Below are 68,774 nucleotides of genomic sequence, written 5' to 3' on the forward strand. Positions count from 1 at the left end.
TACGGCAGGGAAAAAAGATCCACGTCTCCTTGGAATCACTGACCATTACAACTGATTCCTCTCGCGTATGGTTGGTTTTCCCCTCACCGCAAAGCATCGCAGTCACAACGCATTGTGGGCGTTTGTATGCTTTCCCCACCCGGTCTCGTACGTCGTCCCGGTACTTCCCCGCCTCCTTTTTGATGCGAACCGCCGTTCGGACCGGCAACGAGCGCTCACCCGCCGCACTGAACCCAAGCCGCCTCGCTTTGCGAGCCTGAATGTTTTGCCGGAGGCGGCGGGGAGGGAGGGCTCACCTGGGGCGGCAGCGGGAAGGGCTCGTCCTCGGCGGCGGGGGCTGAGGGCGGGGGCTCCTGCAACAAACGGTCGCCAGACGCTGCAGGACGGGAGGTGAGAGAAACAACACAATCATTGCGGTGGCGCCAATGAGTCCTGTGGCGTCACCAGGCGCCGCGTCTACAGGCGGGCGACATCGTGTCAGACACAGAACAACTTATACAACATCAACAGAGACGGACATGTGGGTTTATGAAGGCTACGTCCCGGGAGGTCCCTCCCAGGGACGGGCCGGAGGCGTTCGGGCGCTGCCGTCTGGAAGTGCTTGGGTGTGAAAGGTCAGTCTTCACGGATGCTTCTTCAACGTGACGAGCTGCGCATCTTTTCTAATTGATAATAGAGGTTTTAATCATTGTATTTCTCTTTATTATCATCATCATCATCATCATCTCACTCTATTGAACTCGGGTACAATGGAGTGAATCGGAACGGAACCGTAGGAGCAACTACAGTGGATGAATCCACCCGCTCTGCTTTGGAGAACATCCGGGCTGAGCCGCTCCGGACGCCGCTCGGGTCGGATCTGCAACGTCCGGAGGGAGGCGGCGCCCGACGCGTCGACACCCGGGGGGGGGAGGGGGTAACTCACACAACTGGCGGTCCGTGGCTCCGGCGGGCCCGAGCCTGGCGGCGTGCGCCTCGTCCCGCTGGCCGCGTCTCCTCGTCCTCCTCTCGGAGCTGCGGAGCTTCACGTCCATCTCCCGGATCTTCTGGCGCAGCAGCTGCTTCTCCCCGCGGCTCCGCTCCCGCTCCCGCTCCATCTGGGAGCGCAGGGCCGCGTAGCCGTCGTCCACCAGCTTGCAGATCTCCACCACCGCGGAGTTCGCCAGCATCTCGATGATCGCGGCGATCTGCGCCTGGAAGCCGACGCAGTCCGCCATCGCCGCCATGTCAGCTGCGCCGGACAAAATCGGCGCGGAGCGAGGAGGCGCCGACGGAGGAGCACCGGGGCGTGGGGGGGGTGCGCCCGGCGGCTCGGGGTGGCTGTCAGCGGGTCAGCGCGTTCAGGCGGCGGAGGCGCTGCTGGTTCTGGTGGGTGCGAGTGTCGCCCGTTGATGACGTCACGTGTTTGGGGCGGGGCGCCCCCCCCACATCACGGTGGTTACCAATGTCGCCTGGTGATGACGTCGGGTCACCGCCGCCGCCGCTTGATGATGACGTCGGCGCCTTGTTGGGCTTTCAACGCTGCAGAAAAGGGAATTTGTGCAAATTGAAAATACTTTGTTATTATTTGTGAAGCCTTTTTCACAAGCCTGGTGTTTGAATTTTGAAATTTTATTTCTGAAAAATAACTATTTAAAATCGTTTGCTGAGGATGAACGATTAAATCTAAATCATATCAAAAGGGAAATTAAGTAAATTTACTTATTTTTATTAAATATATTTTGCTTGTTTGCCCTTTTTCCTTTTAGAATTGAATGGCCTTCCATTAATGCAAACCATGTTGTGTATGAAAGATGCTGGATAAATAAAGGCTATTCTTATTTTGTACCTGTTAGGCCCGATCTGTATTCATGGTTTTCACTTTTTTTTTTACATCTCGATGAAACACTTTTTGTAGCCTTTTAACCTAACAATGTACATTATTGAACTGAAAATTTACTTTGGAGTATTTAAATGAATTGCACTTAGTTTGGCAAAAGTTGAAAATAGGAAATGCAACATTTTATTGAATTCTAACGACTAGTTAAACAATCAAAAACTAGGTTTGAGGTTACACATTTGGTTTTTGATTACTGTAAAGAGATATAAGCCAATAGATGACAACAATACACAGCATTTTTGTTTTTACAAAGACTTGACACATCTACTTCATAAGGACATGACACAGAAATGTTCGGGGGCAACTAGCACAATCTAGATATCACAGGGAGACAGCCAAGGCAAGATTAAAGTTGTATTGAGCAAGGATTTTCTTTGTTTTTTTTTTTTTCTCTGTAAAACAGCAAGAAAACATACAATGCTATTGGAAAGAACTGGGAACACTTGTCAAGCCCTGAACAGCCGGGAGGTTTGTTTGGACTCGGGGCTTCCACTCTCACTAAAATGTTAAAACTGTGCTCTCCCTGCAACGCCTCCTCTTTATTTCAAAAGCATCATATGGATGAGCTGGGCCCAAAGACACAAAGGCAAAAGGACAGCGAGGCAGAGAGACGGGTGAGTCACCGTTTCTGCAAACCTTTGCACTACACCAGGTACCTGTTTTAAAATAAGGGCGGCACGATTACCAGGTCCGACTTAAGAGCGATTTTCTGTCGTAATTCAATTTTAGGTACTTTGTGATACGACAGAAGTGCGTCACGTAAATAAAACGGAACACAGCCAGCGAGCTGCGTCATCGCCTGCTGCAGAATCCTCAGTTCAAACACACGCATTAGAAAAATATAAACGCCACAATCATCGCAATACAGCATTGCACTAATACATTCACATTTCATTTCCGGATGTGCACGCTCTGGTGGCGGACCAAGTTCCCCAGCACGGAGAAGCTCTTCCCGCACTGCGTGCAGCTGTATGGTCTCTCTCCGGTGTGCACGGCTTGGTGGACCTTGAGGCTGCACGACTGCGAGAAGCGCTTCCCGCAGAGGCTGCAGCTGTAGCGCTTCTCCCCCGTGTGCACGCTCATGTGCCTCTTGATGTGGCTGGACTGGGAGAAGCGCTTCCCGCACTGGGTGCAGCTGAAGGGCTTCTCCCCCGTGTGGACCCGCTGGTGGGTCTTGAGCTGGTGCAGGTGGAGGAACGGCTTCTTGCAGAGCGGGCAGTGGAAGAGTCTCTCGCCGGCGTGGGAGCGCTGGTGCACCACCAGGTCCCGGGAGTTGGAGAACAACCTCCCGCACTGCTGGCAGGTGAACACCTGGGCCGGGCCACTCCGCAGGGCTCCGCCCCTGGCATCCGGGGGGGCTCTGAAGTCGGCGTCACCCAGAGGGTCCGCGGCCGGGGCGGGGTGGCTCCCAAAAGTGCCGGCGCCGCCGGCGAGGAAAGGAAACGCGGCCGGGACCAGCCGCTCCTCCAGGCCTGCTCCGTCCGCGTGGGCGGAGTCTCTGTGGGGGGCGAGCAGAGATCGGGCCACGTCGGGGGACGAGAACAGCTCGTCGAAGGAAGACGAGTCGAAGGCGGCGACGTCCACCTCGCTGGACTTGCTCTCCTCGGAGAGGCTCTCCCGGTGGACGCTCTGGGAGCAGAGCCTGGCGTCGCCGCTGCTTATAACCTTACTCATCTCCACTTCCTCCCTGAGCGCGGACAAACACGGACTCGCCCCAAAGCAACTTCCCTCAGACCAGGAGGCTCGCACCTCTGCTTCCATCTTGACGGCGGACGTGGCGCCGTCCGCGGCGTCTCCCGCCCAGACGGACGCTGCCGCGCCGTGCAAGCCGTGCGCCGAAGCCTTCACCGGCCGCGCGTTTCCGTTCAGCGGCTTCAGTGTCGCCGCCTCAGCATCGGCCGTCTTGACGCCGCCGGACTCGCCGAGGGAGGAGGAGCCGCAGGGGCCGTCGGCTCCACCCCGTTCCTCCGCCGCCGGGGGAGAGAACAAGTTGCCCATTTCCGTCGCCGGTCCGCTGCTCTGGTCTGGGCGTAGGGGACCACGGCCGCAGGTGTCCGGTCCGCCATCCATCCGCACGTTCTTCCCGTCGTCGTCCTCATCCTCTTCCTCCGCCCGTCTCTGTGCGACGGGAGGAGCGAAGTTCTCGGCCTCATATTTGCCCGACAGGTTGATTCGGGGCATTTCCAGCTGGTTGAGGTGCAGCGACTCCTCTGTGCTCAGGCAGCGAGCGTCTTCGTCCGCTAGGGGGCGACACTGGACCCCTGCTAAGGCAGGGGAGCGGAAGAAGAAAGAAGCAGGGAGATAAGGTCACGTTTCTAGGGAAAGGACTTTGGCTGTTCAAGGAAAACATTTTTAAGTATAAAAAAAAACTACAAAACACAAAATTGGTAAGAAATGTGTGAATCACTGCAGAGCTCCAAATTTAAGGTTGGTGGCAGGATTTAAATAATTTAAAAAACGAGTTTTCTTTTCAACTGCAGCTGGAGATTATTCCAATTTAGTAAAGGACAACGACAAGAATGAAGTTGTTGTAGTAAATCTCCCATGTATGCTCAACAAACTCATCAAACACAGGTTTTGGCAGCGATTCCAAACAACTGAGCTTTGAGCCTCGTGGCTTGGGTTCTGATCTGAGAGTTTGAAAAGGTCAACACCCAAGCACTCAGACGTTGGGCGGTACATTTCCAGAGAGGCAAAATAGTTACAATTCTGGACCCGAAGCAGACGGACAGACGGGGAGACAGACAGACAGACAGACAGACAGACAGACAGACAGGGAGGGAGGGAGCCAGACTGAGAGACGGACCTATGACCGGTAGCGTTCCTCTGCACGTACCGCTGCCCGCCAGCTCTGCCTGGGGCGGCTCCCCCGCGGTGCAGCTCGTCAGTCCCTCCTCCAGCCTCTCAGACTTAATCAGAACGATGTCCGGCTCCGTCACCACCCCCACCTGCGGGGGACAGGACGGGGCTCCCATCAGGCACGGCACAGACGGCAGCTCCGGGTCCGATACTGTGCTCGCGCACTCGTACAAATGCTCAGCGAACCCGATGCCGACGTGACACAGTTGTATTGAGTTCCGGTTTCATGCGTTACATCTGGAACTCAAGTGACGGTTTCACACTTCATCTGATTTTTATTTCTACTTTTTCTTAAGAGCAGTGAATCGATCAATTACTGAAAACAACAAACGCGCGTGCATCGTGCAGCACTGACCTTTGGGAATGGAGGTTCAGTGTTCTCCAACATGGCCGCCTCGGGAATTCCTTTAGCGGCGACGGCATCTGGTTCTTCAACAGGACGAGCTGACGGAGGGAAAGCAGAGGAGTTTAGCGCAGTCGCACAGGTCAAGCGTAGCGACATTAGAGCACTTAACTCCAGCCCTGACCTTGAGGCTCGAGTGCAATACTATGCAACCTCATTTCTCACAAGAGGAGCTTTTACTGCCATTAACAAAACCATACTAGCATAGCTTTCAGTATGGCAAGTTAGTATGCCAGTATTTTTCGTTTGTTTGAAACCACAGTATCCGAAAAGTACCGGGGTAACATCCTGCATCGCAGTGAAATAACTGAGTACGCAAACGTTCACCCTCTGCATGTTTGAAATGGGGGGGGGGGTCAAAGGGGACGATAACCAATACGGTCACTCTATGTGCAAACTGACCCTCATTTGAATGGTGAACGGACTGTAATGTACACGGCGCTTTTCTAAACCTACAACCACTCAGAGCGCTCTGCAATACACGCCTCACGTTCATCCCTTCATACACACATTCATACAGAGATGGCGGTGGCGGCCGTGCAAGGCGCACGCCTGCCCGACGAGAGCGGTCAGGTGTTCACTGCCTCGCCCCAGGAGGATCGAACCGTCACCCCGAGGCCTATCAATCCCCGCTCATAAGGAGATCTCATCTCTGAGGCCGCGCCGCCATCCCATCGCAGTCCCTACTGTTATCAAGCCCCAGCCCCTACAGTGTGAGATACAACCCTGAGCCGGGCGGTCCCCTGGGGTCCCCGTCTCTCGGAATCCTACAGTGTCCCTGCCAACATGGTGGCGTTACAGGCGCTCACATCCAAACAAAGGGGAATCATTATAATATTATAATAAATTGTAATATACAATAAACATAAAAAAAAACAACAATAAACCTCTGCATCACCAATTTACACTCGAAAAAAAAGAAATTGTGCAATTTTGCATGTATATATCAAATACATTCAGTACATTGTGCAGTACATGTATGGCACTAATTCTACTCAGTATGAGTGTCTTCTCCCTCAGATCATGAACACTGATCTTACTGATCAGAGTGTTAACAAACCAGGAAAGACGTTGGAAAACAAACAATGAAAGCAAACACATCTGAAGATCAACACACGCACGTCAACACACACACACACACAACACACACACACACACAACACACACACCAACACACACATCAACACACACATAACAGCACACACAACAACACACACATATCAACACACACATATCAACACACACACACACACACATCAACACACATATCAACACACATCAACACAGACACACACACATCAACACACACACATCAACACAAACAAATCAACACACACACATATCAACACACACACATCAACACACACACACACACATCAACACACACACACACATGCACACACACACACACCAACACACACACACGCACACACACACACACGCACACACACACACACATCAACACACACATCAACACACACACACACACACACATCAACACACACACACACATCAACACACACACCTCAACACACACACACACACACACACACACACACACACATCAACACACACACACACACGCACACATCAACACACACACACACACACGCACACAACCACATCAACACACACAAACATCAACACACAAACATCAACACACACACACCTCAACACACACACACACACACACACACACACACCTCAACACACACACACACATCAACACACACACACAACCACATCAACACACACAAACATCAACACACAAACATCAACACACACACACATCAACACACACACACACACACCTCAACACACACACACACACACACACACACACACACACACACACACACACACACATCAACACACACGTCCCCCTCTTTAACTCATGCAGCTTCCATACCACCAGTGTGGCGGTGACAGGCAGCTCTACCTTTCCGGGCGCAGGTCACCACCAGCGGTGGCACCGGGGCTCTGCGGGCGCACCGGTCCCGCGAACGGACCTCCATGAGCCGCAGCCTGCTCTTCAGGGCCAGGTTCTCCCGCTGGGCCCGGGACACCTCCAGCCGCAGCTGGGCGAAGCCGTCGTCCACCAGCTGGCAGATCTCCGCCACGGCGGCGTTGGCCAGGACCTCCATGATGGAGGCCAGCTGGGTGTGGAAGGTCATGTAGTCCGCCATGGCGCCGGCGGACATTCGGCGCAGGGCGTGCAGGGGGGGTGGCGGGGGGCGAGCGGCTCAGCCGGTGCAGCCCTGCGGGGCCTGGGGGGCGCGGGGGTGTCGGGGCATCTCCCCTCACGGGGCTGTTTTTCCGTCGATGGCGGCCTCTGTCGCTTCCTGTTTACTTCCGGGTCGTCCGCTTCCGGGCGGGGCGCGGGCGGACGGCGGGTGCGTAGCGCCACCTGCTGTGCGGAGTGTGTGGAGGCGACGTCCCCCCTCCGGTGCCTTGTGGTGGCGAGAGAGAAATGAGGCTTGAGGCCTCTGTCCTCAGCAAGAGCAGCAAAGCAAAAAGAAAGATGGCCAAATGTGCAGAAATAGGCCAAAAAAGAAAAGAACAAAAAAACACAGATCACAAATAACCAAATATATAAGAATATACAGAACACACCAAATGTGACACTAGACAGGATCGATTAGATATAGATATGTAGGGTAAACATTATTTCTCTGTACTTAATAAAAGCTTGATGCTCTACGGTGTTATAACAGTTTTTTTTATTACGGTGTTAATATTTTGAATATTAACGTCCAGATTGTTCATAATTTTTATTCTATGCAGGCTGCCGGTTGTAACCAGTGAGGAAGAACAAACAAGCAGAAAGCATAAACGATTTTCCAACACACCCCTTAAAGCAGGGGCCTCAAACTCCGGGCCCAGGGGCCACATTCGGCCGGCGGCACGATTTAATGTGACCGCTACGCGGTTATAGTATGTTTTTAGATCTGGCCCCGAAGTATAATTTGAAAATGGCAACGGCTAATTCATAGACGCAATTTTACTTTGTTTTCAGCCCATAAAACAGAACGAACGAATACAATAGAAAATACCAGAGAGCTTCTGAGGATCACGTCTATTTTTAACGGACATATTACGAGACAACATACAGACACTCTGGTGAGAAGGCGAGGCAGCGTCTTTACCACCTCAGGCAGCTGAGGAAATTCAGGGTCTCGGTGAGGATCCTCAAGTCCTTCTACTGTGGAGCAGTGGAGAGCATCCTGACAGGCAACATCACTGCCTGGTTTGGGAACTGTACTGCTCAGGACAGGAGGGCCCTGCAGAGGGTGCTGCGTTCAACGTACCACTGGAACTACCCTCCCCTCCCTGAAGGACTTATACACCAGGAGGTGTAGTAGCAGAGCTGCAGCATCATGAAGGATCCTCATCACCCCAACAACGGACTGTTCCAGCTGCTGCGGTGGAGCAAGAGCCTCCACAGCCACACAGCGAGAACAGAGACTGAGACGGAGTTTTTTCACGCAAGCCGTAAGAACTGTCAACGCTGACCTCACCAGGGGTCCTAACCGAGCCATACACTAGGCTCCACTACCTACTGTACTGTACGTAGCATACTGTACCGCATACTGTGTCACTGTTCAGGGTTGTTCATGATGCCGTATTGCTGCGCCGTACAGTTGTATACTGTGCTGTATTATCCCAAACACTACCTCACTTTACTCACATTCACATGCCACTTTAATGCACATATCTGTATATACATAATTGCCTATTCCATATACATAAGCATATTCCCTCTATCTATCCCATTTTATTTTTATTGTATTTTATTTTATTCTATATATTTTCATTTTATTCTATAAGTATTCGACTTACTGTATTACGTTTTAGGAGTCAGTTAGTTGGGCTATTAGAAATTTTTCCTAGGACATATTGTGTGTTATCACCGGGTGCGTTGCATTACATTTCACTGCATATATGTATGAAAGTATGTATATGTATGTGAGGAATAACAATCTTGAATCTTGTATCTTGAAACAACTTGTTTTTCCTTTGGTGGTCAAAGCCTCAACATAAATACCTTCTATGAGATATTTATGATAGTGTTTAACTCTCTGCTGCAATAAAGAAAATAGATTTTTATTTCATCACATCACGTTTACATGACAAAGGGAATCTGTGTTGAAATATTTCTTTATTCAATTAGACAGATAGAGAAAACAGTCTATTATAGCTACAATAATAACTAAAAGGAAGGCAGTCAGTCTGTTGTGGTGTGGTTGTGAAGGATCAATTTTCTGCAATGTGATCTGTAGCTTATTTTGTTGAACACAAAGTAAAAAGTATTAAAATCAACAAACACACACCCGAAAACTGATTTTGGACGTTTGTTTTCCTGAAATTACTAGTTGAACATTTTATTCTAGTGAAACCGTATCTCCAGAGAAATCATAACAACGTCATATGGCCTAAACCTTTTTTTTGTTAAGGTAAATAATAGCACCACATCCTGGGTTTTAGCAGTAAAACGAAAATCTTTCAAATGTAAAGGTTTCACAAATCATTTCAAATGGAGTGAAACTGCACAAAGTTACATATTAAAAATAAAACATTTTCAGACGCAAATCAAAGTCCTTCTGCCATCCCAGTTTGTTCTGGCACATACCAGCGTGTTCTCTAATCGGAAGTGTGGATGCTCTACCTGAAGGTGTGGATGCTCTACTTGGAGGTGTGGATGCTCTACTCTGAGGTGTGGATGCTCTACTTGGAGGTGTGGATGCTCTACTTGGGAGGTGTGGATGCTCTACCTGGCGGTGTGGATGCTCTACCCGGAGGTGTGGATGCTCTACCCGGAGGTGTGGATGCTCTACTTGGGAGGTGTGGATGCTCTACCTGGAGGTGTGGATGCTCTACTTGGGAGGTGTGGATGCTCTACCTGGAGGTGTGGATGCTCTACCCGGAGGTGTGGATGCTCTACCTGGAGGTGTGGATGCTCTACCCGGAGGTGTGGATGCTCTACCCGGAGGTGTGGATGCTCTACCCGGAGGTGTGGATGCTCTACTCTGAGGTGTGGATGCTCTACTTGGAGGTGTGGATGCTCTGGTGTCTGATCAGGTTGCTGAGGAAGGAGAACCTCTTCCCGCACTGCGTGCAGTGGAAGCGCTTCTCACCCGTGTGGACGCTCTGGTGCACCTTCAGGTTGTTGGAGGTGGAGAAGCGCTTGCCGCACTGGGTGCACCGGTACGGGCGCTCGCCGGTGTGCACCATCTGGTGCCGCTTCAGGCTGCAGAATTGGCCAAACTTCTTCCCGCACTGCGCGCACTCGTACGGCTTCTCGCCCGTGTGGATGCGCTCGTGGATGCGCAGCTGGCAGAGGTGGGCGTAGCGCCGGGCGCAGAACACGCAGACGTGCGGCAGAGCCAGGAGCTGCTGCTGCGACGCTCTCAGACAGTACTCTGGGCTCTGACTGGTGGACGGCTGGGGAGGCGGGCTGTGATTGGCGGCGGGCCAGCTGAGCGGGACAAGCTGCTGCTGCTGCTGCTGTTGCTCCACTGTTCCCGCGGCGACTGAACCAACGGGGCAGGGGTCCCGGAAGGAGTCCAGGTGGTTCTGGAAGGACCCGCCGGAGTCAAACAGCAGGTCTGGGGGGAAGCTCTGCCTGTCTGTTGCTAGGTTACAAGTCGCGGGATGATAGCGCCCCCCGGTGTCTGCGTTTCTCTGGCCTCTGGTTGGCTGGGCACCTTGTCCGTTATCCCCATGTGGCCAGGACAAGGCGCCGCCGCCGCCGCCGCCTCCGCCGCCGCCTCCGCCGCCCGTCTGAGTGGGGAGCGAGTCGATCACGATGAGGCCCGGGCGGCCCACGTCGCCGCGCGGCGCCTGGGGGAAGGGGGCGGAGCCAGAGGAAGGGGCGGGCCCGGCCGGGAAGAAAGTGGACGTCGGCGGGGCCTCCTGGGAGCGCTGGTGCGCGGAACAAGATGGCCGCTCCCCGCCTTCAGAGGCCCCGGGTTCTTCTTTCCACGCGGTTCCGGAAGGACTCGCCCGCCCCGCGAGCTCGGCTGACGACGACACACGAAGACAGTGACGGAGGAGAGGGGTGGATGCATGAGCAGAATATCCAAACAGAGGTTGAAAACACAAGGACAGTATCTATTCACTGAATGCTCAAAGTGCGCGAGGATCAGATAAATGGAAAACGTGGAGCGACGCGGAGACACTGGGTTCCCTCTCTGGGTTATTTAAGGAGCGGAAGCCCAACGACGCGGTCGGGAGGAGGAGCTGCTGGCGAACACCCTGCCGGGCGCCACCTTTGAGAGATCCGCTTTATGTCGATCTCACCCGAATTGGGAGGAGCAGGTCGGCCCCGGCTTCCTCGCCACGATATCCACGGGCCGCGTGCTAACTGCGTTAGCTCACTACATGGCCGCAGATGGGATCGACTAGCCTAGCTCCCGCGACACAGGCGAAACGCGCCTCCCGCCATCGGAGGAGCTGGGTTATTTATATGCGCGGCGCGTCACATAACTACATCACCACCGACTTTCTGATATGAATCTGGTTAAAACAGGCGATGAGCCAATTTCGCCCCAAAAACAGAGGATCCCGTTCAGCACTCCGCGGTCTGTTGACGGGAACCGGCGAAGCCCTCAATCTCCTCGCGGTCGTGACGTCATCGCCGCCTTGCACCGATGCCGGCGAGGAACAGTCAGCGATCATATTTATATTTCTGGCCGAAGCCGCGCTCTCACGCCTCTCCCGCGGGGCGGCGGTGTTACCTGCAGCGTGGCCGGGGTCCTGGTCCCGGCGGTGCGAGCCGCCGGAGGGCGTCGGCATCCGGGTCCGGCCCTGGACAGACAGAAGGACGAGTGAGACCGCGAACAAGTGAGACGGCGAACGAGCGGAAAAGCAGAGTCACGGAGCGTCGCCCTGGCCTCGTCGAAACACGGCGCCTGACGTGGAACGCCAAAGAGCCGGCAGGGTTCTGCATCAAAAAGCAGAGAACCAGGTCATTTCTTCACCATCTGACGTCGCGCCGTCGTGCCCCCTTCATTCTTTTATTTTTTTCTTTCTTTTTGGGGGGGGGGGGGGATCATCAGGATTATCTGCGCGTCCTCAAAAGGCCGAAGGAAAGTTTGGGCCGGCGTCGTCCGTGCCACTACGGGCCCCAATTTGAAAAAGCGGGTCAAAAGCAAAGAGGTTTGGGGCCGACCGGCTCCAGACCTGTCATCTCTCGCCGGACCCTGACGTAGAATCCATGTCAAGACGCCAGAGAACTCCGCCCTGACGCTGCGATACGTTTTAGCTTTATTGCGGAGTCTCAGTACGAGAGTGGAGGCCGCTTTCGTCAGTATATTTGTTTTCACTTCGTTTGTTTGGGTTTTTTTCTTTTCACTGGAGAAGCTGAGTAAAGGGAAGCCTGGCGTCCCGCTGGTGCCGCCACTTGACTCCACTTCCACCGCCGACCAAAGCCTTTCAGACATCAGACAGGGAATCAAACACACGACGGAAACCTTTCAAAAATATGATTTATTGGTGCGTCACACAACAACACGCGGGAACTTGTACAAAATGACGTTGACGCCCCTGCACCGTTGTGTCGCGCGCGGCTTTCAAAATTTTCCGACAAGTTTAAAAAAAAAATATATATATATAAATAAATACAATTAAAAAGTAAAAATAAAAATACAAATAAAAATCTGTTTATTCCGCTTGACGACAGGACGGAGAATCCAGACAAAGCTTCTCCAGCCGCTGCTTCTTTTGTTGTCGCCCCCCCCACACCACACAGCGGTACTTGGATTTGTTTCAAAACAAACCCCCCTCGGCCTAGGTGCCTTTTTTTTTTTTATTATCCGTTAAAGCAGGGGGTCTCAAACGACGGGCCCGGGGCGCCACATCCGACCCGCCAGACCGTTTAACGCGGCCCGCTACGGGGTGATAATACATCGATGAATCTGACCCGCAAATCTTTGTTTTTTGCCCAAATCACAATGATCATTAATACACACAAAATGTACCTCATATTCTGAAAATATAAACCAGAATTTAATAGATCATAAGAGAGATATTTCCAACAGGCTCAAAAGGCAGTTCACTAATGTGCCGGAGAAAACAAACCAAAATTAAAAAAAAAAAAAAAACAGGCCCGTTTTCACTTGAAGGCCAACACAGGGCCCCGAGAAGAAGACAACCCGGCCGGGGGCCCACAGGTGCTTAGAGTTTGGGACCACCGGACCTGAAGGCACCGCGTGTAGTTTTTCGTTTGGTGATGTTGGTGCCCCCTGTGGATTAAAGCGCCAGGGTTTCCACCAGCCTCCTCGGGGGACGGGGGAGATGTCCATCGCACGCGCCCTGACACACATTTGGGGTTGTTGTAAAGAAATCGTACATCTCACCGCCGCTGGTTCTCATTTTCTAACGTGGGTTAAAAAAAAACAAAAAAAAAAGAAAAGAAAAAAAAAAAAAAAAAACACCTGGACGCTGATAAATAAAACAGGAGAAAACTACTGACAGTGCCTTGACATGTTTGAGCGTTTACCGTTTTGGGTCTGGTCTTAAACTGCTCTGAGGCAGCTGTTCACCTGATCTTCAAAAGTAAACAATGATTAAACAACGATGACTAACGTCATAACGTGCGTACTGTACAAACACTACAGTATGTAAATACCACACCAGAGTACCTCAAATCAATGTGCTACCCCATGGTATTTAAGAGACGCTGTTGAGCCAGCGGCTCCTAAATGCTTCTGCCTGCACCCGGAGCCCGCCTGCGCTGACCTCTGACCTCCTTACCTCACAAGGAGCTCATTAACACACCAGCAACTAACCCCACCCATGCCACTTGTTCTGATTGAAGACTGATGTCCAGTGGAGTCCGACGGCTGATGAGGAGCGGACGCAGCGGAGGTACTTCATGATGGCACCTTGCTAAGCCCCGCCCCCCTCTAGTGCTGCAGCTTCTGGTGCCTCTTCAAGTTGCTTGGGTGCGAGAACCGCCGCTGGCACACGTCGCAGCTGAACGGGCGCTCGCCGGTGTGCACGTTGCGGTGGATGTCCAGCTGGCTCTGGCAGACGAAGCTCTTGCCGCAGACCAGGCAGGTGTGCGCCTTCTGCCGGCTGTGCCGCGCCGCGTGCCGTAGGAGATCCGCCTCCAGGAAGAAGCGCTTGGAGCAGCTGGAGCAGCCGTACGGCCGCTCCGCCCCGGGCGCGGCCGGCGTCCTGAGGCCGGGGTGGGCCGAAGGGTGGAAGGGTCTGTGGTAGCGCTGCTGGACAGCGGCGTGGCTCAGCCTGTGGCAAAGATGGCCGACGGCGTGATGCGTGGTGGCGCGGAACGCGCCGTGGCGCAGTGGGAACAACGGCGCGTTCCTCTGGTCGCCCGGTCTATGCGAGGCCCCGCCGGTGTAACGGAAGACGGCAGGGCCGCCCGACGTCCCTGGGGCAGAGCCCAGCAGCGGGCCGGGTACCGGGGCATGCGGCGCGCTCCTGGCGAGTCCTCCCAGCCGGACGGGCTGAAGTTCGGCCGAGTTCGACCTCCGACCTCCCCCCTCCCCCACTGACTCCGCCCCCTCCGGCCACCTGAACTCTTCTCCCTCCTTGTCGGAGATCGCGCCGCCGTCGATGACTATCACCTCGGACACAGCGGCGTCCATGCGAGGGGGGCCAGCGCTCGTGTCAGAGCCGTTGGACAACCGGTCACGACTCTCCGGGACGCTCTGAGTCGGAACCTCGTCCAAGCGCGGCGGGAAGTTTCCACGTTTCTCGGTGTCGCTGTCGCGCAGCAAGAGGACGCTGTCCGCGCCCAGCGGGCGACTCTTCCCCGCCCCGACCTTGCGTCCCGTCAACTCCCACTGGGAACCGTCTGTCTGAGACCGGCCGACAAGGAAGGTGAGGACGTCAGATCCACTGACCTCCGTTTCGCCGCGCTGTCTGGACGGTCCCGCCCCGCCGCGGTCCTCCATGCCACCGGGGGGCGACGCGCTGACGTCCTGTCCTCGCACACCGCCGGCTGCGCCCTCGGCAGGGGCGCAAAGCTCTGCGTGTTTGGTCTCCGCGGCGCCCTCCACCTTGACGATCAGGAGCTCTTCCTCCACCTCCTCAACTTCTGCCGGCTGAGAGCGGAGGAAGATCAGCAGATTAGAGATTCTGGGGATTACTCGTTAATCCTGCTTTTATGTCAAGCGTTTTTCACAAATTAAAAGCCATATTTTGATTATAATATATGATATTACAAAATGCTTCATTTATATTTGGAAAGCCTGTTTGATCTGAAACAGGAACAAACATTATCACCAGAAATTTTACAATTTGTCACGAATCATGTGTGCATTATCTTTGCTGTAGGAATCTTGATGTGTGTTCTATTGCTTGATACCTGTTGTCCAGGTTGAGTGTTTGCACACAGTGTACCTGCGTAATGGCAGAAGTGCAGCCCTTACAAATGCAACGCAGTCTGACCCCGGTCTCATCTACCTCGGTTTTGGTGGCGGTGGCGGCGTCCTGCTCGGGGTCCTTATCCGGGGAAAGGGGCTGGGGCTTCTGGGGGGCCGGGCTGGCGCCGGGGCCCCGGTTGAGGAACCTGGTCCTGCCGTGCAGAGACTGGCCTGGGGGGAGGGGGGAGGGGTCGCGGGGGCAGAGAACCTCCATTACAACGCACCACGAGGCTGGACGGGCGTCCGCGTCACTCCCGCTCCGTCGACCGGGAACGGGACTAAGCTTTCCCATCGAATTGAAGGTCAAAGCCTCAAATTGAGGCAAACAAAGACCGACAACCTCCAGGGCGTCAAAACAACAGGATATTTTATCGCCGCTCGCTGATAAAACGCACAACTTCTGAGAACACGAGCTGTAAAATGTTCTAGGACGTAAAAAAACAAAAAAAACAAAAAAACAAATTGATGTTAAAAATAATACTTTACATCAACACAGTTCAATGTGACAAAGCGCTTTTACTGTGAGATATGACTCCAACCTCCCACACCCTAGAATTAAGAGACGACTGAAACTATGACCCAAGCAGTAGATATTCTACATGACGCCTTGTTGTTGAAATAGTGACTTTTAAGTATGAAACGTTTTGCGGGGGGACCCCCTGAAACCCCATCAAAGACCGCCCGGGGAGGGGGGGGGTGTCCCCGGACCCGACGCTGGGACCCACCGCTCCAGGCACCGGGCGCCTCCCGGTGCTGCCGGCTGAGGCGGACACCGGGGAAGCGGCCGCCGCAGGGCCCCTCGGCGCCCCGCGCCCGCTCCGCCCGGTGCCGCGCGATCTGGAGCTCCAGCAGGCGGATCTTCCGGCGGAGGAACTCGTTCTCCCGGTGGCCCTGCGACACCTCCAGGTGCACCACCGCGTAGCCGTCGTCCACCACCTTGCAGATCTCCGCCACGGCCGCGTTGGCCAGCGCCTCCATGATGGAGGCGATGTGCGAGTGGAGGTCCACGGCGGGCGGCGGCGGCGGCGGCGGCGGCGGCATTCTGGCCCCGAGATCGCCTCGCAAAAAACGCGGTCGTTGGAACCCGACGCCCGTCGGAGCGGCGCTGTGGCGTGGAAGGCCTCCCCGGGTCAGCGTGAGGCCGCGGCTGCCGCTCGGTTGTCGCGTCGAACCCGGCCCCGGCCCCGTCCTGGTGACTGTACGGAAACTAAACACTTTGAGCTCCTTATTTCCCAGCAGCGGGTCATGGCGGCGGGCTGCCGCGCCGCCTGTCGGCCGCGGTCGGAGCTGCAACAATAAAGGCTCGTTTTCACAAAAAGATGAAGCCTCGTCAGTGGGAGCGGGTTCGAAAGGCAGCGCGGGCTCGTTGTTACAATGCAGCCCAGGTTCTACCGCTATAGACACAGTATTTATATGAAACATACACATCCTGAGGGGTCATCGGTGTGGGAAAAATACAGGAAAATCCAGCCTGTTCCTCTTTCGACAAATACAATAAGACTTTCACAAATCAGAAACTGTGATAGAAATGCAATTTGGGCTTCATATTATCATCCTGTCCGGGTTTGACAGCTCTAGGTACAGTAGTCTAACTGCTATAAGTACTGATCCAGATGTGGCTTTAGGTGGTCTGCGTTTAGAACACAAAACCTCAAGATTCCGAGGGATTTGAATGCACCATGAAAGCATGCCGCTCCCCCCAGCGTTGACTTGAATGGGAAGATAGATTCAAAGTCCCGTTTGTTGTCGGGATTCTGGGAGAAAAAAAAAATCATACTTCATTAGTGTGACCACAACTGCAATAACACAACAGCCATGAGGTGATTATAGGTTGAGTCAAGTTATCAAGCTGGTGCAGCCAGTCTGAGGAGGCAGCGAGAAGTATTACTTCAGGAAAAGCACAAAACCACGTGAGACACCTGTTTATCCGCTACGCAGCCTTTTTGTTCGTATCATTCAGTGATGTCCAAGATGTCTTTATTTTATTTTATTTTATTTACACTTATGTATAAAGGATTTGAGCACAATGCATATAGATTTATGTAATAAATGTGGTTCACTTGTCATAAATTACAATTATAAAAAAACAAAAACGAATGTAACGTTTCTTCCCCAAATTAGTTAAATGGATGTATTTTAAGGCCGAATGAGGAATACGTGACAGAGGTGAGTATGGGGGGGGGGGGGGGGGGCGCAATGGACGGAAAGGAAGACGAACAAATCAGAACCAGAATCAAAATGACTTCACTGCAGGTGCGTTTACAAGTACGAGGAGCGTGTCGTGTCTTGTCGCGCCTGAGAGGAAAATATTAGTCACATAATATAATAGAATAGGAAGCAAACAACAAAGTAAGTTTTTTTTTATTTTTATTTTTTTTTACCAGATATATAAAGCAAAAAAAAAATATATATATAAAAAGCAAACACCCGCGACACCCGCGGGGTGAACGCGCGTCGGGGCGGCGCGTTTCGATCCTCTCGCGATATCTCCGAGTGCCGACGAGAGCAGCCGAAGGTCACGGACACGCGTTGCGTGGGGAAGCTGCGGGTCGTGGGACTCACCCCCCGCGAAGCGCGTCTCTCCCCGCGAAGCGCGTCTCTCCGCGTTGATTCTCACTTCGCCTCCTTCTCTTTGTTCGTTTGCCGTGGGGAGATGGCCAGAGGCAGCCGCAGCCGCCCCGCAGCCCCGAGGTAACGTGCTCACCGAGCGAGGCCAACGCGCGCACCTGTGACCTCATCGTTTATGAAGTTGTTCATGTTTTATTCGTTTCTATACGTCGGACTTTACGATGGGTAAACAAGTTCCAATCATTGGAGCAACGAACCGTGTCATTTTGTAAGACCGTCCAAGGTCAGTAGGGGAAAGGCTACGCATTACTTTAAAGTAGTTATGGATAATTCATAGTTATAATTAGGATATAATTCATAGTTATTTATAATTAGGGTATAATTCGTAGTTATTTATAGTTACGGATATAATTCATAGTTATTTATAGTTTTGATAATATTCATAGTTATGGATATTCATAGTTATAATATAGTTATGGACATAATGCAGTGTCCTACACTGGCAACTTTATCGAGAGTGAATGGATTAATCAGATTTGTGTATGTGCGCGCGCGCATGCAGGGAGGGAAGAAAAAAAAAAAAAATGGTTCAAATATTTGAATATGCTTCAATAACTCTTTTGAAAGTTTCTCCTGATCCAAAGCACCATGGCGGCTGTGTGGCAGTTGGTCCTGCCACACAGACACCCAAGTGGCGTTCTCAGAGCCCTGCGGCACAGAGACACAGCAGGCCACGGGTTGTAGACGCCGGTTTGATGTAGAGAGGGGGCCGGGTGGAACAAGCCCGGAGCAGATAGAACATGTGGCGACAGGACTCCCACTCTGAGTGCGTGTGAGGACAGGGTTTTTTTTGTTTTTTTTACCTGCTGCTCGTTAGACCGAGCAACAAGCAACAGGCATGCAGCCACCCTGACCCGATCACCTCGGGCCAGGTCGGGTGTGGCTGCTCAAACCCTCCCATCCACACAGCACAAGCTGTTTCTTGGGCCATTCATAAAATCAGTTCACATATTAAAAGGAAAACAGTATTCTGAGGGGAAAAGTCTGAATTATACCAAGATGAATATACTATCCCTAATCGTCTTCTGTATGTTTTAATAATCTGCACATTAATAAAACAATAAAGGAGAAACAGAAAATGGTGGAAACGAGCAGCTATATTAAAAATGTAATTTGTTGGAAACATCTGGATCGTGTTTCTGGGGAACACATTAAATCATTCCTCCCGTTCTCCTTTCGCAGCCCAGCTCCCTCCCATGCCCCGGCCCCGGCCCACCCGCCCCCGGCCTCCCTGGCTCCGGCCCCGGCTCAGCCCCAGGGGCCCGGGCTCATGGCCCAGCTGGCCACCACGGCCGCCGGGGTGGCGGTGGGCTCGGCGGTGGGCCACGTGGTGGGAGGCGCCCTGACGGGAGCCTTCAGTGGCGGCGGCAGCGGTGGCGGCGGCCCGGAGCCGCCCAAGCCGGCTCAGCAGGTGAGCAGGGCCGGGACGGGTGCGGCGGCACGGCGCCAGGGTCACGGTTTAGCCACAACAGTTCCACCTTTCAGGCGTATGGTGAATTATTATTGAAACTGAAACTGAAACGTGGCTTTTGTGTCAGACGACAGCGGGATGCTCAGCTGCATTTTTTTGGGGTGAAATATTTCCACCCTTTTGAATAAAGAACGGACCAGCGTTCAAACCGCTGGATACGGATGCTCCCGGGCGTCCGTCTGTCCGCTGAATGTAAACGTTGTGTCCGCTGCGTTCCAGGAGCCCCCCAGGTCCGGCCCCGCCCCGCCGGGCCCCTGTCACTTTGAGGTGCGACAGTTCCTGGACTGTGCCACCACCCAGGCCGACCTCAGCCTGTGCGAGGGCTTCAACGAGGCCCTCAAACAGTGCAAGTACTCCCACGGTAAGCACCGCTGCACCATAGCACCGCTGCACCATAGCACCGCTGCACCATTTTGTCACCACTTTGTGTTTGCTGGTGTTGTTGTCTCCATGACCCTGCGACTGCAGATGTGCCCCAGAAACAGAGCTTGACTCCCGACCTGTTTATTTGGGTTTTTTTTTTAGGCGTGACGTCGCTGGTGTGAAGGACCGCCGGGACGGGCCCTGAAATGACGCCTCCACCAAGACAGATTACCCATCAGTGTCAGGGCATTACCACGCTCACCGCCAGCGGGGCCTCTGCCTCGATCGACGCTGTGAAGTAAAATGAATGGAATGCTTTTGGTTTATGTGCGACGTTGAACTTGAATAAAACAGCTGCTGCACTCTGCCTGCGCCTCTTGACTTGTGCCGCGTCCCAATAATATTGACCTTCACGCGGGAACAAAGAAACAAACAAACAGACGACGCCACGTGAGCTCCTTCAAGAAAAAGCTCCTTCGAGCCGGATTTGAACCAGCGACCTAAGGATCCCTACGTGGCAGCAGCTCTACAGTCCTCCGCTCTACCAACTGAGCTATCGAAGGGCTGGGGGCTGGGGCCGGACGGGAAATTCACAATCAATGAGTAATGTCACGTATGACGTCATAAAACTGAATCATTTTATCATAAGCAGCTTCATTTGAAGGACGCAGTGTCTGTTCTTACTGCAAACGATGCCGTTTAGTAACACACAGACAGGCAGGCAGGCAGACAGACATATATAATTTGGGTGCAAAGCGTTTAAGTACCGTCCGAGCAACAGCAGAGTGTAAACGACAGGACTTTTAATAATTCAGGTGGTACAAACAGTCCGTTTAATAAACTGTCCCCATATCGTTGTTTCACTTTTTGAAATCAATTTCTTTATTCTCTTCGGCATTTTTCCAGCCGAGAGTGTCTGGCACACGGCAACCGCCGAACCCAGGGATGTGAATGGAGTGTCGTGTCGTTGGGGGGGGGGGGGGGGGGTAGTTCAGATATTTTGTGGCCAAAGTTTGATCCACATCGATCTGTATTTGAAGCAGGAAGTAGTGAAAAAAACAAAACTCCGCAATTTACAGGAAGCAGCCGAACGCCAGGGAGCAGGGCAGGCTGCGGTGGCGGAGCCGGCTGTGGTGGCTCAGCTGGGCGTTTTGTGACATCATCATCCAATTTGTTACGTGCAGGTTGTGGCTCTGGGGGGGCGGGGCCTGCGTGGTTATTAATGCGCTGCGCTTGGTTTAAAGGAGAATAATTCAACTGACTGTCTGTACAAGCTGAAGTACTCATAATATGTTTACACCCTGTCTGTCTGTCTGTCTGTCTGCCTGGTTGTGTTACTAAACCACGTCGTTAGGCGTAAGAACAGACACTGCGTCCTACAAATGAAGCTCCTCATGACGAAATGCAACGTTATATGACGTCATACGTGACATTACTCATTGATTGTGAATTTCCCGTCCGGCCCCAGCCCCCAGCCCTTCGATAGCTCAGTTGGTAGAGCGGAGGACTGTAGAGCTGCTGCCACGTAGGGATCCTTAGGTCGCTGGTTCAAATCCGGCTCGAAGGAGCTTTTTCTTGACGGAGCTCACGTGGCGTCGTCTGTTTGGTTTCTGAGCGCCGCGCATCTTCAGCTGGAGAATGTCAGTAATAATAACAATAATCATCATTATTATTATTATTATAATTATAATTACAATAAAAAAAATAATAATAATTATAACAATAATAATAATAATAAAAATAATAATAACAATAATAATCATTATTATTATAATTATAATTACAATAAAATAATAATAAAATAATATATATATATATAATATATAATTATAACTAAAAATAATAATAATAATAATAATAATAACAATAATCATTATTATTATTATAATTATAATTACAATAAAAATAATAATAATAATAATAATAATAATAATAAAAATAATAATAATAATAACAATAATAATCATTATTATTATTATAATTATAACTACAATAAAAAAAAAATATAATAATAATAATAATAACAATATTCATTATTATTATTATTATTATTATTATAATTACAATTAAAAAAATAATAATAACAATAACAATAATCATTATTATTATAATTATAACTACAATAAAAATAATAATAACAATGACAATTATAATAACAATAATCATTATTATTATTATTATTATTATTATTATTATTATAACTACAATAAAAAGAATAATAACAATGACAATAATTATAACAATAATCATTATTATTATTATTATGATAATCATAACTACAATAAAAAGAATAATAGTAATAACAAAAATCATTACTATTATAATTATAGCTACAATAATAAGAATGATAATAATAATAATAATAATAATAATAATAATAATCAATATTATTATAATTTTAACTACAATAATAATGATAACAATAATCATTATTATTATTATAATAATTATAACTACAATAATAATAATAACAATAATAATAATAATAATAATAATAACAATTATCATTATTATTATTATAATTATAACTACATAATAATAATAATAATAATAATAATAATAATAATAATAATAATAATAATAATAATAATAATAAAAATAATAACAAAAATCATTACTATTATAGTTATAACCAGAATAATAATAATGATAACAATAATAATAACAATAATAACAACAAGAATCCATTTTATTATAATTTTAACTACAATAATAATAATGATGATAATAATAATCTGAACTGAAACAATCGGGTTCCCGCACTTGGTGCTGGACCCCAAACACATCGATATGAAAGAGTTTCCGTCAAGAAAAAGCTCCTTCGAGCCGGATTTGAACCAGCGACCTAAGGATCCCTACGTGGCAGCAGCTCTACAGTCCTCCGCTCTACCAACTGAGCTATCGAAGGGCCGCACCACGGAGCGTATGACGTGATAGAAGAGAAGGGCTGCAAAGTGTTTGAAAAGCCACAGCAGCGTAAACAGCAGATAGTATCAGTAATATTTAAAAAAATTAAATATTTAATAAACTGTCCCCATACCGTTTTTTCACCTTTTTGTATATATATTTTTTTTTATCAACGTCTGTCACGCAATTTTATATCGTCACTGTTTCTTGTTTTGTTGACGCTGCATCATCACGCAGCAGAGCGTGATGACGCAGCACCTGCCTCCCTGCTGCGTGCTGCTGTTTTGTAGCTCGAACACACGTGCTACGGAAACGGGAGGAGAAAACCCGCACTGAAATGGATCTGACTGTTACCTGACCACTATCTGACTGTTACCTGACTGTTACCTGACCACTATCTGACTGTTACCTGACTGTTACCTGACCACTATCTGACTGTTACCTGACTGTTACCTGACCACTATCTGACTGTTACCTGACCACTATCTGACTGTTACCTGACTGTTACCTGACCACTATCTGACTGTTACCTGACTGTTACCTGACCACTATCTGACTGTTACCTGACTGTTACCTGACCACTATCTGACTGTTACCTGACTGTTACCTGACCACTATCTGACTGTTACCTGACCACTATCTGACTGTTACCTGACTGTTACCTGACCACTATCTGACTGTTACCTGACTGTTACCTGACCACTATCTGACTGTTACCTGACTGTTACCTGACCACTATCTGACTGTTACCTGACCACTATCTGACTGTTACCTGACTGTTACCTGACCACTATCTGACTGTTACCTGACCACTATTTGACTGTTATCTGACTGTTACCTGACCGCTATCTGACTGTTACCCGACTGTTATCTGACCGCTATCTGACTGTTATCTGACCGCTATCTGACCGTTACCTGACTGCTATCTGACTGTTACCTGACTGCTACCTGACTGTTGCCTGACTGTTACCTGACTGCTATCTGACTGTTATCTGACTGTTACCTGACTGTTATCTGACTGCTATCTGACTGTTAACTGACCGTTACCTGACTCTTATCTGACTGTTATCTGACTGCTATCTGACTGTTAACTGACTGTTATCTGACTGTTAACTGACTGTTATCTGACTGTTAACTGACCGTTACCTGACTCTTATCTGACTGTTATCTGACTGCTATCTGACTGTTAACTGACCGTTACCTGACTCTTATCTGACTGTTATCTGACTGCTATCTGACTGTTAACTGACTGTTATCTGACTGTTATCTGACTGTTAACTGACCGTTACCTGACTCTTATCTGACTGCTATCTGACTGCTATCTGACTGTTAACTGACTGTTATCTGACTGCTATCTGACTGCTATCTGACTGTTAACTGACTGTTACCTGACTGCTATCTGACTGTTATCTGACTGCTATCTGACTGTTATCTGACTGCTATCTGACTGTTACCTGACTGCTATCTGACTGTTACCTGACTGCTATCTGACTGTTATCTGACTGTTACCTGACTGTTATCTGACTGCTATCTGACTGTTAACTGACCGTTACCTGACTCTTATCTGACTGTTATCTGACTGTTAACTGACTGTTATCTGACTGTTAACTGACCGTTACCTGACTCTTATCTGACTGCTATCTGACTGCTATCTGACTGTTAACTGACTGTTATCTGACTGCTATCTGACTGTTAACTGACTGTTACCTGACTGCTATCTGACTTGTTATCTGACTGCTATCTGACTGTTACCTGACCACTATCTGACTGTTACCTGACTGTTACCTGACCACTATCTGACTGTTACCTGACCACTATCTGACTGTTACCTGACTGTTACCTGACCACTATCTGACTGTTACCTGACTGTTACCTGACCACTATCTGACTGTTACCTGACTGTTACCTGACCACTATCTGACTGTTACCTGACCACTATCTGACTGTTACCTGACTGTTACCTGACCACTATCTGACTGTTACCTGACCACTATTTGACTGTTATCTGACTGTTACCTGACCGCTATCTGACTGTTACCCGACTGTTATCTGACCGCTATCTGACTGTTATCTGACCGCTATCTGACCGTTACCTGACTGCTATCTGACTGTTACCTGACTGCTACCTGACTGTTGCCTGACTGTTACCTGACTGCTATCTGACTGTTATCTGACTGTTACCTGACTGTTATCTGACTGCTATCTGACTGTTAACTGACCGTTACCTGACTCTTATCTGACTGTTATCTGACTGCTATCTGACTGTTAACTGACTGTTATCTGACTGTTAACTGACTGTTATCTGACTGTTAACTGACCGTTACCTGACTCTTATCTGACTGTTATCTGACTGCTATCTGACTGTTAACTGACCGTTACCTGACTCTTATCTGACTGTTATCTGACTGCTATCTGACTGTTAACTGACTGTTATCTGACTGTTATCTGACTGTTAACTGACCGTTACCTGACTCTTATCTGACTGCTATCTGACTGCTATCTGACTGTTAACTGACTGTTATCTGACTGCTATCTGACTGCTATCTGACTGTTAACTGACTGTTATCTGACTGTTAACTGACTGTTATCTGACTGTTAACTGACCGTTACCTGACTCTTATCTGACTGTTATCTGACTGCTATCTGACTGTTAACTGACCGTTACCTGACTCTTATCTGACTGTTATCTGACTGCTATCTGACTGTTAACTGACTGTTATCTGACTGTTATCTGACTGTTAACTGACCGTTACCTGACTCTTATCTGACTGCTATCTGACTGCTATCTGACTGTTAACTGACTGTTATCTGACTGCTATCTGACTGCTATCTGACTGTTAACTGACTGTTACCTGACTGCTATCTGACTGTTATCTGACTGCTATCTGACTGTTATCTGACTGCTATCTGACTGTTACCTGACTGCTATCTGACTGTTACCTGACTGCTATCTGACTGTTATCTGACTGTTACCTGACTGTTATCTGACTGCTATCTGACTGTTAACTGACCGTTACCTGACTCTTATCTGACTGTTATCTGACTGTTAACTGACTGTTATCTGACTGTTAACTGACCGTTACCTGACTCTTATCTGACTGCTATCTGACTGCTATCTGACTGTTAACTGACTGTTATCTGACTGCTATCTGACTGCTATCTGACTGTTAACTGACTGTTACCTGACTGCTATCTGACTTGTTATCTGACTGCTATCTGACTGTTATCTGACTGCTATCTGACTGTTACCTGACTGCTATCTGACTGTTACCTGACTGCTATCTGACTGCTATCTGACTGTTATCTGACTGCTATCTGACTGTTACCTGACTGCTATCTGACTGTTATCTGACTGAACTGCTGGCTACAGTGGTTGACATTTCAGTTAAATAATAATCATAATAATAATAATAATAATAGTAGTAGTAGTATAGTAATAATAATATAAATATAGCCGCAGGCAGTAATACTACCAGTTTAGTCATGTTTGGGAGCTTTCAGAGTTCCCGTAAAACGCTCCATTTTGTCCCCATTAGCAAATTTCCAGCGGCCGGGTCGGAAGGTGAACGTGGGGCAACGACCCAGACGCGTCTTCACGCCGCGGAGCGTCAACTTGAGTTGACGTCGCGCTGTGCGGGAGCGGACGGACGAGCGTCGTCATAACCCATCCAGGGAGCCAGCATTGGCTCAAGTCACCGGACGTGAATGACCTCCAACCGACTCGGGCCGTGGATGATGATGTCACAAACCGAAACTAATCGACTCGCCTCAACGTTCTTTAATAAAACTTTAAAAATAACGACAGTTTTTCCCTCATTTCTGCTCCAAATGTACATCAATAACGATTAAACACCGAACGTACGGAACGTCCCAGCTCTAACGAGACTTCAACCACGTCTGTTTCTACCGGGGTTATCGTCTTCCAGACACTTTTTAGCCCGAAAATGCCAAGAAGATAAAAAATTAAACGAAGACGGCAAGCACAACAGCCCAGCGCCCAGCCCGCTCAGAACCGGGACGTCTCAGGCATCTTGCGGATCAAGTTTGATCCAAGTCGATCTACATTTGAAGCAGGAATTAGTGAAAAACCAACAAAAGATCACCAGAAGGAGCAGAACATTGGAGTACCTTGATCGACTCGGGGAGCAGGCGCTTTGTGACATCATCATCATCCAATTTGTTGTACTGTAATATGCCCAGGTTGTGGCTTGGGGCGCTCACTGCCACCCGGCGCAGTGTGCCGTGTAGGGCTGCGCGATCGTATTTCCCTCGTCGCCGTGATGTGAACATGCGCGATAAGACGCCTGAAACGCAATGAATAAGAAAAATAACTTCATGAAGTAAATCATTTTTCATTTCTATCTTTTTTTTTATCCGCCTGAGGGAGCCATTCACGAGCGGACTCGCGGCTCTCCCCCGCTCGAAGGGTCTCCCAAGCAGGAAGTGATCACGGAAAGTTCACAAGTGATGCTGCATTGAGTGGAACTCTAATAACTGTAATGCTTGTTGTTTTCCACCAGATATATATATTTTTTCCATTTGGAGAGAGGTTTTTGTGAGTGGTAATGTAGAAATAACTGTGGTATTAGTTGTGTTATGAAATAATTGTATTGTTTGTGTGTTTTCGTGTTCCAGATGCCCAAGCGAAGCCGAAAGTCGAAGACAATATTGAAGCATTGGGCAGAACGTTCACCCTGCTTTCCATGTGAACTCGGAAATGTGTAATCGGTGTCGGCAGGAAGTGATGCGGCGTTTCATGGAAACTCGTATTACTGTAATTTGTGTTGTTTTTCGCCAGATATATATATACAGTGGGGCAAAAAAGTATTTAGTCAGCCATCAATTGTGCAAGTTCTCCCTCTTTAAAAGATGAGAGAGGCCTGTTATTTTCATCACATGTACACTTCGACCATGAGAGACAGAATGGGGGGAAATAATCCAGGAAATCACATTGTAGGATTTTTAATGAATTAATTGGTAAATTCCTCGGTAAAATAAGTATTTGGTCACCTACAAACAAGCAAGATTTCTGGCTTTCACAGACCTGTAACTTTTTCTTTAAGAGGCTCCTCTGTCCTCCACTCGTTACCTGTATTAATGGAACCTGTTTGAACTCGTTGTCAGTATAAAAGACACCTGTCCACAACCTCAAACAGTCACACTCCAAACTCCACTATGGCCAAGACCAAAGAGCTGTCAAAGGACACCAGAAACAAAATTGTAGACCTGCACCAGGCTGAGAAGACCTAATCTGCAATAGGTAAGCAGCTTGTTGTGAAGAAATCAACTGTGGGAGCAATTATTAGAAAATGGAAGACGTACAAGACCACTGATAATCTCCCTCCATCTGGGGCTCCACGCAAGATCTCACCCCGTGGGGTCAAAATGATCACAAGAACGGTGAGCAAACATCCCAGAACCACACGGGGGGACCTAGTGAATGACCTGCAGAGAGCTGGGACCAAAGTAACAAAGGCTACCATCAGTAACACACTACGCCGCCAGGGACTCAAATCCTGCAGTGCCAGACGTGTCCCCCTGCTCAAGGTAGTACATGTCCAGGCCCGTCTGAAGTTTGCTAGAGAGCATTTGGATGATCCAGAAGAGGATTGGGAGGATGTCATATGGTCAGATGAAACCAAAATAGAACTTTTTGGTAAAAACTCAACTTGTCGTGTTTGGAGGAGAAAGAAAGCTGAGTTGCATCCAAAGAACACCATACCTACTGTGAAGCATGGGGGTGGAAACATCATGCTTTGGGGCTGTTTTTCTGCAAAGGGACCAGGACGACTGATCCGTGTAAAGGAAAGAATGAATGGGGCCATGTATTGTGAGATTTTGAGTGAAAAGCTCCTTCCATCATCAAGGGCATTGAAGATGAAACGTGGCTGGGTCTTTCAGCATGACAATGATCCCAAACACAACGCCCGGGCAATGAAGGAGTGGCTTCATAAGAAGCATTTCAAGGTCCTGGAGTGGCCTAGCCAGTCTCCAGATCTCAACCCCATAGAAAATCTTTGGAGGGAGTTTAAAGTCTGTGTTGCCCAGCGACAGCCTCAAAACATCACTGCTCTAGAGGAGATCTGCATGGAGGAATGGGCCAAAATACCAGCAACAGTGTGTGAAAACCTTGTGAAGACTTACAGAAAACATTTGACCTCTGTCATTGCAAACAAAGGGTAAATAACAAAGTATTGAGATGAACTTTTGTTATTGACCAAATACTTATTTTCCACCATAATTTGCAAATAAATTCTTTAAAAATCAGACAATGTGATTTTCTGATTTTTCTTTCTCATTCTGTCTCTCATAGTCGAAGTGTACATATGATGAAAATAACAGGCCTCTCTCATCTTTTTAAGTGGGAGAACTTGCACAATTGGTGGCTGACTAAATATATATATATATTTTTTTACTTCAAGAGATGTTTTTGTTGAGTTTAGAAGTAATTGTATTGTTTGTGTGTTTTTTCGTGTGCAACGTGCACGGGAAGCTGAAAGTCTCTCGGGGTAGGAAGTGATGCTGCGTTTCATGGGGACTCGGAAAACTGTAATTCGTAACTAACACGACTACCCTGGACCCCGTGTATTGCTGCCTGCCGCTATATTAATTCTTATGATGATTATGATTATTATGATTATGATTATTATTATATACCGATATCCTACGGGTTTCGGGGTTGTATGAGGGTGTCACTGTTGGTGCTGTTTATCTTCAACACAGTAGGGGGCGACGCAAACACCAAAACAATGAGGTTGAGAAGCGGAATAAAAATGGCGGAACCCTGCTCCCGCTGCTGACGGAGCCCTTCCCCGCTGCTGACGGAGCCCTTCCCCGCAGACTCATTCCTCCCGAACAGGCTCCGTCCCGATGTCCTGCCACGCCAGCGGCGCCTTCCAGGCCCACCTGGCCTCCATCATGGAGCTGCTGGCCAACACGGCCGTGGCGGAGATCTGCCGGCTGGTGGAGCAGGGCTTCACGGCGCTGCGGCTGGAGCTCTGCCACCGCCAGAGGGAGGTGGACGGGCTTCGCAGGAGGCTGCTGCTCGCCCGGGTCCGGAGCTCCAGGCGGATCCCGCCGAAGAGCCCGCTGCCGGCCAGGGCCCGGAGCTCCAGGCGGCGCCCGCCGGGTGCGAGCGGCGGCCAGCGAGACGGAGGAGCCGGGGCAGGACGCGGCGGAGCGGCTGTGATTAAGGTAGAGAGCGGAGGACTGGAAGGTAATCCGGAGCGTTGTGGTTCCACCGCCTTGTTCGGGTAGTCCAGTAAAACCCTTTAAAACGACGTACTTATTAAGAATATAGAGTACTGTGAAACCTACTGTAGTATTAAACAATATATATACTTAAATATTACAAATAAAAACAACGATTTAATATTACAAATAAAGTACTGTACTACGAACTGTTAAAACTACTTAAATACAAAAAAACTACTTAAATATTAAAAAATAAAAAGTACTATGAACGGTTAAACATAATTAAATATTTAAAATAACAAAAATACTTAAATATTTAAAATATAAAGTACTATGGACTGTTCAACATAATTATATATATACTTAAATAATTAAAATATAAAGTTCTATGGACTGTTAAACATAATTAAATATTAAAAATAAAAACTACTATGAACTGTTAAACATAATTAAATATTAAAAATAAATATTTCAATTAGAAAGTACTCAGAACTGTTAGACCTACTTAAGTATTAAAAATAAAAAATACTCTTAACTCTAACAGGGCTTCCACCACTGAGATCAGCTGCCTGATCAGCTGACTGTCTGTTTAGTCTCACAATTGATTCTGATATTTCGTTCCACGTTACTCAATCATCAAATTAATACTTATTATTATTATTATTATTATTATTAAGTATAGCTCTCTTTGACTGGAACTCTCCTTCTGTCCAGATGTCCACCCCTCTGGGGTCCAGGACGGTAAAACCAACACGTTGCCGTCCCCTGAACCTGCCTGCGGCTCCGTCGGGGCAGAACCCGGGTTCCAGACCCAGGACCCCGATCCGGACCAGAGCTTCCTGCCCGGCCACGCCCCCGGGGACGGGGGCCTACCCTGCTGGCAGCGCATCCACGGCGTATCCAACGGCGACGCCACATTTGCCGTGACGACAGGCAGCCGTCCTAACGACGACGCCGCATCCGCGGAGTCGTTCCAGGGGGCCGGAGCCGACAGGGGCCAACGGCGGGGCCGTCCTCAGGACCCGCTCCGAGGGAAACGCGCTGGCGACGCCCCGAGAGATCCTTCCCCGGGTGGAGGGGGCGGAGGCAGGGCTCCATCGCACGGAGCAGGGGGGGCCCTGGGCAATGTCCTCTCCGCCCTCGCCGTGAGTCTAGACTGGGAGCCGCAGGGCGCGGCCTCGGATTCTGTCCTGATCAAAGTGGAGGAGGAGGTGAGCGGCGGGTGGGCGGGGCCGGGGCAGGGCAAGGAGCCCGACCACAGCGGACGACGGGAAAGGCAGAGGGGGGCGGAGTCACGGGGGGGCGGAGGCGGGCGGAGGGGGGTGGAGGGCGGAGGGGCGGCGGCGGCGGCCGAGGACCCGGATGCGAGCCCTCCGTGGTCGCAGCGCTCCTCGGGGAACTTCAAAACCCTTCCCCCCGTCTTCGGCTTCTCCTCCTCCTCCTCCTTTCCGGGCCTGCTCAGAGGGGGGCCGCGTTTTCGCCTCGAGGCCGACGGGGCGCACCTCCCCCCGCCCCCCCGTGCCTTATTCGCCGCCGTCGCCCCCTCCCCGCCCCCCCCGTCCGCCGCCGGGGCCCCACCGGCGCCGCCCCCGCTCTGGCCGGGCCCCGGCGCGGGGGGCGCCTTCCGCTGTGAGGCGTGTGGGAAGGCCTTCGCCAAGTTCCCGTCGCTGCGCCGGCACCGGCGCGTGCACACGGGGGAGAAGCCCTTCGGCTGCCGGCACTGCGCCAAGCGCTTCTCCCACGGGCACCAGATGAAGAACCACGAGCGCGTCCACACGGGGGAGAAGCCCTTCCCCTGCCCGGTCTGCGGGCGCCGCTTCGTGCAGTCCAACCACCTGAAGAGACACCTCCAGGTGCACAGGCAGGACGCGCCCTGAGGACCGGGCCCCCGACCGCCCCCACCCCCCCGTGACCCCGCGCTGCTGTGTTTTCGCTCGGGCACGAGGGTGTTTGACTGAAAAACATTTACTCTGTGAACCTGGAAGTTTTTTGTTTTTTTTCTTTTCCTCCGTTTACAAAATTAAAATGACACAGAGACCTTGTACCAAAACACGAAAGTGACGCCTCGTCTTTATTCTCAGGGGGGGGGGGGGGGGGGGTGTGTGTGTGTGTGTGTGTGTGTGTGTGTGTGTGTGTGTGTGTGTGTGAGACTGGACCGGGGCCGCTCTCCGAGCCTGGCCCCCAGAGGGAGGCAGCAGAGTGTGAGAGTCTGTTTTGAAAATTACGTAAGAAAGAAATAAAATCAGATTTTGGAAGAGACGCAGGGCGGGGGGCGGGGAAGACTTGTGTTCCTACCTTCAAACGAGGCCCCGGGGGGTCCGCCCGTGGCCCCGGTGAACACGACAGCGCATTTTATTTATTTTGCCTGAATTCCCGGGCGGCGAGGGGTTAATGGTTCTCGCCGTGGACGTGGTTTCCCGCACCCAGGTTCACTGTTTACCTGCGGCTCTTTCACGCCTGCGCTCCGCTGGACTTTGGCCGAAGCCGACGGGTCAGAGCCCCGGACGCCGCTCGCACCAAACCCACTCTGTCCTGCTCCCGTCAATGATTTAAAGTGCAGTCGCAATGGTTAACGCCTGGGCCGGCGGAGAGCGCCTCGACGCCCGGCGTGGTTCTGTTTGAACCCCCCCCCCCCCCCCCCCCCCACCCCCCGCGGCATGGCTCCCCACGGGGGGGGCCCCCAGAGGTCGACGCCCAACCCCGTCTCGTCTGACGGCCGGCGTGGGAGGGCACAGGTCGGTTGAGGCGCCGCCCCGCTGCATCTGAAGCGGTAGTCGGCAGCTGGAGTCCAAAGCTCCGGAACCTGCACGGGGCCCCCCGGCGGAACGGGCTGAACCTGCACGGGGCCCCCCGGCAGAACGGGCTGAACCTGAACATTGGGAAGCGATGACTAAACAGGACAATGTTAATAAATAAATAGATCTTTATCTTATTCATAAACTATGCTGTGTGTGTCAGCGGTTCCATTTAAGGTCACTTCTCGTTTCTAAATCTTTATGTTTGTAGTTTTTCAGTTTTTTTCCGCCCTGAATCCAGGGTGTGGTCTAAACGCCCCACGTCGCGGGAAACTATGAGTACAGAACCAACGATAGAGCCACAGGTGGAGGAGGGAACAAGTTTATTGAGGCCAGAGCGTCACCAAGTGATGGATTACAAGCAGGCGTTGAGGAAGGTGGCGCTGTGGGCGTGGTCGTTGACCCTCCTGCGCCACCTTACGTGACCGCGCCCTGGGGACACACACGACTCCCCACCAGACGCCGCCGCACAAAAAGCCTCAACTCAAGTTGCTCCTTTAAAAAAAAAACGGGCGGGGCAAGGCGCCGGCGGGCGGGCGGAGCGTCACATGAACATCTTTAGGATCTTGGGCTTGAACTGCTGCAGTTTGCTGGCGTCCATGGTGCCGACGTTCTCCTGGGAGGCCAGGACCCCCCGGTGGGCCTCGTCGAACAGCTCCTTCCCCACGGCAACCGTCACCCGGTCCCTCCAGGCGCCCAGCAGGGGGCGCCCGGCGAACACGTCCAGGCCACAGCCCACCGGCTGCACGCACACACACATACACATACACACGATTGCAAATACTCGTGTGATCTTTCATGGTGGTGACGGTTGTACTTGGATAGCTTGATAGAGCTTCATAAGTAGAGATTAAGATATAAAGATGTAGAGAGCTAGAGATATAGAGTATAGTGAGTCATAGATATATACAGATAGAGATATATATACACAGATCAGCCACAACGTTAAAACAGTGAGAGGTGAAGGGAATAACACGGGTCATCTGCTTCCAATGGCACCTCCAAAGGGGTGGGATATATATGTATTATATATATAATGTTTTTTATATATATATACTGTGTTATATATATAAATATATATATATATATATATATAATATATATATACTGTTATATATTATTATTATTATTATTATTATACTGTTATATATTATTACATGTAATGATATATATTATTATTATTATTATATATATATAATTTTATATATATATACTGTTATATATTATTATTATATATACTGTTATAATGGGGATGGTAGCTCAGGCGGTAGAGCTGTTGGTCTAGTGATCTAAAGGTTGCTGGTTGGATCCCAGGCTCCTCCTGCTAGCATGCTGTAGTGTCCTTGAGCAAGACACTTAACCCCTCATTGCTCCTGATGGCTGCGTCCGTCGGTGTTTGAACAATTGTAAGTCGCTTTGGATAAAAGCGTCTGATCAATGACGTAATGTAAATGTAATATAAATATATTGCCTCCATGCCTCCACCTCACAGCTGTTTTGGGGGCACAAGGGGGAGCTACACAGTATTAGTGTTTATAAGTGGTGCTTTTAATGTTGTTGCTGATCTGTGCAGAGTGAGATAGCGATATATACAGTAGGTAGCTAGAGACAGACACATGGACTGAGACATATGGAGCTATTCAGAGACAGACAGTGATGGAGAGATGTCAGACATGGAGAGACAGGAAGCCAGCGAGGACCAGGATGTAACAGACACTGTCCACGCATCGATTTCAGGTTCTTAAGGAAATATTTGAATGAAACTTTCTGAACAAAAGCCCACAACACGGCTTTCAGAGCGCCGAAAAACCTCTGTAAAATGATTTATTTGGGGTGAAAATGTGTCACGCTTGACGTCAGGGGACCGGCGGCGGCTCACCTGCATGACCTCCACGATGGCAACAAGGTCGGCCAGGGAGACCCGGTCCCCCGCGATGAAGGGCCGGTCCTGGATGAACTTCTCCTCCAACAGCTTCAGGGAGCCGTTCAGGTCATCCAGCGCGGCGTCCATCTTGTCCTGGGAAACCTCCACGCCGAGGATCTTGGGAATCAGCAGCTGGAACAGAGAGGAGCGTCTCAGCCGCCGCGCAGCGCGAATAACACCCGACCCACCCGTGTCCACATGGCGTAAAACAACGGGTGTTATTATTCCACCAGTCTTCCATGTGGCCCAGCCCAACACCGCGTTGCCGCACCCACCCGCAGCCAGAACAGCTTGGAGCCGTGCGGGCGCAGCGCCGTGTGCTGCCAGGACAGGTACTCGTTGACGCGCGCCCGGCGCCGCAGGTCGGTCGGGTACCAGTGCTCCGGCGTCTTGTACTTCTCAGCCAAGTACATCATGATGGGGATGCTGCAAGGGGAGCACGCACGCACGCACACACACATGGTCAATACCAGTTTCATCCCAGTGTGTCCAATACAGAGAGCGACGGGTTGAATGCTAACTGTGTTAGCTCAATACATGGCTACAGATGGGATCAGCTAGCCTAGCTGCTGTGAAATTAGGGAAATTCAACTTCCAGCCTCCTTAAAAGCTGAGTTATCAATAAGAACTTAAAATAACAAGTTCTTTGTTATTTTCAAGTTGTAAATTGGGAGCTATTTACCCATAACCATTTATCCATCTACCGAGTGTAGCTGTAGAGCCGCCTACGGTGCTGTAGGGTTGCCAGTTCAGTCAGCCGAGTTTAATTGGCGGTAATGTTTTGATGCAAGGCGCTGCCGTTCATACCTGGCAACCCCCAACTCGCCTCTGCGCCAAAAATAGTGAGGAATGTAGAATGAAATCGGTGTTGACCTTCCGCTCTGAATCTGTGTAAGACGTTGGAAGCAACACCGGAGTGTCCCCAAACAACCTGGAGAACGGGTGACCGCACTTCAAACGGCATTTACACGTCCACGGCATGTGTGCGACGGCTGCAATCCCACCTTTCCGCCAAACAGAAGTCTCCGTCGCGAATGGCGGGAGCCTTTCTGATCATGTTGATCTTCCCAAAGTCTTCTTTGTGCTGCTCCCCTGAAAAACCACAAAAAACCTCAGTGTCCTCACTCCTCAGCACCTCAGGAGGTCTCCCCACTCGGCGTCCGACCGCGGCGAGACGTTCACCCCCAACAGAACGAAACAACGCACGGATGCTCCGCTCCTCTTGGGGGGACCCAAGCGGCTTTGAACGGGCGACGAGGTCATGCGCCAGACCGGGGCTGCGGGTGTGAAAATGTGAAACGACGCACGTTTGGACCCGATCTGCGGCTCCTACTCCAGCGCGGGAAGAAATGAAAGACGGGAGGTGCAGACGTCAGCGGTTCCCCGACTTTTAACCCTCGTCTCCTTTCTCCGGGCTTTGCCTGCTTCTGAGCCGCCTGTTGGTTTTATTGTTTTTTTTTGTTTTTTGTTTTTTTCTCGGCCACTCGATGTGGAGGGATGTTTGGTGTTTTCTGCGCGACGTTTCATCCATGCAGGCGGTTCACTGACCACGCCTAGCCACGCCGCTTCACCAAATTCAACGTTTCCAGCTCGAGTGATCACCTCCTAAATGCACTTCTCCCCGTGCGTACAATCGCCTTTCGTCTGGGTATTTTCTTTAGAAATGTGGTTGTTGTTGTTGTTGTTGTTGTTTTTTGACATTTGACTGTTCTCGTTGTTTTTTTCCCAGACTGCTCGTTTCTTTGGCAACTTGTCTGTTCGGGAATGTACTTGGAGAAATAAACACGTTCTGATTTCACTTCTGGTTCATTGCCCAGAATGGTGGACATGGAGCACACACACACACACACACACACACACACACTAACACACACACACACTAACACACACGCACACGCACACACTAACACACACACACGCGCACGCGCACACACACGCACACACACTAACACACACGCGCACACACACACTAACACGCGCGCGCACGCACACACACACTAATACGCACGCACACACACACACTTTTTTTTAATAAAGTGCCAGCTAAAAAAACACGCAGACCACCTGTAACCATGTGTAGTTCTGTACTTATAGTACATTACATTACATTGATCAGACGCTTTTATCCAAAGCGACTTACAATTATTCAAACACCGACGGACGCAGCCATCAGGAGCAATTAGGGGTTAAGTGTCTTGCTCAAGGACACTACAGCATGCTAGCAGGAGGAGCCTGGGATCCAACCAGCAACCTTTACATGACTAGACCACCAGCTCTACCTCCTGAGCTACTGTCCCGCAATAGTAGTTAAACTACTGTATTTATATCAGTCAAACCTGGACTAGAGTATAAAATGAAGCCCATATTGCGTTTCTAACACAGCTTCTGATTTGTGAAAGTAATATTCTATTTGTGAAAACAAGAACAATGCGGATTCTACTGTACTTTTTCCCACTTTTCCCACTGAAAAACACTTTGACAAATCACAAACTGTTAGAAGTGCGATGTGGGGTCGTTATTAAACCCAGTCCGGGTTTGACCGCTTAGGTGCAGAATCCTTTTGGGATTGAGCTGTTTTTATGTGGTGAGAACTCACCCTCAAGCAGCGACATCCTCTTGAACTCGAAGGGGATGTTGTTGCTCTTGGCGAAGATGTAAACGGAGCGACACGGTTGAGAGAAGAGATCCAGGTACAGCTCCAGGGCCATGGCGTCTCCACGGGGGCTCTGCGGGGGTTTGACGGGTCCGGTCCTGTCGTTCGGTGCGCGGCTCGAAGTCTGCGGAGCTCCGCGTCGGGTTAATTCAAGATGGACGCGTCACCGCCCCCTCGGGACGTCCCCCCCTCGTGTCGACACCGTCAATTCGCACAGAAGCTGCGCTCTGTTACTGGGGTTAGGGTTAGGCTCTGTTACTGGGGTTAAGGTTAGGCTCTGTTACTGGGGTTAGGGTTAGGCTCTGTTACTGGGGTTAAGGTTAGGCTCTGTTACTGGGGTTAGGGTTAGGCTGTTACTGGACTTAGGGTTAGAGTTAGGCTCTGTTACTGGGGTTAGAGTTAGGCTCTGTTACTGGGGTTAAGGTTAGGCTCTGTTACTGGGGTTAGGGTTATCTGTTACTGGACTTAGGGTTAGAGTTAGGCTCTGTTACTGGGGTTAGAGTTAGGCTCTGTTACTGGGGTTAGGGTTAGGCTCTGTTGCTGGGGTTAGGGTTAGGCTCTGTTACCGGGGTTAGGGTTAGGCTCTGTTACTGGGGTTAAGGTTAGGCTCTGTTACTGGGGTTAGGGTTAGGCTCTGTTACTGGGGTTAAGGTTAGGCTCTGTTACTGGGGTTAGGGTTAGGCTCTGTTACTGGGGTTAAGGTTAGGCTCTGTTACTGGGGTTAGGGTTAGGCTGTTACTGGACTTAGGGTTAGAGTTAGGCTCTGTTACTGGGGTTAGAGTTAGGCTCTGTTACTGGGGTTAAGGTTAGGCTCTGTTACTGGGGTTAGGGTTATCTGTTACTGGACTTAGGGTTAGAGTTAGGCTCTGTTACTGGGGTTAGAGTTAGGCTCTGTTACTGGGGTTAGGGTTAGGCTCTGTTGCTGGGGTTAGGGTTAGGCTCTGTTACCGGGGTTAGGGTTAGGCTGTTACTGGGGTTAGGGTTAGGGTTAGGCTATGTTACTGGGGTTAGGGTTAGACTCTGTTACTGGGGTTAGGGTTAGGCTGTTACTGGGGTTAGGGTTAAGGTTAGGCTCTGTTACTGGGGTTAGGGTTAGGCTCTGTTACTGGGGTTAGGGTTAGGCTCTGTTACTGGGGTTAGGGTTAGGCTCTGTTACTGGGGTTAGGGTTAGGCTCTGTTACTGGGGTTAGGGTTAGGCTCTGTTACTGGGGTTAAGGTTAGGCTCTGTTACTGGGGTTAGGGTTAGGCTGTTACTGGACTTAGGGTTAGAGTTAGGCTCTGTTACTGGGGTTAGAGTTAGGCTCTGTTACTGGGGTTAAGGTTAGGCTCTGTTACTGGGGTTAGGGTTATCTGTTACTGGACTTAGGGTTAGAGTTAGGCTCTGTTACTGGGGTTAGAGTTAGGCTCTGTTACTGGGGTTAGGGTTAGGCTCTGTTGCTGGGGTTAGGGTTAGGCTCTGTTACCGGGGTTAGGGTTAGGCTGTTACTGGGGTTAGGGTTAGGGTTAGGCTATGTTACTGGGGTTAGGGTTAGACTCTGTTACTGGGGTTAGGGTTAGGCTGTTACTGGGGTTAGTGTTAAGGTTAGGCTCTGTTACTGGGGTTAGGGTTAGGCTCTGTTACTGGGGTTAGGGTTAGGCTCTGTTACTGGGGTTAGGGTTAGGCTCTGTTACTGGGGTTAGGGTTAGGCTCTGTTACTGGGGTTAGGGTTAGGCTCTGTTACTGGGGTTAAGGTTAGGCTCTGTTACTGGGGTTAGGGTTAGGCTGTTACTGGACTTAGGGTTAGAGTTAGGCTCTGTTACTGGGGTTAGAGTTAGGCTCTGTTACTGGGGTTAAGGTTAGGCTCTGTTACTGGGGTTAGGGTTATCTGTTACTGGACTTAGGGTTAGAGTTAGGCTCTGTTACTGGGGTTAGAGTTAGGCTCTGTTACTGGGGTTAGGGTTAGGCTCTGTTGCTGGGGTTAGGGTTAGGCTCTGTTACCGGGGTTAGGGTTAGGCTGTTACTGGGGTTAGGGTTAGGGTTAGGCTATGTTACTGGGGTTAGGGTTAGACTCTGTTACTGGGGTTAGGGTTAGGCTGTTACTGGGGTTAGGGTTAAGGTTAGGCTCTGTTACTGGGGTTAGGGTTAGGCTCTGTTACTGGGGTTAGGGTTAGGCTGTTACTGGGGTTAGGGTTAGGCTCTGTTACTGGGGTTAGGGTTAGGCTGTTACTGGGGTTAGGGTTAAGGTTAGGCTCTGTTACTGGGGTTAGGGTTAGGCTCTGTTACTGGGGTTAGGGTTAGGCTCTGTTACTGGGGTTAGGGTTAGGCTATGTTACTGGGGTTAGGGTTAGGCTCTGTTACTGGGGTTAGGGTTAGGCTCTGTTACTGGGGTTAGGGTTAGGCTCTGTTACTGGGGTTAAGGTTAGGCTCTGTTACTGGGGTTAGGGTTAGGCTGTTACTGGACTTAGGGTTAGAGTTAGGCTCTGTTACTGGGGTTAGAGTTAGGCTCTGTTACTGGGGTTAAGGTTAGGCTCTGTTACTGGGGTTAGGGTTATCTGTTACTGGACTTAGGGTTAGAGTTAGGCTCTGTTACTGGGGTTAGAGTTAGGCTCTGTTACTGGGGTTAGGGTTAGGCTCTGTTGCTGGGGTTAGGGTTAGGCTCTGTTACCGGGGTTAGGGTTAGGCTGTTACTGGGGTTAGGGTTAGGGTTAGGCTATGTTACTGGGGTTAGGGTTAGACTCTGTTACTGGGGTTAGGGTTAGGCTGTTACTGGGGTTAGGGTTAAGGTTAGGCTCTGTTACTGGGGTTAGGGTTAGGCTCTGTTACTGGGGTTAGGGTTAGGCTGTTACTGGGGTTAGGGTTAGGCTCTGTTACTGGGGTTAGGGTTAGGCTGTTACTGGGGTTAGGGTTAAGGTTAGGCTCTGTTACTGGGGTTAGGGTTAGGCTCTGTTACTGGGGTTAGGGTTAGGCTCTGTTACTGGGGTTAGGGTTAGGCTATGTTACTGGGGTTAGGGTTAGGCTGTTACTGGGGATAGGGTTAGCCTCTGTTACTGGGGTTAAGGTTAGGCTCTGTTATTCGGGTTAGGGTTAGGCTGTTACTGGGGTTAGATAGGGTTAGGCTCTTTTACGAGGGTTAGGGTTAGGCTTTTACTGGGGTTAGGGTTAGGCTCTGTTACTGGGGTTAGGGTTATGGTTCGGCTCTGTTACTGGGGTTAGGGTTAGGCTCTGTTATTGTGGTTAGGGTTAGGCTGATACTGGGGTTAGGGTTAGGCTGTTTCTGGGGTTAGGGTTAGGCTCTGTTACTTGGGTTAGGGTTGGGCTTAAGCTCTGTTACTGGGGTTAGGGTTAGGCTTTGTTACTGGGGCTAGGGTTAGGCTGTTACTGGGGTTAGGGTTAGGGTAAGGCTCTGTTACTAGGGTTAGGGTTAGGGTTAGGCTCTGTTACTGGGGTTAGGGTTAGGGTTAGGCTCTGTTACTGGGGTTAGGGTTAGGGTTAGGCTCTGTTACTGGGGTTAGGGTTAGGGTTAGGCTCTGTTACTGGGGTTAGGGTTAGGGTTAGGCTCTGTTACTGGGGTTAGGGTTAGGCTCTGTTACTGGGGTTAAGGTTAGGCTCTGTTACTGGGGTTAGGGTTAGGCTGTTACTGGACTTAGGGTTAGGGTTAGGCTCTGTTACTGGGGTTAGAGTTAGGCTCTGTTACTGGGGTTAGGGTTAGGCTCTGTTGCTGGGGTTAGGGTTAGGCTCTGTTACTGGGGTTAGGGTAAGGGTTAGGCTCTGTTACTGGGGTTAGGGTTAGGCTCTGTTACTGGGGTTAGGGTTAGGCTCTGTTACTGGGGTTAGAGTTAGGCTCTGTTACTGGGGTTAGAGTTAGGGTTAGGCTCTGTTACTGGGGTTAGGGTTAGGCTCTGTTACTGGGGTAAGGGTTAGGCTCTGTTACTGGGGTTAGGGTTAGGCTGTTACTAAGGTTAGGGTTAGGCTCTGTTACTGGGGTTAGGGTTAGGCTGTTACTGGGGTTAGGGTTAAGGTTTGGCTCTGTTACTGGGGTAAGGGTTAGGCTCTGTTACTGGGGTTAGGGTTAGGCTCTGTTACCGGGGTTAGGGTTAGGCTGTTACTGGGGTTAGGGTTAGGGTTAGGCTATGTTACTGGGGTTAGGGTTAGGCTCTGTTACTGGGGTTAGGGTTAGGCTGTTACTGGGGTTAGGGTTAGGCTCTGTTACTGGGGTTAGGGTTAGGCTGTTACTGGGGTTAGGGTTAGGCTGTTACTGGGGTTAGGGTTAGGCTCTGTTACTGGGGTTAGGGTTAGGGTTAGGCTCTGTTACTGGGGTTAGGGTTAGGGTTAGGCTCTGTTACTGGGGTTAGGGTTAGGGTTAGGCTCTGTTACTGGGGTTAAGATTAGGCTCTGTTACTGGGGTTAGGGTTAGGCTGTTACTGGACTTAGGGTTAGGGTTAGGCTCTGTTACTGGGGTTAGAGTTAGGCTCTGTTACTGGGGTTAGGGTTAGGCTCTGTTGCTGGGGTTAGGGTTAGGCTCTGTTACTGGGGTTAGGGTAAGGGTTAGGCTCTGTTACTGGGGTTAGGGTTAGGCTCTGTTACTGGGGTTAGGGTTAGGCTCTGTTACTGGGGTTAGAGTTAGGCTCTGTTACTGGGGTTAGAGTTAGGGTTAGGCTCTGTTACTGGGGTAAGGGTTAGGCTCTGTTACTGGGGTTAAGGTTAGGCTCTGTTACTGGGGTTAGGGTTAGGCTGTTACTGGACTTAGGGTTAGGGTTAGGCTCTGTTACTGGGGTTAGAGTTAGGCTCTGTTACTGGGGTTAGGGTTAGGCTCTGTTGCTGGGGTTAGGGTTAGGCTCTGTTACTGGGGTTAGGGTAAGGGTTAGGCTCTGTTACTGGGGTTAGGGTTAGGCTCTGTTACTGGGGTTAGGGTTAGGCTCTGTTACTGGGGTTAGAGTTAGGCTCTGTTACTGGGGTTAGAGTTAGGCTCTGTTACTGGGGTAAGGGTTAGGCTCTGTTACTGGGGTTAGGGTTAGGCTGTTACTGGGGTTAGGGTTAGGCTCTGTTACTGGGGTTAGGGTTAGGCTGTTACTGGGGTTAGGGTTAAGGTTTGGCTCTGTTACTGGGGTAAGGGTTCGGCTCTGTTACTGGGGTTACGGTTAGGCTCTGTTACCGGGGTTAGGGTTAGGCTGTTACTGGGGTTAGGGTTAGGGTTAGGCTATGTTACTGGGGTTAGGGTTAGGCTCTGTTACTGGGGTTAGGGTTAGGCTGTTACTGGGGTTAGGGTTAGGCTCTGTTACTGGGGTTAGGGTTAGGCTGTTACTGGGGTTAGGGTTAGGCTCTGTTACTGGGGTTAGGGTTAGGCTGTTTCTGGGGTTAGGGTTAAGGTTGTGCTCTGTTACTGGGGTAAGGGTTAGGCTCTGTTACTGGGGTTAGGGTTAGGCTCTGTTACCGGGGTTAGGGTTAGGCTGTTACTGGGGTTAGGGTTAGGCTCTGTTACTGGGGTTAGGGTTAGGCTCTGTTACTGGGGTTAAGGTTAGGCTCTGTTACTGGGGTTAGGGTTAGGCTGTTACTGGACTTAGGTTTAGGGTTAGGCTCTGTTACTGGGGTTAGAGTTAGGCTCTGTTACTGGGGTTAGGGTTAGGCTCTGTTGCTGGGGTTAGGGTTAGGCTCTGTTACCGGGGTTAGGGTTAGGCTGTTACTGGGGTTAGGGTTAGGGTTAGGCTATGTTACTGGGGTTAGGGTTAGGCTCTGTTACTGGGGTTAGGGTTAGGCTGTTACTGGGGTTAGGGTTAGGCTCTGTTACTGGGGTTAGGGTTAGGCTGTTACTGGGGTTAGGGTTAGGCTGTTACTGGGGTTAGGGTTAGGCTCTGTTACTGGGGTTAGGGTTAGACTGTTACTGGGGTGAGGGTTAGGGTTAGGCTCTGTTACTGGGGTTAGGGTTAGGGTTAGGCTGTTACTGGGGTTAGGGTTAGGGTTAGGCTCTGTTACTGGGGATAGGGTTAGGCTCTGTTACTGGGGTTAGGGTTAGGGTTAGGCTGTTACTAGGGTTAGGGTTAGGGATAGGCTCTGTTACTTGGGTTAGGCTCTGTTAATGGGGTTAGGGTTAGGCTCTGTTACTGGGGTTAGGGTTAGGGTTAGGCGGTTACTGGGGTTAGGGTTAGGGTTAGGCTCTGTTACTGGGGTTAGGGTTAGGCTCTGTTACTAGGATTAGGGTTAGGCTCTGTTACTGGGGATAGGGTTAGGGTTAGGCTGTTACTGGGGTTAGGGTTAGGCTCTGTTACTGGGGTTAGGGTTAGGCTCTGTTACTGGGGTTAGAGTTAGGCTCTGTTACTGGGGTAAGGGTTAGGCTCTGTTACTGGGGTTAGGGTTAGGCTGTTACTGGGGTTAGGGTTAGGCTCTGTTACTGGGGTTAGGGTTAGGCTGTTACTGGGGTTAGGGTTAAGGTTTGGCTCTGTTACTGGGGTAAGGGTTAGGCTCTGTTACTGGGGTTAGGGTTAGGCTCTGTTACCGGGGTTAGGGTTAGGCTGTTACTGGGGTTAGGGTTAGGGTTAGGCTATGTTACTGGGGTTAGGGTTAGGCTCTGTTACTGGGGTTAGGGTTAGGCTGTTACTGGGGTTAGGGTTAAGGTTTGGCTCTGTTACTGGGGTTAGGGTTAGGCTGTTACTGGCGTTAGGGTTAGGCTGTTACTGGGGTTAGGGTAAGGCTCTGTTACTGGGGTTAGGGTTAGGGTTAGGCTCTGTTACTGGGGTTAGGGTTAGGGTTAGGCTCTGTTACTGGGGTTAAGGTTAGGCTCTGTTACTGGGGTTAGGGTTAGGCTGTTACTGGACTTAGGGTTAGGGTTAGGCTCTGTTACTGGGGTTAGAGTTAGGCTCTGTTACTGGGGTTAGGGTTAGGCTCTGTTGCTGGGGTTAGGGTTAGGCTCTGTTACTGGGGTTAGGGTAAGGGTTAGGCTCTGTTACTGGGGTTAGGGTTAGGCTCTGTTACTGGGGTTAGGGTTAGGCTCTGTTACTGGGGTTAGAGTTAGGCTCTGTTACTGGGGTTAGAGTTAGGGTTAGGCTCTGTTACTGGGGTTAGGGTTAGGCTCTGTTACTGGGTTAAGGGTTAGGCTCTGTTACTGGGGTTAGGGTTAGGCTGTTACTGGGGTTAGGGTTAGGCTCTGTTACTGGGGTTAGGGTTAGGCTGTTACTGGGGTTAGGGTTAAGGTTGTGCTCTGTTACTGGGGTAAGGGTTAGGCTCTGTTACTGGGGTTAGGGTTAGGCTCTGTTACCGGGGTTAGGGTTAGGCTGTTACTGGGGTTAGGGTTAGGCTCTGTTACTGGGGTTAGGGTTAGGCTCTGTTACTGGGGTTAAGGTTAGGCTCTGTTACTGGGGTTAGGGTTAGACTGTTACTGGACTTAGGTTTAGGGTTAGGCTCTGTTACTGGGGTTAGAGTTAGGCTCTGTTACTGGGGTTAGGGTTAGGCTCTGTTGCTGGGGTTAGGGTTAGGCTCTGTTACCGGGGTTAGGGTTAGGCTGTTACTGGGGTTAGGGTTAGGGTTAGGCTATGTTACTGGGGTTAGGGTTAGGTTAGGCTCTGTTACTGGGGTTAGGGTTAGGCGCTGTTACTGGGGTTAGGGTTAGGCTGTTTCTGGGGTTAGGGTTAAGGTTGTGCTCTGTTACTGGGGTAAGGGTTAGGCTCTGTTACTGGGGTTAGGGTTAGGCTCTGTTACCGGGGTTAGGGTTAGGCTGTTACTGGGGTTAGGGTTAGGCTCTGTTACTGGGGTTAGGGTTAGGCTCTGTTACTGGGGTTAAGGTTAGGCTCTGTTACTGGGGTTAGGGTTAGGCTGTTACTGGACTTAGGTTTAGGGTTAGGCTCTGTTACTGGGGTTAGAGTTAGGCTCTGTTACTGGGGTTAGGGTTAGGCTCTGTTGCTGGGGTTAGGGTTAGGCTCTGTTACCGGGGTTAGGGTTAGGCTGTTACTGGGGTTAGGGTTAGGGTTAGGCTATGTTACTGGGGTTAGGGTTAGGCTCTGTTACTGGGGTTAGGGTTAGGCTGTTACTGGGGTTAGGGTTAGGCTCTGTTACTGGGGTTAGGGTTAGGCTGTTACTGGGGTTAGGGTTAGGCTGTTACTGGGGTTAGGGTTAGGCTCTGTTACTGGGGTTAGGGTTAGACTGTTACTGGGGTTAGGGTTAGGGTTAGGCTCTGTTACTGGGGTTAGGGTTAGGGTTAGGCTGTTACTGGGGTTAGGGTTAGGGTTAGGCTCTGTTACTGGGGATAGGGTTAGGCTCTGTTACTGGGGTTAGGGTTAGGGTTAGGCTGTTACTAGGGTTAGGGTTAGGGATAGGCTCTGTTACTTGGGTTAGGCTCTGTTAATGGGGTTAGGGTTAGGCTCTGTTACTGGGGTTAGGGTTAGGGTTAGGCGGTTACTGGGGTTAGGGTTAGGGTTAGGCTCTGTTACTGGGGTTAGGGTTAGGCTCTGTTACTAGGATTAGGGTTAGGCTCTGTTACTGGGGTTAGGGTTAGGGTTAGGCTGTTACTGGGGTTAGGGTTAGGGTTGGGCTCTGTTACTGGGGTTAGGGTTAGGCTCTGTTACTGGGGTTAGGGTTAGGCTCTGTTACTGGGGTTAGAGTTAGGCTCTGTTACTGGGGTTAGAGTTAGGCTCTGTTACTGGGGTAAGGGTTAGGCTCTGTTACTGGGGTTAGGGTTAGGCTGTTACTGGGGTTAGGGTTAGGGTTAGGCTATGTTACTGGGGTTAGGGTTAGGCTCTGTTACTGGGGTTAGGGCTAGGCTGTTACTGGGGTTAGGGTTAGGCTCTGTTACTGGGGTTAGGGTTAGGCTGTTACTGGCGTTAGGGTTAGGCTGTTACTGGGGTTAGGGTTAGGCTCTGTTACTGGGGTTAGGGTTAGGGTTAGGCTCTGTTACTGGGGTTAGGGTTAGGGTTAGGCTCTGTTACTGGGGTTAGGGTTAGGGTTAGGCTCTGTTACTGGGGTTAAGGTTAGGCTCTGTTACTGGGGTTAGGGTTAGGCTGTTACTGGACTTAGGGTTAGGGTTAGGCTCTGTTACTGGGGTTAGAGTTAGGCTCTGTTACTGGGGTTAGGGTTAGGCTCTGTTGCTGGGGTTAGGGTTAGGCTCTGTTACTGGGGTTAGGGTAAGGGTTAGGCTCTGTTACTGGGGTTAGGGTTAGGCTCTGTTACTGGGGTTAGGGTTAGGCTCTGTTACTGGGGTTAGAGTTAGGCTCTGTTACTGGGGTTAGAGTTAGGGTTAGGCTCTGTTACTGGGGTTAGGGTTAGGCTCTGTTACTGGGGTAAGGGTTAGGCTCTGTTACTGGGGTTAGGGTTAGGCTGTTACTGGGGTTAGGGTTAGGCTCTGTTACTGGGGTTAGGGTTAGGCTGTTACTGGGGTTAGGGTTAAGGTTGTGCTCTGTTACTGGGGTAAGGGTTAGGCTCTGTTACTGGGGTTAGGGTTAGGCTCTGTTACCAGGGTTAGGGTTAGGCTGTTACTGGGGTTAGGGTTAGGCTCTGTTACTGGGGTTAGGGTTAGGCTCTGTTACTGGGGTTAAGGTTAGGCTCTGTTACTGGGGTTAGGGTTAGACTGTTACTGGACTTAGGTTTAGGGTTAGGCTCTGTTACTGGGGTTAGAGTTAGGCTCTGTTACTGGGGTTAGGGTTAGGCTCTGTTGCTGGGGTTAGGGTTAGGCTCTGTTACCGGGGTTAGGGTTAGGCTGTTACTGGGGTTAGGGTTAGGGTTAGGCTATGTTACTGGGGTTAGGGTTAGGCTCTGTTACTGGGGTTAGGGTTAGGCTGTTACTGGGGTTAGGGTTAGGCTCTGTTACTGGGGTTAGGGTTAGGCTGTTACTGGAGTTAGGGTTAGGCTGTTACTGGGGTTAGGGTTAGGCTCTGTTACTGGGGTTAGGGTTAGACTGTTACTGGGGTTAGGGTTAGGGTTAGGCTCTGTTACTGGGGTTAGGGTTAGGGTTAGGCTGTTACTGGGGTTAGGGTTAGGGTTAGGCTCTGTTACTGGGGATAGGGTTAGGCTCTGTTACTGGGGTTAGGGTTAGGGTTAGGCTGTTACTAGGGTTAGGGTTAGGGATAGGCTCTGTTACTTGGGTTAGGCTCTGTTAATGGGGTTAGGGTTAGGCTCTGTTACTGGGGTTAGGGTTAGGGTTAGGCGGTTACTGGGGTTAGGGTTAGGCTCTGTTACTGGGGTTAGGGTTAGGCTCTGTTACTAGGATTAGGGTTAGGCTCTGTTACTGGGGTTAGGGTTAGGGTTAGGCTGTTACTGGGGTTAGGGTTAGGGTTGGGCTCTGTTACTGGGGTTAGGGTTAGGCTCTGTTACTGGGGTTAGGGTTAGGCTGTTACTGGGGTTAGGGTTAAGGTTAGGCTCTGTTACTGGGGTTAGGGTTAGGCTCTGTTACTGGGGTTAGGGTTAGGCTGTTACTGGGGTTAGGGTTAAGGTTAGGCTCTGTTACTGGGGTTAGGGTTAGGCTCTGTTACTGGGGTTAGGGTTAGGCTCTGTTACTGGGGTTAGGGTTAGGCTATGTTACTGGGGTTAGGGTTAGGCTGTTACTGGGGTTAGGGTTAGCCTCTGTTACTGGGGTTAAGGTTAGGCTCTGTTATTCGGGTTAGGGTTAGGCTGTTACTGGGGTTAGAGTTAGGGTTAGGCTCTTTTACGAGGGTTAGGGTTAGGCTTTTACTGGGGTTAGGGTTAGGCTCTGTTACTGGGGTTAGGGTTATGGTTCGGCTCTGTTACTGGGGTTAGGGTTAGGCTCTGTTATTGTGGTTAGGGTTAGGCTGATACTGGGGTTAGGGTTAGGCTGTTTCTGGGGTTAGGGTTAGGCTCTGTTACTTGGGTTAGGGTTGGGCTTAAGCTCTGTTACTGGGGTTAGGGTTAGGCTTTGTTACTGGGGCTAGGGTTAGGCTGTTACTGGGGTTAGGGTTAGGGTAAGGCTCTGTTACTGGGGTTAGGGTTAGGGTTAGGCTCTGTTACTGGGGTTAGGGTTAGGGTTAGGCTCTGTTACTGGGGTTAGGGTTAGGGTTAGGCTCTGTTACTGGGGTTAGGGTTAGGGTTAGGCTCTGTTACTGGGGTTAGGGTTAGGCTCTGTTACTGGGGTTAAGGTTAGGCTCTGTTACTGGGGTTAGGGTTAGGCTGTTACTGGACTTAGGGTTAGGGTTAGGCTCTGTTTCTGGGGTTAGGGTTAGGCTCTGTTACTGGGGTTAGAGTTAGGCTCTGTTACTGGGGTTAGGGTTAGGCTCTGTTACTGGGGTTAGAGTTAGGCTCTGTTACTGGGGTTAGAGTTAGGCTCTGTTACTGGGGTAAGGGTTAGGCTCTGTTACTGGGGTTAGGGTTAGGCTGTTACTGGGGTTAGGGTTAGGCTCTGTTACTGGGGTTAGGGTTAGGCTGTTACGGGGGTTAGGGTTAAGGTTTGGCTCTGTTACTGGGGTAAGGGTTAGGCTCTGTTACTGGGGTTAGGGTTAGGCTCTGTTACCGGGGTTAGGGTTAGGCTGTTACTGGGGTTAGGGTTAGGGTTAGGCTATGTTACTGGGGTTAGGGTTTGGCTCTGTTACTGGGGTTAGGGTTAGGCTGTTACTGGGGTTAGGGTTAGGCTCTGTTACTGGGGTTAGGGTTAGGCTGTTACTGGCGTTAGGGTTAGGCTGTTACTGGGGTTAGGGTTAGGCTCTGTTACTGGGGTTAGGGTTAGGGTTAGGCTCTGTTACTGGGGTTAGGGTTAGGGTTAGGCTCTGTTACTGGGGTTAGGGTTAGGGTTAGGCTCTGTTACTGGGGTTAAGGTTAGGCTCTGTTACTGGGGTTAGGGTTAGGCTGTTACTGGACTTAGGGTTAGGGTTAGGCTCTGTTACTGGGGTTAGAGTTAGGCTCTGTTACTGGGGTTAGGGTTAGGCTCTTTTACGAGGGTTAGGGTTAGGCTCTGTTACTGGGGTTAGGGTAAGGGTTAGGCTCTGTTACTGGGGTTAGGGTTAGGCTCTGTTACTGGGGTTAGAGTTAGGCTCTGTTACTGGGGTTAGAGTTAAGGTTAGGCTCTGTTACTGGGGTTAGGGTTAGGCTCTGTTACTGGGGTAAGGGTTAGGCTCTGTTACTGGGGTTAGGGTTAGGCTGTTACTGGGGTTAGGGTTAGGCTCTGTTACTGGGGTTAGGGTTAGGCTGTTACTGGGGTTAGGGTTAAGGTTGTGCTCTGTTACTGGGGTAAGCGTTAGGCTCTGTTACTGGGGTTAGGGTTAGGCTCTGTTACCGGGGTTAGGGTTAGGCTGTTACTGGGGTTAGGGTTAGGCTCTGTTACTGGGGTTAGGGTTAGGCTCTGTTACTGGGGTTAAGGTTAGGCTCTGTTACTGGGGTTAGGGTTAGGCTGTTACTGGACTTAGGTTTAGGGTTAGGCTCTGTTACTGGGGTTAGAGTTAGGCTCTGTTACTGGGGTTAGGGTTAGGCTCTGTTGCTGGGGTTAGGGTTAGGCTCTGTTACCGGGGTTAGGGTTAGGCTGTTACTGGGGTTAGGGTTAGGGTTAGGCTATGTTACTGGGGTTAGGGTTAGGCTCTGTTACTGGGGTTAGGGTTAGGCTGTTACTGGGGTTAGGGTTAGGCTCTGTTACTGGGGTTAGGGTTAGGCTGTTACTGGGGTTAGGGTTAGGCTGTTACTGGGGTTAGGGTTAGGCTCTGTTACTGGGGTTAGGGTTAGACTGTTACTGGGGTTAGGGTTAGGGTTAGGCTCTGTTACTGGGGTTAGGGTTAGGGTTAGGCTGTTACTGGGGTTAGGGTTAGGGTTAGGCTCTGTTACTGGGGATAGGGTTAGGCTCTGTTACTGGGGTTAGGGTTAGGGTTAGGCTGTTACTAGGGTTAGGGTTAGGGATAGGCTCTGTTACTTGGGTTAGGCTCTGTTAATGGGGTTAGGGTTAGGGTCTGTTACTGGGGTTAGGGTTAGGGTTAGGCGGTTACTGGGGTTAGGGTTAGGGTTAGGCTCTGTTACTGGGGTTAGGGTTAGGCTCTGTTACTAGGATTAGGGTTAGGCTCTGTTACTGGGGTTAGGGTTAGGGTTAGGCTGTTACTGGGGTTAGGGTTAGGGTTGGGCTCTGTTACTGGGGTTAGGGTTAGGCTCTGTTACTGGGGTTAGGGTTAGGCTGTTACTGGGGTTAGGGTTAAGGTTAGGCTCTGTTACTGGGGTTAGGGTTAGGCTCTGCTACTGGGGTTAGGGTTAGGCTGTTACTGGGGTTAGGGTTAGGCTCTGTTACTGGGGTTAGGGTTAGGCTGTTACTGGGGTTAGGGTTAAGGTTAGGCTCTGTTACTGGGGTTAGGGTTAGGCTCTGTTACTGGGGTTAGGGTTAGGCTCTGTTACTGGGGTTAGGGTTAGGCTATGTTACTGGGGTTAGGGTTAGGCTGTTACTGGGGTTAGGGTTAGCCTCTGTTACTGGGGTTAAGGTTAGGCTCTGTTATTCGGGTTAGGGTTAGGCTGTTACTGGGGTTAGAGTTAGGGTTAGGCTCTTTTACGAGGGTTAGGGTTAGGCTTTTACTGGGGTTAGGGTTAGGCTCTGTTATTGTGGTTAGGGTTAGGCTGATACTGGGGTTAGGGTTAGGCTGTTTCTGGGGTTAGGGTTAGGCTCTGTTACTTGGGTTAGGGTTGGGCTTAAGCTCTGTTACTGGGGTTAGGGTTAGGCTTTGTTACTGGGGCTAGGGTTAGGCTGTTACTGGGGTTAGGGTTAGGGTAAGGCTCTGTTACTGGGGTTAGGGTTAGGGTTAGGCTCTGTTACTGGGGTTAGGGTTAGGGTTAGGCTCTGTTACTGGGGTTAGGGTTAGGGTTAGGCTCTGTTACTGGGGTTAGGGTTAGGGTTAGGCTCTGTTACTGGGGTTAGGGTTAGGCTCTGTTACTGGGGTTAAGGTTAGGCTCTGTTACTGGGGTTAGGGTTAGGCTGTTACTGGACTTAGGGTTAGGGTTAGGCTCTGTTTCTGGGGTTAGAGTTAGGCTCTGTTACTGGGGTTAGGGTTAGGCTCTGTTGCTGGGGTTAGGGTTAGGCTCTGTTACTGGGGTTAGGGTTAGGCTCTGTTACTGGGGTTAGGGTTAGGCTCTGTTACTGGGGTTAGAGTTAGGCTCTGTTACTGGGGTTAGAGTTAGGGATAGGCTCTGTTACTGGGGTTAGGGTTAGGCTCTGTTACTGGGGTGAGGGTTAGGCTCTGTTACTGGGGTTAGGGTTAGGCTGTTACTGGGGTTAGGGTTAGGCTCTGCTCCTGGGGTTAGGGTTAGGCTGTTACTGGGGTTAGGGTTAAGGTTTGGCTCTGTTACTGGGGTAAGGGTTAGGCTCTGTTACTGGGGTTAGGGTTAGGCTCTGTTACCGGGGTTAGGGTTAGGCTGTTACTGGGGTTAGGGTTAGGCTGTTACTGGGGTTAGGGTTAGGCTGTTACTGGGGTTAGGGTTAGGCTCTGTTACTGGGGTTAGGGTTAGGGTTAGGCTCTGTTACTGGGGTTAGGGTTAGGGTTAGGCTCTGTTACTGGGGTTAGGGTTAGGGTTAGGCTCTGTTACTGGGGTTAGGGTTAGGGTTAGGCTATGTTACTGGGGTTAGGGTTAGGCTCTGTTACTGGGGTTAGGGTTAGGCTGTTACTGGGGTTAGGGTTAGGCTGTTACTGGGGTTAGGGTTAGGCTGTTACTGGGGTTAGGGTTAGGCTCTGTTACTGGGGTTAGGGTTAGGCTCTGTTACTGGGGTTAGGGTTAGGCTGTTACTGGGGTTAGGGTTAGGCTGTTACTGGGGTTAGGGTTAGGCTCTGTTACTGGGGTTAGGGTTAGGGTTAGGCTCTGTTACTGGGGTTAAGGTTAGGCTCTGTTACTGGGGTTAGGGTTATCTGTTACTGGACTTAGGGTTAGGGTTAGGCTCTGTTACTGGGGTTAGAGTTAGGCTCTGTTACTGGGGTTAGGGTTAGGCTCTGTTGCTGGGGTTAGGGTTAGGCTCTGTTACTGGGGTTAGGGTAAGGGTTAGGCTCTGTTACTGGGGTTAGGGTTAGGCTCTGTTACTGGGGTTAGGGTTAGGCTCTGTTACTGGGGTTAGAGTTAGGCTCTGTTACTGGGGTTAGAGTTAGGGTTAGGCTCTGTTACTGGGGTTAGGGTTAGGCTCTGTTACTGGGGTAAGGGTTAGGCTCTGTTACTGGGGTTAGGGTTAGGCTGTTACTGGGGTTAGGGTTAGGCTCTGTTACTGGGGTTAGGGTTAGGCTGTTACTGGGGTTAGGGTTAAGGTTTGGCTCTGTTACTGGGGTAAGGCTTAGGCTCTGTTACTGGGGTTAGGGTTAGGCTCTGTTACCGGGGTTAGGGTTAGGCTGTTACTGGGGTTAGGGTTAGGGTTAGGCTATGTTACTGGGGTTAGGGTTAGGCTCTGTTACTGGGGTTAGGGTTAGGCTGTTACTGGGGTTAGGGTTAGGCTCTGTTACTGGGGTTAGGGTTAGGCTGTTACTGGGGTTAGGGTTAGGCTGTTACTGGGGTTAGGGTTAGGCTGTTACTGGGGTTAGGGTTAGGCTCTGTTACTGGGGTTAGGGTTAGACTGTTACTGGGGTTAGGGTTAGGGTTAGGCTCTGTTACTGGGGTTAGGGTTAGGGTTAGGCTGTTACTGGGGTTAGGGTTAGGGTTAGGCTCTGTTACTGGGGATAGGGTTAGGCTCTGTTACTGGGGTTAGGGTTAGGGTTAGGCTGTTACTAGGGTTAGGGTTAGGGATAGGCTCTGTTACCTGGGTTAGGCTCTGTTACTGGGGTTAGGGTTAGGCTCTGTTACTGGGGTTAGGGTTAGGGTTAGGCGGTTACTGGGGTTAGGGTTAGGGTTAGGCTCTGTTACTGGTGTTAGGGTTAGGCTCTGTTACTAGGATTAGGGTTAGGCTCTGTTACTGGGGTTAGGGTTAGGGTTAGGCTGTTCCTGGGGTTAGGGTTAGGCTCTGTTACTGGGGTTAGGGTTAGGCTGTTACTGGGGTTAGGGTTAGGGTTAGGCTCTTTTACGAGGGTTAGGGTTAGGCTTTTACTGGGGTTAGGGTTAGGCTCTGTTACTGGGGTTAGGGTTAGGGTTCGGCTCTGTTACTGGGGTTAGGGTTAGGCTCTGTTATTGGGGTTAGGGTTAGGCTGATACTGGGGTTAGGGTTAGGCTGTTTCTGGGGTTAGGGTTAGGGTTAGGCTCTGTTACTGGGGTTAAGGTTAGGTTCTGTTATTGGGGTTAGGGTTAGGCTGTTTCTGGGGTTAGGGTTAGGCTCTGTTACTGGGGTTAGGGTTAGGGTTTGGCTCTGTTACTGGGGTTAGGGTTAGGCTGTTACTGGGGTTAGGGTTAGCCTCTGTTACTGGGGTTAGGGTTAGGCTGTTACTGGGGTTAAGTTTAGGCTGTTGCTGGGGTTAGGGTTAGGCTCTGTTACTGGGGTTAAGGTTCGGCTCTGTTATTGGGGTTCGGGTTAGGCTGTTTCTGTGGTTAGGGTTAGGCTGTTACTGGGGTTAGGGTTAGGGTTAGGCTCTGTTACTGGGGTTAGAGTTAGGGTTAGGCTCTGTTACTGGGGTTAGGGTTAGGCTGTTACTGGGGTTAGGGTTAGGTTCTGTTACTGGGGTTAGGGTAGCCTCTGTTACTGGGGTTAAGGTTAGGCTCTGTTATTGGGGTTAGGGTTAGGCTCTGTTACTGGGGTCAGGGTTAGGCTCTGTTACTGGGGTTAAGGTTAGGGTTAGGCTCTGTTACTGGGGTTAGGGTTAGGCTGTTGCTGGGGTTAGGGTTAGGCTGTTACTGGGGTTAGGGTTAGGGTTGTGGTTAGGGTTAGGCTCTGTTACTGACCCCGCACCAGGCAGAACAAACAACCAACTTGAGTCACTTTGTTTTTGTTTCCATTTTACTGCACTTTTCCACTTATTCAGAGCCTGGTTTGTAAGGTTTACATTGGTTTTGTTTGTGCACAGCGCCTCCTGTCTCCAAGGAGAATATATATACAGTATGTACATAATATATATATATATATATATATATATATATATATATATATATATATATATATATATATATATATATATATATGTGTATGTATTATACACATGACAGTATATATAGTATATAACTATGACAGTAAGTCCAAATGTTTTATGTGAATGAGATATGGGTGTAAATTGGCTCCCTTAATGTAGAAAAGATGGAGAAATTCAAAATGCATTTAGTTTAGATTTTAATTTATTTGTTGTTACTGGGGTTAGGGTTAGGCTCTGTTACCGGGGTTAGGGTTAGGCTGTTACTGGGGTTAGGGTTAGGGTTAGGCTATGTTACTGGGGTTAGGGTTAGGCTCTGTTACTGGGGTTAGGGTTAGGCTGTTACTGGGGTTAGGGTTAGGCTCTGTTACTGGGGTTAGGGTTAGGCTGTTACTGGGGTTAGGGTTAGGCTGTTACTGGGGTTAGGGTTAGGCTGTTACTGGGGTTAGGGTTAGGCTCTGTTACTGGGGTTAGGGTTAGACTGTTACTGGGGTTAGGGTTAGGGTTAGGCTCTGTTACTGGGGTTAGGGTTAGGGTTAGGCTGTTACTGGGGTTAGGGTTAGGGTTAGGCTCTGTTACTGGGGATAGGGTTAGGCTCTGTTACTGGGGTTAGGGTTAGGGTTAGGCTGTTACTAGGGTTAGGGTTAGGGATAGGCTCTGTTACCTGGGTTAGGCTCTGTTACTGGGGTTAGGGTTAGGCTCTGTTACTGGGGTTAGGGTTAGGGTTAGGCGGTTACTGGGGTTAGGGTTAGGGTTAGGCTCTGTTACTGGTGTTAGGGTTAGGCTCTGTTACTAGGATTAGGGTTAGGCTCTGTTACTGGGGTTAGGGTTAGGGTTAGGCTGTTCCTGGGGTTAGGGTTAGGCTCTGTTACTGGGGTTAGGGTTAGGCTGTTACTGGGGTTAGGGTTAGGGTTAGGCTCTTTTACGAGGGTTAGGGTTAGGCTTTTACTGGGGTTAGGGTTAGGCTCTGTTACTGGGGTTAGGGTTAGGGTTCGGCTCTGTTACTGGGGTTAGGGTTAGGCTCTGTTATTGGGGTTAGGGTTAGGCTGATACTGGGGTTAGGGTTAGGCTGTTTCTGGGGTTAGGGTTAGGGTTAGGCTCTGTTACTTGGGTTAAGGTTAGGTTCTGTTATTGGGGTTAGGGTTAGGCTGTTTCTGGGGTTAGGGTTAGGCTCTGTTACTGGGGTTAGGGTTAGGGTTTGGCTCTGTTACTGGGGTTAGGGTTAGGCTGTTACTGGGGTTAGGGTTAGCCTCTGTTACTGGGGTTAGGGTTAGGCTGTTACTGGGGTTAAGTTTAGGCTGTTGCTGGGGTTAGGGTTAGGCTCTGTTACTGGGGTTAAGGTTCGGCTCTGTTATTGGGGTTCGGGTTAGGCTGTTTCTGTGGTTAGGGTTAGGCTGTTACTGGGGTTAGGGTTAGGGTTAGGCTCTGTTACTGGGGTTAGAGTTAGGGTTAGGCTCTGTTACTGGGGTTAGGGTTAGGCTGTTACTGGGGTTAGGGTTAGGTTCTGTTACTGGGGTTAGGGTAGCCTCTGTTACTGGGGTTAAGGTTAGGCTCTGTTATTGGGGTTAGGGTTAGGCTCTGTTACTGGGGTCAGGGTTAGGCTCTGTTACTGGGGTTAAGGTTAGGGTTAGGCTCTGTTACTGGGGTTAGGGTTAGGCTGTTGCTGGGGTTAGGGTTAGGCTGTTACTGGGGTTAGGGTTAGGGTTGTGGTTAGGGTTAGGCTCTGTTACTGACCCCGCACCAGGCAGAACAAACAACCAACTTGAGTCACTTTGTTTTTGTTTCCATTTTACTGCACTTTTCCACTTATTCAGAGCCTGGTTTGTAAGGTTTACATTGGTTTTGTTTGTGCACAGCGCCTCCTGTCTCCAAGGAGAATATATATACAGTATGTACATAAATATATATATATATATATATATATATATATATATATATATATATATATATATATATATATATATATATGTGTATGTATTATACACATGACAGTATATATAGTATATAACTATGACAGTAAGTCCAAATGTTTTATGTGAATGAGATATGGGTGTAAATTGGCTCCCTTAATGTAGAAAAGATGGAGAAATTCAAAATGCATTTAGTTTAGATTTTAATTTATTTATATGTATATACACACACATCTAAAAAAAAAAAAATATATATATATATATACACACATATCCACACACACACACACACACACACACACACACAGTGTTTTTATCCAAACTTTATTTCATGTTTGACTGAATTACATAATTGAACCCGAATGTGTTCGCTGTTTATTTTTATTAAAAGACCCTTAAAAAAAAAAAAAAGTTAAAGAGCAATAATAAACAATAGATTCTCTTTATTTTTGTTGATATTTCGAGGTGACATGTTTCGTTTCATGCCCGTTCCCCTTCGTCTGCGACAGGCTCAGTCCTCATTTTTTGGTGTAACGCCCTAAAACACACAACACCTGTCACCTGTCGCCATCCTCCACGTCACTTCAACTGTTGTGACACCACTCTTCAAGTGACGGAGGTGTCAGTAATAACACAACCTTTTGTACGATTTATATAAAAAAATAAATAAAATACAAAAAAAAAAAAACAACAACATGACAGCGATCACAGCTCCATTGGGAAGCGCAGCAAAGTAGTTTTGCACCTTTGTCCTTTCTTTCTCTGCTCTTAACCCCCCCGGAGACCAGCCCCAGACGACAGTCTGCATGTTTTGGGTGGGGGTCCTTACAGATGTTACGTGGAGGAAACCCCACCTGAGCACGGGGAGGTCATGCAAACTCCACACAGAGAGGCCCCCTCGTCGGGGGGGGGGGGGGGGGGGGGGGTGGGCAACCTGCCCCAGTGGGAATGGAACCCAGGACCGTCCTGCGAGCGGTCGAGGAGGGTCTGCGATGAAGCCCCTTGGGGTGGGGGGGGTCTTCATTCCGGGCACTGGCACCTCATCCCCTGCAGACGGACGCAGCGTGTCGTCGTGACGACAACGGAAGCTCCTCAACTATCTGCAACTTAAGGCTTTGATTCCTCCACCAATTCTGTCAGAACGTGAAAAAACATGTTTTAAACAACGTTTGATGATGGTGGTGGTGGTGCCTGTGTTCACCCAGCTAACAACCCGGTTCCTAGGACGTGCAAATAAACTTGGCCGATAAAAACAGACCAACCAACCTGAGACAGATGGAGGGGACCACGTCCTCGTCAGAGCTGCTGTCTTCAGTGGCCGTTTCCCACGTGTCGTCGTCGTCCCAGTCCACGCTGCAAAACGCCAAAAAACAAAAAAACAAACAAAAAAAAAAAAAAACACGACTCGCTGGAGCGCACAGCCAAGTGCACCGCAAGGGGGGCGAGCGCACAAACACAGCAGGGGTATCGTGGGACGCGTGGGAAGGATACTTACACCGTGTTGTGGAGGCGAGCAGCGTCGTCTGCGACGGCCGACCCGTCGTCAGCCCTCAGCGGTGACAAACTGAACAACAACAACAACGGTGGTTGATAACAGGGCTGGTTGCATGCGCCACACCAGGCACCATCCAGCCCAGTTTAAATAACGGAAGAAATTATTGTATGTTTAACAACTTTATCATACAGTCTAGTGCTAATATATATATATATATATATATATATATATATATATATTTTTTTTTTTTTTTTTTTTTTTTTTAAACCAGTGAAGAACAACCTTCCATCCAGGACACGTAGTCTGTTTGTCCTCAGTTCCTGGATCCAAGAAGCCGTCGTCTCAGTGACGCTACTTCCCGCCGCTCGTCCTGCGCACGTCTCACACGCAGCCGGCGGCGGCATCGGAAGGACTCGGTGCTGCTTACCTGCCTGACGACGGAGAGCCGGACGGGACGGCGCCAGAGAGGGCGCGGGAGAGCAGGCCGGGTCTCCTGCCCGGAGTCGAGAAGGACGGCGCTACATTTCGGTAACTGTTCAATTTGAAAAAAATAAAATAAATAAAAACACGATTGAAATAATGATAATGACGGTGATCTTGCATGTGCCACAAACGATCGTCTTTATTTTCATACCAAAATAATTATTCACCCCGTTGCCACGCGGAGAAACAGAGTGTCGCGAACCGTCCACTTCAATAATATGAATCTTATCGTTTTTCAGATTTCGGAACATGGCCGTTGCAGATGTGAGCTAATGCTTCCCATGAGACAGAGGGACAGGAGCGCGAGAGGAGCGACGCCCCCCGTCCGGCAGGAGGAGACGCTCGGACGTGAGGAGACAAAACCCGTTTGTTTGAACAGAAACAGCACAAACTGCATTTTATAACGCTGCAATATTTACACTTCAAGCAGCATAAACACCTCGGTAACAAAGTCAACAATGAGACAAAGGACAAAACAATAAGTCTTTGATGAAATGATGAATAAGACAAGCAACCAGGTGTCCATCCCAATACAATGGAATGTACATTTTTGAAATTCTCATTTTCTGAAACTCGAAGTAACTCGACGCTCGCTGTTGGTTGTCGACAGGTGGGCGTGTCCCAGAGGGGGAGGGCGTTTTTATTATTAGTTTTTAGTCGCGCACCCAGAGCGACCGGACGTTCAAAAACGGGAGAAACGGCGCCGGCAGGAAGATCCGCCGCCGAATCGCCCCATGTTCCCGCAGCGCCGCGAAAAAAACCACAGCAGGCACAGGGAGGCACAGGCCCGCGTTCCACGCCGTCGGCGCGATGCCTCTAGCCAGCCTCCCAAACAAACAGGTCGCTGGGGGTCGGGCCCATCGCGGCCCCTCCACATGAGGCGGGGTCCCACACTGGGTCCCACACGGGGTCCCACACGGGGTCCCACACGGGGTCCCCAGGCGGAGGACAGCCGTCGAGGCACCTTGCCAAGATGGCTGCACCCGACGGAACTAAGCTGACCGGACGGTTTCCAATAAAGAGCTTCTGTTTATAAGGGAGACGTTCGTTGTAGAAGAAGAAACAGTCTTTAATTGTCACACGACACTCCACAACACATGCTTGCACACACACACATGCTTGATGGTGGCCGGTGAAATGGATTCTCTGCATTGAACCATCCTGGCTTGTCCTTCCTCCGGGGGCACAGCCAGGAGCAGTGGGCAGCGTACGTGGACGCGCCCGGGGACCAGGTGATAAGTGTCCATCGCTGGTCAGACCATGATGGTGCATGTTTTTGGTGGAGGTCCTTACTGACGTGAGGTGGAGGAAACCCCATGTGAGCACGGGGAGAACATGCAAACTCCACACAGAAAGGCTCCTGTTTGGGAGATAACCCACCGGAGCACGGTGCCAACAGCGCCCCAGGCGGGAATCAAACCCAGGACCTTCTTGCTGTGAGGCAGCAGTGCAATGCACTGCGCCACCGTGCCACTAACGTCCATCCTGTCCTCCCATTGGTTGTGCGTCTACCCAACGCTCCCATTGGCTGTACATTTAACCAACGCTCCCATTGGCTGTACATTTAACCAGCGCCCTCATTGGTTGTAGTTCTATCCAAATGCCTCGGGGAAATCGTTCTTACTTCGACAGCGTTCGCCGGATGTTCGCTCACCTTTCCAGCAGAACACACGCGAGATCGGCGTCGCGTTGCAGCCCGAGCTTGTCACGAAGCTCCCTCCACCTGGGGAACGCCACACCAATGTTGACCCTCGTCTTGGCTCTCTTCCTGTCCCATGATCTTCTGGGGTCGTTCGCTTCCCCCGTGCGTTTGCGCTTCGCCGGGACAGCCTCGGCGGCAGAGCGCGCAGCAAACGGCAACGAATAACTGTGGTCCATCGAAGAAACGTGAGGAGAGGAGCACAAACACACACAGTGGTGAGCTAACGCTAGCTAACGCTAGCTACTCGGTCGGGTCCCTTCCTCACTCTCTGACGTAACATCCGGTGCCCCCCACCTCCGTGTTGCCCCGGAAGTTATAGCGAGCAGGGTTATTAAAGCGGACATGACGTCATCGACGGGCGCCCCAGTGCCGTGGAGCGTTATTTATATTAAAATGACCGATTTCTTCTGGGTTTGTTGTTGTTGCTTGTTGGAAACATTTGGGATGATTTAAGTACACAACTCAACAAAATATATAACATAAGGTCTAGTCGTTTTTAGACATAAACAGCTTTAACAACACTACTCATGCTGCCCCGATTCTGAATCTCTATTTGTGTCACATAATATTGGTCAGACGCTGAAGTTAAGAGTGTGAAGTTGACGGTACCACTGTGGTAACACAACTACAGGTGAAATAGATAAAGTGGCCTCGTGTTACCTTCAAGTACGTACACCTCAAGTACAACTGAAATGAATAAAAGGCAAATATAAAAACATAAATATAAACACTTGACATAAAACCTATTGCGCTGAAAAGTCAAAATAGTGACTGTGTCTTCTGCGTAAGCGTGCAGCTAAAATGCTGCAGTTAAAGTAAAGAGACATATTTAAAAAATGTAGAGACAAATGAAAGACAAACTGTTGAACAAAAAAAAAGTGTCTTGGTTCAGCAATAAATAAGGGAGATATGGATGGTAAAAGGGTTTCAGTTGGTCTGTGTGCAAGTGGCTCCCAGGGGTCCAGCCCGTTTGCTTCCTTTATTCTCCTGATGTAGATCCTTCTGCTTCCTCGTTCACATTCTCTCCGTACGGAGTCTGGCGCTTGATCTCCGCACCGTCCATTAGGAGACAAAAGACATGCGTCTCGAAGAAGGGCAACCGCTACCCAGAATGCAATGCGCCATCAGGTGGTTGCCCGTTCTTTATTATACCTTTCTAAAGGGGACCTACTGTCTTGTGTCCCTCTTGACACATAACTTAACATAGGTCTCCGAGGCCCCTAAAACATGTTTTTTAAATTGTCTTTGCGGACAATGACGCTCAGATGATGTATTCCGGCCATTGTGACATGCCTCTATACCCTCCTGTTCCGAAACTGGCTGTTTCTGTGTGTGTGTGTGTGTCGAGCTGCCACGCCCCTCGTTCTGTGAGCCAATGGAGTTTGAGCTTCACTTCGTCGCTCCCTTGTGTTTTTACCCCTTTAACCTTTTACTGATTTCACCTCACCAGCGCGGGGAGGGACAGTTGGTAACAGTCAAACACTCATTTCTGTGGCAGTTGGAATCCGACGGTGAGTGTGGGGAAAGCCCGATAAAACACCTTGTTTCAATGAAAAGAAGAAAGAAAGAACAAAGGCACCGTTGAGAGGAGTGAGCCAACGTCACCATAAACAAAAACAAGATTCCCCGTTATCATCCAACCCCAACACCACCACCACCGCTTAATGTTTACATGATGTATTTTGTCATTTCTTTGTTATATTTCACGAAGGACATAGGAGTGCTGACGTCATGTGACAGGTCAAGAGGTCATATTCAGCACATTGGAACATTTCTTGGAACGATCACCTTTTCACTCTGTGCACACGTTTCGTTTTGGGATTATTTCACCTCCAGAGAAACGGAGCTGCAGAATACGACAGGTCGCACATCCCTCACCCCGTAAAGTGTGGCTGTGTGGAATCTCAGGAAAGAGAAGTCATTGCTTGACCAGTTTCTTACCTAGTTAGTCCTGTGTTCACAGGAAATAGTAAACAAAGAAAAGATCCCCAGAGCGGTTCTCCAAGGTCAGGATTTACCCTTGACAAGGTCAAAGGCAAAATGTAAACAAAGAGTAAAAAAAGTTTCTTTGATTCATTTTTTGCACTAACTTACACATTCTAGGTATTCTATTTTAAACTTTATACATTCTGTGTATTCAATTTAACTTTTTGCATTCCATGTATTCTAATTTTAACTTTTTGCATTCCATGTATTCTAATTTTAACTTTTTGCATTCCATGTATTCTAATTTTAACTTTATGCATTCGATGCATTCCATTTTTAACTTTGTGCATTCTGTGTATTCTATTTTTAAACTTGATGCATTCTATAAATTCTATTTTTTTTACTTTATGCATTCTATTTTTAACTGTATGCATTCTGTGTATTCTATTTTTTACTTTATACATTCTATGTCCTTTTATAATGTGTTTCTTTGCACTTTGTCTTCATGCTTTTGGTGTTTTATGTAAAGCACATTGAGCTGCCTTGCTGAAATGTGCTGTATAAATAAACTTGCCTTGCCTATGTTTGACATGACTGGTCCTCTGCCATTAACACCAAAAAGTACCTTGAAACGAAAACACCATCATGGAAAAGTGAACACACACACACACACACACACACACACACACACACACACAGTTTATTCACGTTCCACCGGCTCGTGGCTGTCATGTCAAAAACACACCAAGACCTTTTCCATCTCAGGTATTTCTTTAATGCAGGGTTCCTACATTTAAAATGAAGTCAAATTCAAGCACTTAAAACATATAATCTAACTTTTTCCAGCACCTCAAAGCTTTAGTAAGATGTGTCACCTGTTATAGCGCTCAAGGCCCGATGGAATCCCTCTCATGATGATATTCTAATCAATGTTCTCTGGTCATTTAAATATTTTAAACATTATTGAGACACAGATCCAGCACTTCCCAGGTGTATATTCAAACTAAAAGCACGTTTCTAACCATGGAAATGTGACATACCACGTTTAATGTATTACACTGATTTAATTATTAAGTCTTTACTTTTAAAAACTTGATTTAAAAAAAAGTAAAACCTCATCGCAGCTTCCAGTTATAAAATACATCTGATAAGGGAACCAGGCGCTTCAAACACTCAGTGTGGATCATCACAATGTGCTCGTATGAAATGTCTATACAGAAACCGTGATCACGCCGGGAAATACCCGGCTCATTCGGCGGCTATGGTATCGATTTGAAATAGCGTCCCCTCACACACTGAGCTCCTTCCATGGAAAACCCTGTGCCTCTCTTTACTGAAATGTGGTTTTGGTCACATGATCACAACCCCATCACCGGAAACGTCGTCAATAAAGATAGGACGCGCCGAGGCCGAAGAAGCACCAGAAGTCTGATTTCAAACTGAAATGTTTGGATTTGTCTGCCTCCTCGCTCAGGAGGAACAGGTCACACGTCTCTGATTAAGAACACTTGACTTGAAATGATCCATTACGCTCCGATAACCCCCCCAGCTTGTCAATGTGGAGTACCTGCTCCACACCAGCAGGTACTGTACTTGTGGCGAAAAACAGGGCGTGGCCAAAGAGCTTTTAAAAGATTTGTTTGTTTTGAGCTTTGACTTGGCTTCATTCTAACGTGTGCGATCCCCTTCAGGAAGGACCCGGAAGTCCCTTCACAGGAAGCTCATGACGGTTCCGTTCTTCCCCACTTGGTGCGGCTCCAGGGCGTGGAAGCGAATCACGATCCTGTGAAAGGACACACACACACACACACACACACACACACACACACACACACACACACACACACACACACACACACACTTTTAACCTAGTGTCACCATATTTCGACGTTTTCTTTAATTATTGCATTGTTGGGCTTGGATTGAAGAATAATCGTTCCATTGCTTCCATAAAATAAGACAGTACTTCATCTGGGTGCTACGTCAGCTCAGTGTGTGTATATACACATTGTATTGACAAAATATATTCCCATAATAAGTCATATCTCAAGTATGAACTACGGGGCCCTAATGCATTGGTATAGGGTTGGACCAAGGGTTCCCAAACTGGATGAGGACCTGGAGACAACAGTACGCCGTCCACCTGCCCGTCATCAACCTTGTGTGTAGCGTGAAACTCGGCTACACAGGTACAATTTAACTTACACTTTCAAAAGAATTAAACACATTGTTTATGAAAAATGAAGGGTGTGAAACATGCATACCAAACAATACATAACTACTTTAGTTTGATTCTATTTTACATGAATATAAATGAATAATGTTCAATTCTATTCTATTTATTGACATTATTATTTTTATTTATTTAGTTCCTTTTATTTATTTATGTGTGTTATTGTAAATGATGTGTGTTTATTTAGAATTTGGCAATGTTTGGTTTTAGGATCAGGAGGACGAATACGTCATTGTCAACAGGATGACTCCTGTTGACGAAAGAGATTGGAGTGATTGTGGGGATGGTAGCTCAGGAGGTAGAGCTGGTGGTCTAGTCATGTAAAGGTTGCTGGTTGGATCCCAGGCTCCTCCTGCTAGCATGCTGTAGTGTCCTTGAGCAAGACACTTAACCCCTCATTGCTCCTGATGGCTGCGTCCGTCGGTGTTTGAATAATTGTAAGTCGCTTTGGATAAAAGCGTCTGATAAATGACTAAATGTAAATGTAAATGTAATGTAATAATGAGCCAAAGTACATCAACAGGCCCAAATAAACAGACTGTGCAGCGCTCACTGTGTAAATATTTATTATTGCGCAGTATCATTGTATAAATATCTCTAAAATTCCAATGGGATCGCAGTATGTAGTGAAAACATGGGGAACAATGGCATCGCCTCGCGCACTTTACATTTTGGGGCAATCGACGTGTGCACGAGCTGCAGCCTGCACGTGGCGCACCGAGCCCCCCCCCCCCCCCCGCAGAGCAGGGCGGTGACCTCTGACCTCTGGCTCCCAGCGGCCCCCGGACCCACCTGTCCTCCGGAAGCGCCAGCTCCGCGCTCAGGAACCGCAACAGGTGTCCGCTGTGGTCCCGGTTCTTCTCCGCGGAGTCCGTCGCCCCCACGGCCGAGACGGAGAGCGACACGCACGGGGCGTAGGAGCCGGCGATCAGCATCGGGAGCCCGGCCTTCACCACCAGGTTCATCCGCTGGAACGCAACACACGGCCACAGCGTGAACCGCACAGCGGAACCAGGGGAACCGGCACAACACACGTCACAGCAGAAGCAGCAGAGCCCACGTCACAGCAGAACCCACGTCACAGCAGAAGCAGCAGAACCCACCTCCTCCGGCTTCCCCAGGGTCGTGGCCGCGCTGGAGCTCAACTTCCTCAAAAAGTCCTCGGAGAAGCGCTCCGCGGGCAGGTTGCTTTCCAGGTCGACGAACGGCATCCTGCGGAGCGTGTATTACTGTGTATTACTGTGTATTACTGTGTACTACTGTGTACTACTGTAGGTGGTTCTCAGCTTGCAGCCTGGTGTGGTCGCGGAGCTGCAGCTTCCCGGGGTCAGAGCAGCTGTGGGCGGCTCGAGTCCCTTTTAAAGAGTCGGTTCCTGACGAGTCGCTCCGGGGAAGGATCAGGTCGGAGGTTCAACTCCCGTGGAGTCACTGGAAACCAGAAACAACAGGGTTCCGTTTGAAGAAAGGGGGGAGGAGGTGGAGGAGGTGGAGGAGGTGGTGGAAGAGGAGGAGGTGGTGGTAGAGGAGGAGGATGAGGAGGTGGTGGTAGAGGTGGAGGATGAGGAGGTGGTGGTAGAGGAGGAGGTGGTCGAGATGGAGAGGAGAAGTTATCCTTGTATTGTTATTTTTTATTATATTATTATATCATTGTTATATTTTATTATTATTGTTATATTATATGATATTATTATATTATTGTATTGTTATACTCTATTATATCATTATATTATTGTTATATTGTATTAGTTATATTATACAATATTATATTATTGTATTGTTATAATCTGTTATTATTATTATTATTATTATTATTATTATTATTATTATTATATTATATTGATGGAGGGGCACATTTATTTAACCTTTGAAGATGCAGAACACAAGGTGTTGAGGCAGATGATCCCCCGTGGCCACTCCTAACGGGAGCAGCCCAGAGAGGAAGAAGAAGATTTTTTTATTAGAAGCAGAATGCACAACAATACAACAATACAAATCATAATACTATATCACAGAATACAGGTCAAAATATTTTATCACAGAACAGATCATAATACCATATTACATAACACAGATCGTGATACAGTGGTACCTGGACATAGGACTGTAATTGGCTCTATAAGAACGGTCGTATGTCCAAGCAATCTTTCCCTTATACTCCAGGCTCATATTTCTCTATGATTTCCTTCTTAGTTTCAATGGGAGTCGTTGTCTTTTTCTTTTTCCATCGTCCTTCTTCTTACGACTCATCATGAAGGTGAAAATAAACTAAATACACAGTAAATATGAAGAAAATATCCATAAGCCACCAACTACCTGCACACACCATGTAGGTTGCCGGCTGACTGGCTGCTGACTGACTGACTGACTGACTGACTGACTGACTGACTGACTGACTGACTGACTGGCTGCTGACTGACTGCTGACTGGCTGCTGACTGACTGACTGACTGACTGACTGACTGACTGACTGACTGACTGACTGACTGACTGCTGACTGGCCGCCGACTCGCCAACTGCAAATTTCCATGGTCATATCTTGGAACAATCGGTCGCAAGTCAATACACATTTTAGCGACTATCACTGCTGGTATGTTGAATGAGTGGTAAGTAGATGCAGTCGTAAGTCCAGGTACCACTACTATATTACAGAATCATCATCATCTTTGGGCTGCTCCCGTTAGGGGTGGCCACAGCGGATCATCTTCCTCCCTGACACCACCCGCCTGCATGTCCTCCCTAACACCGCCATCAAGCTTCTCTTTGGCTTCCTCTTTTCCTCTTGCCTGGCAGCTCCACCCTCAGCCTCCTCCTCCCAATGTAACTCTCATCTCTCCTCCACGTGTCCAAACCATCTCAATCTGGCCTCTCTCACTTTTCCACCAAACTGTCCAACCTGAGCTGTCCCTCTAACGTCCTCGTTCTTATTCCTGTCCATCCTTGTCCCTCCCAATGAAAACCTCAACATCCTCAACTCTGCCACCTCCACCTCATCCACCTGCCTTTTGGTCAGTGCCAACGCCTCTAAACTGTACAACATGGCTGCTCTCACTACCGTCCTGCACACCTTCCCCTTCACTCTTGCTGGAACCCTTCTGTTACAGATCACTCTGGACACTCTTCTCCACCCGCTCCACCCTGCCTGTAGTCTCTTCTCCACCCACTCCACCCTGCCTGTACTCTCTTCTTCACCTCTATCTCTCTCACTCCGCTGCTTTGGATGGTCGACCCCAAGTACTTGAACTCATCCTCCTTCTCCACCTCCACTTTTTGCATTCTCAGCTTTTCTCCGCCCTCCCTCCCATTCAGGCACATGTATTGTGTCTTACTCCTGCTGACTTTCACTCCTCTTCTCTCTAATGCTGCCTCCACTTCTCCAAGCTCTCCTCCACCTGCTCCCTACTCTCGCTACAGATCTCAATGTCATCCGCGAACTTCCTAGTCCACGTAGACTCCTGCCTGATTTCATCTGTTAACCTGTCCATCACCACTGCAAGCAAAGTGACTAGAGCTGATCCTTGATACAATCCCACCTCCACTTTGAAGGCCTTGGTCACATCTACTGCACACCTTACTACTGACTGACTGCCCTCATACATATCCTGTACCACTCTTACCTACTTCTCTGCCACCCTCGACTTCCTCATGCAGTACCACACTTCCTCTCTCGGCACCCTATCATACGCTTTCTTTAAATCCACAAAGACGCAGTACAACTCCCTCTGGCCTTCCCGGTACTTTTCCATCAGCGTTCTTAAAGCAAACATGTCATCTGTAGTACTCTTTCCTGGCATGAAACCATACTGCTGCTCGCTGATCCCCACCGCTCCTCTTAACCTGGCCTCCACTACCCTTCCCATAGCTTCATGCTGTGGCTGATCAACTTTATTCCCCTGTAGCTACCACAGCTCTGTACGTCTCCCTTATTCTTGAAGATGGTACCAGTAAACTTCTTCTCCACTCCTCCAGCATCCTCTCCCTTTCCAGGATGGTGTTAAGTCTCGTTAGGAAGGCCACTGCCATCTCCCCTAAACATTTCCATGCTTCCTCAGGTTTGTCATCTGGGTCAACTGCCTTTCCACTCCTCATCTTCTTTAATGCTGTTCTCACCTCATCCTTGCTGATTTTCTGCACTTCTTGATCCACTATCCCCACATCATCCACTCTTCTCTCCCTCTCATTTTCTTCATTCATCAACTCCTCAAACTACTCCTTCCACCTTCTCAACACACTCTCCTCACTAGTCAGCACATTCCCATCATTATCCTTCATCACCCTAACCTGCTGTACATCCTTCCCAGCTTGGTCCCTTTGTCTTGCCAATCGGTACAAGTCCTTTACTCCTTTCAAATTCAAGAGATTATTTGTCACACACATATACATACGGTCATACATATATGCAGTGAAATGTCATGTCCAACCTCTCATACAACTCTTCGTACGCCTTTTCCTTTTCCTTTTCCTTTGCCACTTCTCTCTTCGCCTTGCGCCGCATCAGCTTGTACTCCTGTCTACTTTCGTCATCTCTCTGACTATCCCATTTCTTCTTCACCAACCTCTTCTGCTCGATGCCCTCCTGTACTTCCTCGTTCCACCACCAAGAGACCTCGTCCTCCTTCCTTTTCCCGCATGATACACCGAGTACCTTCGAGGCCGTCTCTATCTC

The 68,774-nt window shown here is 49.4% G+C and overlaps 7 protein-coding genes across 8 annotated transcripts in view; 2 read left to right on the forward strand and 5 right to left on the reverse strand.

The window, feature by feature from the left end:
* Positions 1-1,321, reverse strand: part of LOC307229346 (uncharacterized protein) — a 3,353-nt gene extending 2,032 nt beyond the window's left edge. The window contains exons 1-2 of the mRNA XM_079999334.1: positions 926-1,321; positions 297-376 (exon numbers count right to left, since the gene is read on the reverse strand). Coding sequence (XP_079855460.1) covers positions 297-376; positions 926-1,226 — 381 coding nt within the window. The 5' untranslated portion in view covers positions 1,227-1,321. The remainder of the gene's footprint in view (positions 1-296; positions 377-925) is intronic.
* A 689-nt stretch (positions 1,322-2,010) lies between these two features.
* LOC307229575 (uncharacterized protein) lies at positions 2,011-16,719 on the reverse strand. Its single transcript, XM_079999575.1, has 10 exons — positions 16,258-16,719; positions 15,573-15,703; positions 15,011-15,211; positions 11,879-11,948; positions 10,189-11,161; positions 10,042-10,100; positions 7,081-7,383; positions 5,094-5,182; positions 4,686-4,827; positions 2,011-4,143 (listed from the first exon to the last, which is right to left on the reverse strand). The coding sequence occupies exons 1-10, from the start codon at positions 16,571-16,573 to the stop codon at positions 2,771-2,773; spliced, it is 3,657 nt and encodes a 1,218-aa protein (XP_079855701.1). The 5' UTR covers positions 16,574-16,719; the 3' UTR covers positions 2,011-2,770.
* A 1,289-nt stretch (positions 16,720-18,008) lies between these two features.
* Positions 18,009-20,361, forward strand: chchd10 (coiled-coil-helix-coiled-coil-helix domain containing 10). The gene is made up of 4 exons (XM_079999342.1): positions 18,009-18,223; positions 19,343-19,571; positions 19,851-19,992; positions 20,157-20,361. Exons 1-4 carry the CDS (start codon positions 18,186-18,188, stop codon positions 20,174-20,176), a joined length of 429 nt encoding a protein of 142 aa, XP_079855468.1. The 5' UTR covers positions 18,009-18,185; the 3' UTR covers positions 20,177-20,361.
* Positions 20,362-29,690: 9,329 nt separating this feature from the next.
* LOC307229576 (uncharacterized protein) lies at positions 29,691-31,972 on the forward strand (the record flags this gene model as incomplete). The annotated part of the gene is made up of 3 exons (XM_079999576.1): positions 29,691-30,117; positions 30,810-31,306; positions 31,481-31,972. The coding sequence occupies exons 1-3, from the start codon at positions 29,772-29,774 to the stop codon at positions 31,970-31,972; spliced, it is 1,335 nt and encodes a 444-aa protein (XP_079855702.1). The 5' UTR covers positions 29,691-29,771.
* Positions 31,973-33,196: 1,224 nt separating this feature from the next.
* On the reverse strand, positions 33,197-37,594 carry gstt1b (glutathione S-transferase theta 1b). The gene is made up of 5 exons (XM_079999339.1): positions 37,411-37,594; positions 35,819-35,906; positions 35,090-35,240; positions 34,770-34,946; positions 33,197-33,632 (listed from the first exon to the last, which is right to left on the reverse strand). The coding sequence occupies exons 1-5, from the start codon at positions 37,520-37,522 to the stop codon at positions 33,435-33,437; spliced, it is 726 nt and encodes a 241-aa protein (XP_079855465.1). The 5' UTR covers positions 37,523-37,594; the 3' UTR covers positions 33,197-33,434.
* An 18,987-nt stretch (positions 37,595-56,581) lies between these two features.
* On the reverse strand, positions 56,582-60,364 carry LOC307229352 (uncharacterized protein). Of its 2 annotated transcripts, XM_079999341.1 has the most exons (5): positions 59,906-60,364; positions 58,196-58,300; positions 57,769-57,837; positions 57,540-57,626; positions 56,582-57,406 (listed from the first exon to the last, which is right to left on the reverse strand). In XM_079999341.1, the coding sequence occupies exons 1-5, from the start codon at positions 60,127-60,129 to the stop codon at positions 57,370-57,372; spliced, it is 522 nt and encodes a 173-aa protein (XP_079855467.1). In that variant the 5' UTR covers positions 60,130-60,364; the 3' UTR covers positions 56,582-57,369. The 2 variants fall into 2 exon arrangements, 1 of the variants encoding a protein (XP_079855467.1); XR_013844127.1 differs by having other exon boundaries at positions 57,540-57,837; positions 58,051-58,300.
* A 2,267-nt stretch (positions 60,365-62,631) lies between these two features.
* On the reverse strand, positions 62,632-65,445 carry ddt (D-dopachrome tautomerase). Its single transcript, XM_079999343.1, has 3 exons — positions 65,216-65,445; positions 64,905-65,080; positions 62,632-63,662 (listed from the first exon to the last, which is right to left on the reverse strand). The coding sequence occupies exons 1-3, from the start codon at positions 65,321-65,323 to the stop codon at positions 63,590-63,592; spliced, it is 357 nt and encodes a 118-aa protein (XP_079855469.1). The 5' UTR covers positions 65,324-65,445; the 3' UTR covers positions 62,632-63,589.
* Positions 65,446-68,774: the final 3,329 nt, after the last annotated feature.

The sequence above is a fragment of the Zeus faber genome (genome assembly GCF_960531495.2).
Source record: "Zeus faber genome assembly, chromosome: 4".
NCBI lineage: Eukaryota > Metazoa > Chordata > Actinopteri > Zeiformes > Zeidae > Zeus > Zeus faber.

Coding starts and splice junctions, on each gene's coding strand:
- LOC307229575 (XM_079999575.1), bottom strand. CDS start 16,573: ATGCCGCCGCCGCCGCCGCCGCCGCCGCCCGCCGTGGACCTCCACTCG. Junction 15,212..15,572: donor CCACCGCCACCAAAACCGAG/GTAGATGAGACC, acceptor CTCCGCTCTCAG/CCGGCAGAAGTTGAGGAGGT. Junction 11,162..11,878: donor GGACCCCGGCCACGCTGCAG/GTAACACCGCCG, acceptor TGTCGTCGTCAG/CCGAGCTCGCGGGGCGGGCG.
- chchd10 (XM_079999342.1), top strand. CDS start 18,186: ATGGCCAGAGGCAGCCGCAGCCGCCCCGCAGCCCCGAG. Junction 18,224..19,342: donor AGCCGCCCCGCAGCCCCGAG/GTAACGTGCTCA, acceptor CTCCTTTCGCAG/CCCAGCTCCCTCCCATGCCC. Junction 19,993..20,156: donor ACAGTGCAAGTACTCCCACG/GTAAGCACCGCT, acceptor TTTTTTTTTTAG/GCGTGACGTCGCTGGTGTGA.
- gstt1b (XM_079999339.1), bottom strand. CDS start 37,522: ATGGCCCTGGAGCTGTACCTGGATCTCTTCTCTCAACCGTGTCGCTCC. Junction 35,241..35,818: donor GACTTCTGTTTGGCGGAAAG/GTGGGATTGCAG, acceptor CTCCCCTTGCAG/CATCCCCATCATGATGTACT. Junction 34,947..35,089: donor CCAAGCTGTTCTGGCTGCGG/GTGGGTGCGGCA, acceptor TCTCTGTTCCAG/CTGCTGATTCCCAAGATCCT.
- LOC307229352 (XM_079999341.1), bottom strand. CDS start 60,129: ATGGACCACAGTTATTCGTTGCCGTTTGCTGCGCGCTCTGCCGCCGAG. Junction 58,301..59,905: donor GCGTGTGTTCTGCTGGAAAG/GTGAGCGAACAT, acceptor CAAATTGAACAG/TTACCGAAATGTAGCGCCGT. Junction 57,627..57,768: donor GCTCGCCTCCACAACACGGT/GTAAGTATCCTT, acceptor GGCGTTTTGCAG/CGTGGACTGGGACGACGACG.
- ddt (XM_079999343.1), bottom strand. CDS start 65,323: ATGCCGTTCGTCGACCTGGAAAGCAACCTGCCCGCGGAGCGCTTCTCC. Junction 65,081..65,215: donor CCCTGGGGAAGCCGGAGGAG/GTGGGTTCTGCT, acceptor GTTGCGTTCCAG/CGGATGAACCTGGTGGTGAA. Junction 63,663..64,904: donor CTGGCGCTTCCGGAGGACAG/GTGGGTCCGGGG, acceptor GTCCTTTCACAG/GATCGTGATTCGCTTCCACG.